The following is a 60948-nucleotide window of genomic DNA, read 5'->3' as shown; positions in this document are numbered from 1 at the left end:
TGGGTTCAGGGATCTGAGAACTCTGTATAGAGAAGCATTGGCAGGATGGACCAGAGGGAAAGTGGCAAGTTTCAAGCTGGGAACTCTTCCTTTGTTTAGAGTCTCAGGAGAGGAAAAGGATTTAGAGAAGGAAGAAATGGCAATGGGAGAAGCCTGGAGCATCCTTGATACAGGAAAAGGTCTGAGTTGGTGAACTGCTCTGTCCCTTCCCAACCTTTCCGTGCACACATGCGAGTGTTTTCTTGTCGTCCCACTCCTCTCCCACAGCTGATTAAAGGAACTTGAGGCTGTCTGACTCCAGCTTCTCCCAGAGTCCCCTCCGCAGGGGAAGGTGCCCATCAGCATGGCAGTATTCACCAACATTCTGCCGAGAGCTTTAGGGTATGCACGTTGGGGGGTCTGACCCCTGATTTCCTCTGCCTGAGCCCTGGCTTCTGGCTGTAATTCCTCCCCTCCATCCCCAGTCTTGGACCCAGTGGCAAGATCGGCTTCTGTTTCTGCATCGGGTCCAGGCTATAGTGAGGGGATGTGGTGAAGATCACTTCTGTTGTGTAAACGGTTATTTAGTATTTTCTGTGCTAGGCATACAGCCTTATATCTTCTCTCTTGGACTTGAAACTTCCACATCAGAACTCCAACTCTGAACTGCTTTCGACGTGCTTCTTTTGAACTCAGCCTTAGAATATCACTTTCCTCCCAAGAGACTGTAGTTGACCCTATTGCCTGCATTCCCCTGCCTCCTGTTTGCACCCTCAAATCCACTCTGAGGATCCCACTTCTTTCGGATCTCCAGCAGCCTAGAGCCACTTACTCTCCCTTACTGTGTAATGATCACGACTAAGGGGATGGGTGACAATGCCAAGTGCTATGGAGAGCTGCAGGACAGCGAGAACTGGGGACAGGTAAATGTGTCTGCCAATCGTGAGTCATTAGTGACCTTAGACTAGAGAGGATACTTTTAGCAAAAAGGTGAAGGCAAAAGCCATATTATAAGTCGTGAAATACATAGCGGGTGGTGAGGGCTAGAAGCAGCAAATTTAAAGTGTTCTTTGAAGAAATATGTTGAGAAAAAGAGAAAACAGAAGCTCAGCAAGCAGCAGGATTGAGGGAAAGAATTGTGAATAAAGCAGAGGATGTATCAGGATTGTAGAAAGAGACAAATGCTCCTACAGAGACCTGAGAAAAAGGAAATCCTCTGTTGGCTACTTCTAGGGACATTTGTATTTTGGAAAGGGACTTTTCCATCCTGCAGACAAGTTTCATTTTGCCTGGACAGTGTGTTAAAAGCATTTCAGTGAATTGCTTTATTTTTTAAAAAATGGGAGATAGATATATATATATATTTACAAATCCAGGTTTCTGTCATCTCTTGAAAAATGGTAAGAGCAACATTGGGTAAACATTCCTACAGCTGTCATTTATTATTTGCCTGTCTCTAAAAGCATTTGAATTTGCAATGTCTGTTTTAAAGCAATCTATATGGATTGATATTTCAGGCATAAATTATGATGGTAGAGGAGCTATTTGGGGGAAAATAGACTTTCCTAAGCACTCCTCAAATCTGATAATGTTGCTGGGTCCCTACCTTGCCCTAGGGATCAGATTGTCCTCTGTTCATCTTGGGAAAGTGTCCCTACCAGAGACACCCTGAGTGAGGGAGCCTGGGCAGAGACCAGAGCAGACCCTTTATACGCTGTGGGATGGACTAAGAAGACATCAATGAACTATTGTAGCTGAAAAGCAGCCGAAGTCCCTTGGAATTCCTTGGAGCAAGTGCTGCCCCAAGTTTTCCCTGGCAGCTGGCTTCAAAGCTTGCCCGAACCAGTGGTTCTTTTTTTTTTTTTTTTTTTAAATTGGTATAATTTATTATTCTAACAAAAGTACAAAGTATGGAAAATTAGTGTATTTGAATCATTTCAGAGAGTAGAGAAAGTTTCACACTAGCAGATTTCGGCTTTTAGCACCTTTGAAAAGAAACATTCAAAGTTAAGACAAGTGGCAGGACAGGCTCCTGACTACCTTCGGTGATGATTCCTCTGACTTAGGGTGTGCAGGTCACAGAACAGTGTGGTTATTTGGTTTTTTTCTCTACATTTTGAGAGCGCCACAAAAACACACTTAAAGAGAGTGAGACAGGTGATCACTGAGTAGATGGCTGGTGGTTAGAAGATGGAAGAGAAATGTTGGGACAAAAGGAGAAAGATCACAGGCTGGACGAGGCGGTCAAATGGACAGTCCGAAGGCGCTAACAATGCAGTACATGGTCTTGTTCTCCCATCGCACAGTGCAGCTCCCATCAGTAGAGCTGTCCCAGAAGCAGGAACTTGCCGTGTGCAATCCCGCTCCGTTCTTCTGCATGATTACACAGGTCACAATGTATTTAAATGGTTTCCCCAGCTTGGTGAGTTGGCTTAAGGTCTGCTCCACTACGTTTGTGGTCCACTGATTGACTTTGCTGTGCTGATAGGCGTTGCCACCGATGGCACTTTCTATGGCCTCCTCGGTAGCCTGGTAGTCTTCCATCTTTCCTTCGGCGCCTCGCCTCCGCCTCCCTCCGAACCAGTGGTTCTTAACCTCGACTGAACATTAGAATTACTTTGGGACCTTAAAACACAGATGTCCCAGAGATTATGATTTAATTGGTTTTGGTGGGTCCTGGGCACTGTGTCTTAGAGGTTAGCAGGTGATTCTAATGTGTAGCCTGATTAACTTGAACTGTCATGCTCTGTGGCATTAACCCCTTCCACTCCAGGCCTTCTGTCACCCCCGGACAACAGCTTGGATATTTGGACTAGAAATTGTATTTCTTAGTGCCCACTTTGACACCTGTCTCCCCCGTGATCATCACAGCTGCCTGCCTAGCTGCTCTTTGCGTGTAGCATTTAGCCCCTCGTTCGGGTAAGAATTTAGATTGCTTGCCAGAAAAGTAGGGGGCCTAGAACAGAGGTGATTTGTAAAATTTTTTGGTTGGTGGGTTGGGAGTGGGGGAAGAAATGCAAAAACTAAATACTAGTTATCTTATTAAGGTTCTTAATAATTTTCCAGATTTTGTTGATTTTTTTTAACCACCTCTAACAGCTCTGTCCAAGAGAACTTTCTGAGGAAATAGAAATATTCTGTGTTGTCCAATACAGTAGCCATTAACCACTTGTAGCAATTGAGCATTTGAATTGAGCCTACCTTGACTAAGGATCTGAAGTTTCAACGCTATTTCATTTCAATTAATTTAAATGAAAATGAAAATATCTGTAGGGGTTTAGTAGTTACTTACTGTACAAGGCTTTATTTTTATTGTACTATAGAGTTGCTATTGTCTATGGTAGACATATTATGGGGTGATTCATCTCCCACACATCCTTTGTAGAGAAAGGGCAACCCTATGTATTGGACACAGCAGATTTAACTCTGGAATAATAATCGATCCAAACTGGCCCAATTGGATTTTCTCTTTCAAGAATCTGGAATCGACATACTGAAAGCCTGCATCCATTTGGTAGTGGTGAGCTGAGCAAGTAGGGTTGGCGCTAGAGCCTGTGCCTTGGACTCTCAAAGCTTTGTGCAACCCGAAGTTATGTTGGGGTGGAGACTAGAAACTCTGTAGTGAAGGTGGGGGAGGGGAGGAAAAGAGGGAATAAATCACTTCAGATGAGTGATGGACATACTACCTGAGCTTTGTTGAACTCCATCATTTCTAATTTGCATGTTAGAGAAGAGAAGAGAAAAAAGAAAGAAAGAAAGATATGGAGGAAGGGGAAAAAAAGAGAAAAAAATAAAATAAGAAAAATATCTTAATGTAAGTCCTGGAAATAATGGTGATGTATATTGTCTAATAAACCAGTTTAGAAAAGTCCTGTTCTTCAGTTGACAAAGAATGGTTCTCTTTCACATGGGAAGTTTGTTCTCTTTGACTGCTCTTTGAGAAAAAGACATGTAAATCTTAGCCCATAACGGTTTTCAATAAATATTTGTTGAATGAATGAATGAATGAATAAATGAGCAATGGGAAAAGGCAGCATCTTCCCAGGGCAATCTATCAACCCTTTTGTGCAACAGGTTTTTTTCAGCCAAAGCATCTTCATTTGTTCTCTTTTTTGTTTTGTTTTGTTTTGTTTTTTGTCTGTGCCTTGCGGCTTGCAGGATCTTAGTTCCCCGACCAGGGATTGAACCTGTACCCCCTGCAATGGAAGCATGGAGTCCTAACCACTGGATCGCCAGGGAATTCCCTGGTTTGTTTTAAAATTATTAATTGTTTATTAGTCTTGTCTTTCCATTGTTTCTTTTTCAAAAAATGTTTTAATTGAAATATAATTCACATACCATTAAATTTGCCATTTTAAAGTGTACAATTCAGAGGTTTTTAGTGTATTCACATGATTGTGTGATCTTCTTCACTCTCTAATTCCAGAGTATTTTTCATCGTTAAAAAGGAACGCCATGCTCATTAGCCCTCTTTCCTTCCTCTCCCTAGTATCTAGCCACCAATAATCCATTTGCTTTTTACTGTGGATTTGTCTGCTCTGGACATACAACTCCTGGCTATGGAACTAGGAGTAGAATGCTGAGTCAAAGAATTTAAAAGGTATTTTTAATTTTTTGAGGAACTGCTAAACTGTTTTCCGCAAAGGATGCACCATTCATTTTACACTCCCACCAGCATTGTCTGAGGGTTGTTTTCCCTGCATCCTCACTAACACTTGTTATTTTCCTTTTTTTAAAATTATAGCCATCCTACTGGGTGTGAAGTGGTATTTTACTGTACTTTTGATTTGCATTTCCCTGGTGACAAATGATGTGGAGCATCTTTTCATGTGCTTATTGGTCATTTGTATATCTCCTTTAAAGAAATATCTATTCAAATTCTTTGCCCAGTTTTAAATTAGATTATTAGTCTTTTCATAGTTGAGTTGTAAGAGTTCTTTACATTTTCTGGACATGAGATCTTTGTCAGACACGATTTGCAAAAATTTTCTTCCATTCTGTGGGTTGCTTTTCACTTTCTGGATGGTGTCCTTTAAAGCACTGACATTTTAATTTTGGTGAAACCCAGTTTATTTTTTCTTTGACTGCTTGTGCTTTTGGTGTCACATCTAAGAAAATGTTACTTAGTCCAAGATGATAAAGATTTACACTTATGTCTTCTTCTAAGAGTTTTATAGTTTCTGCTCTTACATTTAGGTCTTTGATCCATTTTAAGTTTTTGTGTATGATGTGAGATAGGGATCCAATTAGCTATTTTCCTGTGGTTAACCAGTGTCCCAGCACCATTTGTTAAAAATATCATTCTTGGGACTTCCCTGGTGGTCCAGTGGTTGAGACTCCAAGCTTCTACTATAGGGAGCATGGGTTTGATCCCTGGTCAGGGAACTAAGATCCCACATGCTGCACGGCGTGGCCAAAAAGCAAAAACAAAAACAAACAGACAAAAAACCATTCTCTGCCCATTGAATGGCCTTGGTTCTCATGTCAAAAATCAATTGACCATAGATGAGTCGGTTTATTACTGGACTGTCAATTCTATTCCATTTTCTATATGTCTATCCTTATGCTAGTACCATTTACTGTAGCTTTGTAGTAAGCTTTGAAATCAGGGAATATGAATACTCCAACTTTATTCTCTTTTTCAAGATTATTTTGGTTATTCTGAATCCCTTTCATTTCCATATGAATTTTAGGATCAGTTTGTCAATTTCTGCAAAAACGATGTTAGAAATTTGATAGGTACTGCATTGAATCTGTCGATGATTTGGTGGAGTATTGCCATCTACACAATATTAAGCCTTCCAATCTATGAATGTGGGATGTCTTTCCATTTATTTGGGTTTAAAATTTTTTTTCTTTCAATACTATTTTGTACAAGTGTATGCACCTCTTTAGTTAAACTTATTCCTAAGTATTTTATTCTTTTGATCTTGTTATAAGTAGAATCAGTTTCTTAGTTTCAATTTCAGATTGTTCATTGCTAGTATATAGAAAAAATAGAAATATAACTGATTTTTGTATATTGATATTATATCCTGCAACCTCGCTGAACTGGCTTATTGATTCTGTTAGCTTTTTTTGTGTATTCCTTAGCAGACATCCTTGTCTTGTTCCTGATCTTAGGGGAAATGCTTTCAGTCTTTCATCATTGAGTGTGGTGTTAGCTATGAGTTTTTTGTATGTGCTCATTGTTACGTTGGGGAAAATCCCTTCTATTCCTAGTTTGTTGAGTGTCTTTAATCATGACAGGGTATTGGATTTTGTCAAATGCTTTTTCTGCATCTGTTGAGATGATGATGTGGATTTTTCCCTTTATTCTATTAATATAGTGTATTACATTGATTACTTTCCATTTGTTTAACCAACTTTGCATTCCTCAAATAAATCTCACTTACTCATGGTATATAATTCTTTTTCCATTATTTCTTGAGGGCACAGATTTTACTTTTACTTCTTTATATCACCCAAAGCACTCAAACAGTACTATACTTGGATCCAAAATTAGTGCCCAAAATATGCAATAATCATTATTATTACCATAATAACCAACATTAACATGAGCACAAGGTGATGACAGTCTGAACTAGAATGATAGATCCAAATGATAAACCTCATTTAAAGAATAAGATAAAAATCAGACTATTGGCCATAGGGAATTATAAAATTTCCTAATATTGTTGAATAATCCTTATATTCCTGGAATAAGCCTTGTTTGGTCAAGATCCTCTCTTCTTTATTTTTAAGAAAATGTTATTAAAAAGAACATAGCCACAGGAAGAAAAAATTTATCTTAACTGGCCAGCTTGTTGAAGAGTCAAAGTAAAACACGCATGTAACCAGTAGACGGATCAAGAAGCAGAATATTGTCAGCGCTCCATAAGGCCCCCCTCATGCCCCATCTCAATTACTATCCCCCACCACCCAACAAAGATAACCACTATCCTAACTTCTAACACCACTGATTAGTTTTGCCTGCTTTTAAACCTTTATGTAAAATGAATAATTGGCTATTTCACTCCACACTGTATTTGTGAGATTCAACCATACCCTTCCATGTAGTTGTTGGTTGTTCCTTCTCCTTGGTGGATAATTTCCATTTTTTGAATATGCTACAATTTATTAATCCATTCTAATGTTACTGGGCATCTGGGCGGCTCTAGTTTAGAAATATTATAAATAGTGCTGCCATGAATACTCAGTGAACATTTTGTACATGTCTCTTGGTGGATCTAGGTACCTTTTCTATTGGTATATACTCAGGATAGAATTGCTGTCCTGAAGGTCCTTCACAAAGATTTTTTTCTATTCATTACAAGAGAGACAATTATATTTTTAAAAATTAACCTTTCAATATAGTGTTATTATTTTCCTCATTCCAGGAACATGTAATTTATTAAGTAAATTTATTAGCCTATATGTCATGCTTTATTCTGGAATTATCTGTAACTACACGAACCAATACAGTAATCATTAACCATATAAAGTTATTGAGCATCTGACATGCACTCTAAGAGTAAAATACACAATAACTTTGAAGGCTTAGTACAAAACAAAGTTTATAATGTCTCATTAATAATCTAAAAATATTCACTACAAGTTGTAATGGTAGTATTTTAGATATACTGGGTTAAAGAAAACATTATATAAAAGTATAATATTAAAATTAATTTCACATGTTTCTTTTTTTAATGTGGCTCCTAGAAAATTTTAAATTACAGAAGTGGCTCCCAATTATATTTCTATCAAAGAGTGCTGGTCTATACTATGTAATTAAATAAATGGATAAGGATTGTCTTAAAATTTTATATGTACATCGCTGAAACTTCTTTTTGACAAAGATCATGCTTTAGGCTACTTTGTACCCTCCAGTTTTGGCACATTGTTGCTGGTACATGCTTGATAGTTAATAAGTACTTCTTAACTGTTAAACTTTATTTTCTGTTTTTTAGGTTAAAATTCCACATTGCTTAGCTACATGATGATAATTTTTGTAAAAGAACAAGAAAAGATAATGGCAAAAATCTGCATGGAAACTGAAAGAGTAGGAATTAGGTATGAAAAATGTTACTTGGCAAGATTTTGATATTTCTTTCACTCAAAACAACTTTCTTGAATTGTAATTCTTTGTAGATTACATGAAGTTTATGTTATGCTTAGTGCAACATGTATAAACAAAGTATTTTAAAAGAGTGAATCCATTTTTATAGTAACAGGGACTTTTACTTGCTAAAAGTAATCGATTTCTCCCTCTCTCTCTCTCTCTTCTGTTTTCTCCCCATTGGCAAAGTACTGTGAAACACTACCTAGTTATAAAGAAGTGGCACAACTACAGACTGATTATTCATTTCACTGGATATTCTCCGAATGAAGAATTGTGGTCACTGCCACAAGCCAAAGTAGCCAGGTCCTGCTTAGAGAATTGCTAAATATGATCGTTTCTTGAATTATAATTTTTGCATTATGTAGACTTTGAAAGATATAAAATACTACCTCTCAGCTTTCTTCTAGTGAGAAAAAATTAGTCCTCAAACGTATGGTGGGATCACCTTAAACTTCATGTAACATGAGAAACCTTGACGAATCAGACCTTTGTTGAAGAGTAATCTTTTGGTGGTAGGGAACAGAGACTCATTCGAAGTCACACCCAAAGTCATAGGTGTTTATTGTGAAAGGGTAACTAGAACGCTCTTTGGGAAGTGGCGGGATCCAGTGCAGCCCTAGGGACCTGGATACTCATATCTTCCTGGGGAGCAGGTCTTTGTTGTTCTTAATATACCACTGGGTGTCAGCTTCCCATAGAGGCACTTCTACCACTTCCACCCCCATCCACCTTCTACTTCATCTTTGGTTTTTGCTTACTCCAGTGTTTGCTTTGTGGCGGCCCATTTTCCCTACTTCTGCCTCAGGCCCTCTCAGCTTCAGCCTTCCTGTCAGATAGCTCATTCTCTGTATTCTCCCCTTTCCGTTTCCAAGGGAGAATCTGATTGGCTTATCTAATGATCCGAGTCCTGGTTTGGTGAGGACTGTTTGTTCCAGGTCACCTCTTAGGGTGATGGCCAGTTTATGGACTGTGTCTCTTGGGTCACATGACCACTCTTAATCCAATCAGCTACGGCGGGGCGGGGCGGGGCGGGGCGGGGGGGGGGAGAAATTTGGGGGCAGTTATTTGTGCAACCTTTGTCCTAGGAATAGTTTGGGTCAGTTCTCTCAGCAGGGGCTCGGTTTCCTTTTTGAAGGGACGCCAGGTACAGCAAACATGTCACACGCATACACACACACAAACACACACTGATTAAAACAACAGTTACTAAAATAAAGGATGCATGAATAAAATGATTGAATTATGCGGTTACATGTAGGAAATAATAAAGAGGGGAAGAAATCTATATTGACCGGGACCAAGAATTAGCTTTGTCCACGTAAAGTTTCTTCGCAGTAGAACAAATTGGTTTTCAAACATGAATTTTCTTTTGCAAAACTGACCATCCTGTTGTCACGTCTGTAGCTTTCTGAAGGCTCCTGCTCCTGGCTTAACGTTCCTCCTAGGAGACCTCAGCATTCAGCACGTTGGGGACGCTTTGTTTCCTAAGTTAAGAGAGAGATCCTGGCAGGAAGTCAACGTCCAGGATCAGATGCTGGGTTTGAAGATTCCTGGCTCCGAGCGGCGCGTGGGGAAAGGCGGCGGTAATCGAAGCTGTGGGCGCGTTTTCCTAGAAGCCTCCAGCGCTCCGCCACCTGTCTGGAGTCTGCCCCCGTCTCGGGCATCTCCTCTCCTGAGTTTCCTCCTCATAGGCTCGTCCCTGGGAGTGTGGGCGGCCGCATTCCTGAGCACCGAAACTCTCACCCCCCTCCCCCCGCTAGCCTTCCTCCTCCTGCACACCAGCCTTTCTTTTCTGCCTCAGTCACTTCCTTCCTCAGCTTCTTCCTCCCCAGTGTGTTGAAGAAGATAACCAGCCCGCGCCGACGCAGCCCCAGTTTTCTCGGAAAAGAAAAGGAGGCGGAGAGGTGAGTGATTGCCCTGGGAAGATGTGGCCAGGTAGGTATGAAGGATGGACGGGGGTAGCCGGTGGAGGTCAAGCAGCCGGGGGGATCGTGGGCTGCGGGTGGAGACCCGGGACCGGGAGGGGGCTAAGACGCCCGGAGGGTATAACTGACCTTGGGCTGAGCGGGTGCGGGGGACCGGGTGGGCGCGCCCCTGCGCCCCCCAACTCTCCAGCGGACTTCCGCCCTCGGCTCACGTGACATTTTGCCGACCGGGGGCGGACAGGGCAGGGAGACCCGCAGCGCTTAAAGATTTTTACCGCGGAGCAACGTGTCCGCTTTGCGCTTGGGGAGCCAGTTCGGCAGAGCTGAGCGGGGACGGGCTGGGAGTGAGGGGACAGGTTCCCCCGAGGAATCTGGTGGCTTCAGGGCAGTGGACTCTGCGGCGCCGGCGGCGGGTGCGGATCTGTACGCTCCCGATTCTGTGTGCGGCGTGGGTGGTAGTGAGGGGACACCAGCGGCTCGGGGAGCCCCGGGCTGGGTCCGTTTGCGTCGCTCGGTTTGCGCGCTCGCTCTCGGGGCGCGCCGGGGGCGCACCGACAGCCGCGGAGCGCGGGCAGGCGGCGCTGGCGCGAGACTCTCGGAGACAAAGGCTTCCGGAATGCGGTTCTTCCTGGGGAGGTCGCCCGGGAGCCAGCCGTGCGCCCCGGAGCAGGGGGCCGAACCCCGCGCTCCCCAGCTCTGCACTGGTACCGGTGGTGACCATGTGATGGCCCGCTGGGGACAGGGTTTTGGGACCCCTTCCGGGCCAGCTCCCAAACTTGGTACAGGGATGACCAAATATGGAGTGTGTGCGCGCCTGCGAGGGGCAGGAAGGAACCCAGTCATTCTTTGACCGGCACCAGCTGCTCGTCAGGGATTGTGAAGGAGGGCTGGGAAACGGTGGCCAGCCCCAGTGTGGAGAGGTGGCTCCTGATTCCAAGATGTCCCCACCCCAGTAGGCTTATTCCCTGACATTAGAAAATGTCTAGGTATTGCCTCCAAACTTAAAAAAAAAAAAACCCAACAAAACAAAACAAAAAAGGAACCAACCGCCCAAAGAAAAAAGCTATGAGAGTCCTTAAATATATTCTTAAGCGCATATTGATGGTGGAGCATTTCAGCATATGGCCCAGATGGCCCAGTGCTCCCACATTCCGCTTTCTTTGTGATTCCCACGCACAGTGCCTAATTGGATTCTGTCTCAATTAGAGGGCCCGACTAGCATCTGCCATTGCCTTCCCCTGAGCCTCCCACTGAGGGGCTTTCTTTCCCTTAGACTTGCTCTGCCCATGGCCTCTCATTGTTCTTGATCTTGCAGCTTAACACCAGTCCCAGGCTTCTGTCCTTATAAAATGTCATGGGCCTTCCAAGGATTGTGCAACAGAGTATTTTTTACTCCTTTGTCCTCATTAAATAATCAAATAAAGACGTAAACCATGCCAAATTATGTATGCTAGCAATAGTTTCTAAGCCTGTTTATTTTCCTACTCGGAAGGGTCAGTGCAGGGAACCTTTCTCACTTTGTAAGTGTCTGCCTTAGTAAGTACTCAGCATGTAATATTTCACACAAATACAACCCACTGTTATATTTAGTGCAGTTGGCATAATAACCAGCAAAAAAATAAAAAATAAAAAAATAAAAAAAAAAGGAGAAGAGCCAGAATGATGCAGTAGAAACGGCATTTAATTGTGGGAAAAGCCCCTCGGAGTCAGTTTCATCATCCATAAAATGGGGATAAATAATATTACTTCGTAAGGTTCTTAGGTTTACATGAATTAATGCAGATAAGGAGCCTCAAGTGTAATTAATTACAAAGAAATTCTGGTTGCCTTCCTGTCTTAAAATTGGATGAACATACATCTATCTGCTTAATGTGATCCAGGAATTCACACTACTTAAGGGCGGGATTTCCTCTTTGAGTCTCATTATTTTAGGAGAATTAGGTCTGAAGTGTGTGGCTGGTGGGGGGTGGAAGGAGTGGAAAACGATGTTAAAGAGATAAATATTCAGGGTGGGAGGAAATCAAAGCATCTGAGAATTGGAAAGGACTGTAATCCCCTTGGACATTTCCCTTTCTATTTTGTCCAGTGTGGGCTGATTTCTTCATCAACCCTCACAGATCCATACTACTACTGCAAACTTTATTCACTGTTAGACCGTTTTGATTGTTAGAGAAATTTTGTCTCATATGGCTTTCAAATCTGCCTTTCTGTTCCATCTATCCATCCTACCCAATAGAGCAACACAAAATAAGACTATTCACATAAGTACATAAAAGGAGCTTTAATTTTTAAAAAATAGAAGCAGGTCTTCTCTAGGCTAACTTTAAAAGTCAAGATTCTTTAGAGTGCAAGTGACAGAAACTTAAGCAAACCAGCACAAGCCAAACCGGGAAAGATTGGTTCATGTAACTGGAAAGTCCAAGGTCATATACAGACTCAATCATTGTTATGTGGCTGGATTTTTCTTTCTGTCAGCTTTATTCCTGGCAGGCTCTTTTCACATGGTAGCCATTTATATAAGGGATGTGAACTTATACCTTAAAACCCAGTAGGAAAGTGTCTTTTTATTAGTAGTTCTGGCAAAATTCATGGGCTGAACACATTGTTCAGGATGGGACCTATCCTATGTCCCAAACCAATTATTCTGACTTTGAACCACTCCTGGAGTCCAGGGTGAGGCTCTACCCAAGATACTTGGGTTTAGAGTAAGGAAGGAAAGGCTCTATCCAAACTAACATTAGACTGCTGGTGCCAGAAGGCGGAATGGGTGCTGAGCAGGGAAATATAACAGCTGTCCACCACACTGACATTAACAGGTTTTTTTCTTACCATTATTCTCATGGCATGTCTTTCAGTTGTGTCCTCTGGGTATGTTTTAGCTTTTTAGTGTCTCTCTTAAACTATCTTGAATTGAATATAATGTTATAATTTCACCAACACAAAGTTCCCACATTTGGACACTATAATTTTTGATATTCAGTTTTATGTAGATGCATTAACCTAAGATGTTGCATTTTATTGCAGTGTAGGCTTCTTAAATTATAAGATTTACATGAAAGTGTAGCAGTGTAGTGGTGCTTTTATTATTAGCTGATAGAAAATCTGGGGTCTCGATCAATATCATTTAAACATAGATGTCATTCTTGTTTTTTCAAAGCTACCAAGAATTAGTTACAATCTGTCTGAATAAAGTTGTTTCTTCCAAATCATCACCCCAGCGTAAACCATTCACACAATCCCACTCTTTTATTTGATTTGGAAAACTTATGATTTGCAAACAGACTGAATTGATTCCTCTTTTGCCCAGCTGCTCATACTTTCCAACCCTCATGTTGCTGTTTTCACTGTAAATTACTGCCTTCCTATAGAAACTCATTCTTCTTCCTTTACTTCTATACTTTACTTCTTTGATCCAACAAGGTTGGGTTTCTCTCCTCCAGCTCTACCTGCACCTTCCTATTTCTTGCTGTGTTTGTCTCCTCCCACTTTCTGTAGGTGTTTGCCACGCCCCTTTACCTTTTCTGTCTGAGTGCACTTCCTCCCTCTCAGAGCTCCTCTCTGTTCCTCACATAAATCAGCAGCTCCATGGTGACAACACCCACAGGTGTGGTTCCATCCCTTCTCATGTCTTTGCTCATTTTCCAGTCTGCAAACCAGTTATTTATTGAACTCCTGCTGTCGGTGCCAGACGTGGTCCAGCAGTGAGCATGACAGTCAGATCCCCGCATAGAGGAGCTCACTGTCTAGTGATAAAAACTGAGAAGCTGGTCATTCCAATCAAGTGAAATGAAGAGGGCACACATGCTGAGGGAACACACACGGGAGAGCTCTCCTACCCCAGGGATTCAGGGAGGGCTTCCTGCAGGAAGTTATATCTCAGCTGGGACTGGACGTATGGAAGTTAGCCCCAAGAAAGAGGAATAGCCAGAGTCCGGGTTGAAGAAGAAACAGGATATGTGAAGGCTGGAGGTGTGAGAGTGAGGGGCATTTGAGGAATAAAAAGAAGCCCCATGAAACTGCAGCCTGGATTCAAGGGGGTAGATTTGAGGCAGCTGGAATGGTGGAATGGTGGGCAGAGCCCAGCCCGTGGAGGACCTCATGAGCCCAGGGGATTCTCACAGCCGCTGTTAGTCCTGACCTCCTTATCCAAAGATGAATGGTTTTCATCACAGGCTCTCCATTACTGTCAGGTTGCACTGGGCACTGCTGGAGGAAGGGACCCAGAAGTCATCATTGCGCTGACCCCATGGTATTAAAATTGCCTTAGATCCACCTGGATCCGCCTTCCTTACTGGACCGCAGGCTCCCCGAGGGGATGGATTGTGTTGGTTTATCCTGGTACCACCAGCTTCTAGCTTAGGGCCTGCCCCAAATGTGCTGCGGTTTTGTTTTGTTTTTTGCTTCTGTGCTTTTGTATATACTCGTCCCTGTGCCTAGAACATTCTTTCCCAACTGTCTACAGGCCACTCCTCCCCAGTGACGAAAACTTCTGTGGCTTCCTCCTTTGTGTTCCCTTAATGCCTTGGACCCACCACTAAAAGAGTGCTTTCTTGTCACTTTGCTATTCATTCCAGGCCTCTCTCTGCTTCTGGATGGTGAGTTCCCTGAGGGCAGGTCCTGTGTCACTCACCTTTGTATTTTTGGTGCCCAGAGCCTGGGCTTAGAGTTCATAGTGGGTGCAAGGAGAATGGCTTCATTCTGCCCAGTAGACTGTGTAGAAGAAGAGTGAGATCAGCCCAGCGGGGCAGTTATAAAATTGGGGAAATGGAGATACTCTAGGGCCGGGTACATCATGCAAGTATTTTTAGGAAGAGGGCCACAGTAAATTAATAGCTACAAATGCTATATGAAAAAAAGAAAGGGCCCTTGAATTTTGCAAGGTGTGTTTAATGGAATGTAGAAACTGTAGTAATACACATGTGTTTTTTTCTCCCTCAGGCAGCAATGAATGTGGATCACGAAGTTAACCTCTTAGTGGAGGAAATTCATCGTCTGGGTTCAAAAAGTAAGTATTATAACATGGATACAGTATTTCTTCTGAGTTTGTGTTACAGCAGGTAGGACTAACTTTTAGAGGCATATGAAGGGATCACCTAGGGATTCAGGACACAGTTATGGCAGCTCTTCTGTCAGCCTCAGGTGATAACTGCTCTCCGCCCTGAAGTGATTTCTGGAGACACAGAGCCACTGGGGTATTGTGTTTCTTATACAAAGAATGGTTGAGATATTTCATTATCCTTTGAATGGAAAGAAAATTGCTGTGCTTCCGTAACCTAGCTGCATTGAAATCTTGTAATTAAATCGTGTTCAAATTTTTATTTGTCACACCATTAAAATTCATTTTTTTCTGCTTTACCCTGCCACCATTTTGCAAATTGCCAAATGACTAGGGACTCGGATTGAAATTTTAATAAATTGTCTTTATTTTCTCCAAGTTTTTGAGTTTTGTCTAATCAGGTGTTTATGTGTATATAACTAAAAGAACCCATCCTTTAGGTAGTTTTCTTTTAAAGTTAGCTTTCCCCCTAGCAGCATATAAACAGCTATTGTGAAATTTGTGACATGTAAAATTGGTAGTATTAGTGTTCTTTTCCTAAGTTGTAATGAAAGCAAGTGTTATGCTTGTAGCTGTAAGTATTTTGTGCATCTCAGACCAGACATACAAGAGTTCGGGGAGCATTTCGAAGATTGTAAGAGCAATAGATACATTCAGCAACAACTGGAATAATGGAACCCAAAACCCAATTACATCATATAAGTGAAAAACAACTTTAAAAAGTACCTTGAAAGAGTTGCTTGTCATTATAGCTTGATTCTTCTTACTTATAGCTCTGTCTACTTATGAATCACGAATCATTTGAAATAACAAGAGGTACCTTGAAAATTCCATTAAGCCATTAGTATCAAATGTCCCCTGTATTTTTCTGTTGCTGATGTAACAGTACTATAAACTTTGTGACATGAAGCAACACATTTAATATCTTTTTTAAAAAATATATTTTATTGAAGTGTAGTTGATTTACAACATTGTATTAATTTCTTCTGTACAGCAAAGTGATTCAGTTATATATATGTATATATATTCTTTTTCATATTCTTTTCCATTATGGTTTATCACAGGATATTGAAATAGTTCCCTGTGCTATACAGTACGACCTTGTTGTTTACCCATTCTATACACAATAGTTTGCATCTGCTAACCCCAAACTCCCAATCCATTCCTCCCCCATATACCCTCCCACTTGGCAACCACAAGTCTGTTCTCTATGTTTGTGAGTCTGTTTCTGTTTTGTAAATAAGTTCATTTGTGTCATATTTTAGATTCTACATATAAGTGATATCATATGGTATTTGTCTTTCTCTTTCTGACTTACTTCACTTAGTATGATAATCTCTAGGTCCATCCATGTTGTTGCAAATGGCATTATCTCATTCTTTTTTTATGGCCGAGTAGTATTCCATTGTATATATGTTCCACATCTTCTTTATCCATTCACCTGTCGATAGACATTTTGGTTGCTTCCATGTCTTGGCTATTGTGAATAGTGCTGCTATGATCATAGAGGTGCATGTATCCTTTTGAATTATAGTTTTGTCCACATTTAATATTTTAGTGGTCATGTAGGTTGGGAGTCTGTCTCAGTCTGTTTGGGCTGCTGTAACAAAATACCCTGGACTGGGTGACTTATAAACAGCAGAAATTAATTGCTCATAGTGCTGAAAGCTGGAGGTCCGAGATCAGGGTGCCGGCATGGTCAGCTTGGAGTCCTCTTCCAGGTCTCAGACTTCTTATATCTTCTCATGGTGAAAGAGACTAGGGATCTCTTTGCAGCCTTTTTATCTATCTATCTATATCTATCTATCTATCTATCCATCTATCTATCATTGTGGTAACATTGGTTTATAAGATTGTGTAAGTTTCATGTGATACAACACAGCATGCTCTTCTGTTTGGTTTGGTTTGTTCATTTATTTTGGGGGTTTTGTTTGTTTTTTATATTCCACATACGAGTGAAATCATATGGCATTTGTCTTTCTCTGTCTGACTTACTTCACTTAGCATAATACCCTCAAGGTGCATCCATGTTGTCACAAATGGCAAGGTTTCATCTTTTTTTTTATGGCTGATGAAATCTTGCAGCCTCTTTTATAAGACATTAATCCTATGACTCATGACTTTACACCCTGACACCCCCCCATGACTTTGGCACCTCCCAAAGGCCCCATCTACTAATATCATTACCTTGTGGGGTTAGGATTTCCACATATGAATTTTGGAAGAATACAGCCATTCAGACCACAGCAGAGTCTGATAAAGGTCACCTGGGCTAAAATCAAGGTGTTGGCAGGGTGCATCCCTTTCTGGAAGCTCTAGAGAATCTGTTTCCTAGCCTTTTTTCTAGCTTCCAGAGGCAGTCTGCCTTCCTCGGCTCATGGTTCCCTTTCTCCATCCTCAGCTTGCTAAGTTCTCACATTGCATCACTCTAATCAAACACATGAACAATCTTTCCTAATCCCATTCTTCTCCCACCCACTTCACCATATTCACTCGATGGAAGTTCAGTGAGTCTTTTTATTTATTTATTTATTTGTTTATTTATTTTTGGCTGCATTGGGTCTTCATTGCTGGGCGCGGGCTTTCTCTAGTTGTGCTGAGAGGGGGCTACTCTTCTCTGTGGTGAGCGAGCTTCTCATTGCAGTGGCTTCTCTTGTTGCGGAGCACGGGCTCTAGGCGCTCAGGCTTCAGTAGTTGTGGCACGTGGGCTCAGTAGTTGTGGCTTGTGGGCTCTAGAGCACAGGCTCAGTAGTTGTGGCCCACGGGCTTAGTTGCTCCACGGCATGTGGGATCTTTCTGGACCGGGGATCAAACCCATGTCCCCTGAATTGGCAGGTGGATTCTTAACCACTGTGCCACCAGGGAAGTCCCTCAGTGAGTCTTATTTTCGATAGTGATGCCCCTACCTGTGTTCCTCATTTCTACATTCTCAGTTTCTCCTGAGCTCTGTGACGAGCTCTGTCACTCTTGGAAGTAGTACTATTGTTTGGATTGTTAAAGATATTAAAGATGTATTTCCAAAGATTTGTTGGATTTTCTTATTAGATCTTTCTCCATGTCAGCTTAGTGTTTATTGGTCACATTCAATTGCATTTAAAAGTCTAACCTCTATATCCCTAGCACAGTGTTATTATTTGCTAAGGCAAACTGAACCTGCACTTCAAAATGAGCAGCTTTACAAACTAGATGACTACAAAGTAATTATCCTAACTTCTACAAGGATGAAAATATTTTGAACATTGCAACTTCACTAGGCCTCCTTGACTTACCTGTTCCTGGTAATAGATGACTTTTAAGTTGGAAAGCATCTATGGAGATATGTTATCTACTGACAGGTTATGGTTATTTATGTTGTGTCTGGAATAATTTTGACTAATCTATGATTTAGATTAATCATATTTAGACTAATCTAAATATGATGTATTAGCCGAAGTTGGAGATTGATGAATTTAGTTTTACCTGTTTCTTTTAAAATAAAGTTCTTTAAAGTCTCTCATTTTTCATCCTGTAGAAAAGAATTAAGTGGATAAAGATTATTTGGAGATTTAAACTCCTCCGTTTAACAAATATTTCTTGAGTGCTGCCTTTGTGCTCAAGTGCTGGAGATGGGAAAATAAACAAAATTCCATCTCAGCCCTTGCGGACCTCTTTAGGTATCGAGAAGACAGATAAACTGGAAACGTGTATTGAGAAGTGGTTAAGAGTGTGTGCTCTGGGGGACTTCCCTGGTGGCTCAGTGGTTAAGAATCCACCTGTCAATGCAGGGGACACGGGTTCAAGCCCTGATGCGGGAAGATCCCACATGTCGCGGAGCAACTAAGCCCGTGAGCCGCAACTACTGAGTCTGCACTCTAGAGCCCGCGAGCCACAACTACTGAAGCCTGCATGCCTAGAGCCCGTGCTCCACAACAAGAGAAGCCACCGCAATGAGAAGCCCGCGCACCACAACGAAGAGTAGCCCTCGCTCACCGCAACTAGAGAAAGCCCGCGCCCAGCAATGAAGACCCAATGCAGCCAAAAATAAATAAATAAATAAATTTATTTTAAAAAAAGGAGTGTGTGCTCTGGAGTCAGACTCTGGGAATGAATCCTAGCTCTTCCGTATTCTTGCTGTGTGACCTTGGGCACATTTCTAAACTTTTCTGACTACTACTCTTTCAATGAGTATTGAAGACATTTGTTTCTCACACTTTAAAATCTCTAAAATAAGGACGTATTTTGTGATACATGGTGTGCTATTGTTAAATTGGAAGTTTAATTGGAACATAAAGTAATGGTGCTGTCTTGCAATCAATTGTGTCTTATCTTTGACAAAATGGTTAAGTGAGTTTTAATGATTGTAAAATGCATTGAACGGTTCAATAAATGCATTCAATGTTACTCAGTAAATGTTAGCTATTATTACTGTAATTGATGGTGAATGCTTTGACTGATATATACTCAATTTTATAAGAAGAGCTTTAATAGCTCGACTGAAGTAATCATGGATGACTTCTCAGAGAAGGTGACGTTTGAGTCCATTTTTGAAGAAAAAAGAATTTAGCTAAAAAAGAGGGTCTAGGATGCTGGGTAGATGGCTCAATATGGGCAAAGTTACCAGGGGAGGTGACTCCTGTCACCTTGGGTAACACCAACGTGCTAATTTTGACTGTATCACAAGGTGCATGGAACGTTATGGCAGGAATCAGGTGAGAGATGAGTGCAAGGGCCAGAGGATGGAGAGTCTTAATTGTGAGGCCATGGTCTTCACTTCAGTTTGAAGGTGATAGGGAGCTATTGAAAGATTAGAGTAGAAGAATATCAATTTAAGTTTGCATCATACAAAGTTTCTTCCACATTTTAAATTCTGCATCAATGTAGAGGGTGTATTTGGGGTAAACATGGAGAAGGGGAAACTGATAAGGAGTCTTGCAGTTAGCCACATGAGAATCAGTTTGGGCCTGAACCAAGGAATTAATGAAGAGGAGAGGCTAGAGCAACAGAAGATACAAAGACGGTGGCATCACCTGGACATTTGTCAGATTGAGGGGTGAGTGGGCAGGAGAACTCTGAGATTACAGCCAGGTTTCTGCCTTTGGTACCTTTAAAAACTTAACCTAAATTGAGAATTTACCATAGGCTGGCACTCTATAAAAGACTTTACCTATATTCCATCTTTTAATCTTTGCAATAACCCTGTGAGGGGTATTTTTACCCTCATAACTGCAACTCAGATTGCTTGAAGGACCTGCCAGGTTACCAGCAGCTGCACTGATTCCTGTAATCAGTGAAAGATTCTCATTGCAAACAGAGGGTTGTGCAGCTAGAAGTTAAGAAATCAAACAGGTGCAGGAATTCCTTGCGGGCCAGTGGTTAGAACTCTGAGCTTTCACTGCCGAGGGCGCAGGTTCAATCCCTGGTCGGGGAACTAAGATCCCGCAAGCCACGAGGCGCGGCCAAAAAAAAAAAAAGGGAAATCAAACAGGTGCATCTTTGCTTTCCAGGCCAAGCATTCTCTGTTTTCCTTTACAAACTTATTTCCTTCTTCTTCTCCTCTTAGATGGTTTACTTGCAGTGAGTAAATCAGCCACTCTAATTACTGTTCTCCTAGACACTTACTTGTTTCACCTGTACCTAATGGCACATACCCCATTTCTCTCATTCGTAACTGAACCAATGTTAACTGATGAATGGATAAATAAAATGTATTATATCCATAAAAAAAATAATTGAACCAATAATGATCATTGATCAGGTGCTTAGCATGTGCTGGGCACTGTGCTTTGTGCTTTAGAACTGTGTCCCCAACCTCACAGTGTGGGAGGTATTAAGATCCCCTTTATACAGATGAGGAAACTGAGGCTTAGGGAGCTTACATAAAAGTTCTCAAGGCCAAGCAACTAGCAGATGGCCAGGATTTCAACTGAGGACTGTCAAGTTTTTTTAAAAAGCTCTGTGTTATACTCCCTTTAAAGTCCAGAACAGGTACTGCCCATCATGAAGTCTTCCCTTCCCATTCTAGCCCAGTCATCTTGTTCTTGACATCCAATCACGTACTGCTTTGTGCTGTTGTTTTACTGTATGTTTATTTCCTTGTGGGAATGGAAGCCATTTCTTTGATAGCTAGAAAGTGATTCTATACTTCCTTCTCTCTGCCTCTAGTGCCCAGCACAGGGCTGCACCCACAGTAGGAGTTTACTAAGCTGCAGGCTATAAGCTCTAGCAGGGGAGCGCAGGAACTCAAGAACCCTTCTCACTGTGATGGCCATCTACTTGACAGGGGGCACAGCTTTGGGAGGGAAGAACTTGGAGCAGTGCAGTAGGATGGGACTGGGTCAAGGGTTCAGCCAGGTAGATCAAAGGATACAGCCAACAGTTGGAAGGTGTCCTAGATTACCCTTTGAGACTTCAGTTGATTGACTTTTAGCCAAAGATCCACCTTTTGTTTACCTTAATTTAAAAAAAAACTTTTTTTTAGAACAGTTTTAAATTTGCAATAAAATTGAGAGGAAGGTGTAGAGATTTTCCATATACCCTCTGACCCCCGCACATACATAGTCTCCCCCATTATCAACATCCCCCACCAGAGGGGTACCTTTGTTACAGTTGATGACTCTACATTGACATATCATTATCACCCAGAGTCCATGGTTTACATCACATTTCACTCTTGGTATTGTACATTCTGTGGGTTGACTAATGCTTAAGGACGTGTCTCCATCATTATAGTATCATAGAGTATCTTCACTGCTTTAAAAATTCTCTGTGCTCTGCCTGTTCATCTCTCCCGTATCCTAACCACTGAAAACCACTGATCTTTTTACTTAGTTTTCTCTTTTTCCATAGTTTTGCCTTTTCCAAGATATCCCATAGTTGGAATCATAGAGCATGTAGCTTTTTCAGATCGCTTTCTTTCACTAAGTAATACATATTTAAGGTTCCTCCATGTTTTTCATGACTTGATAGCTCATTTCTTTTTAGTGTTTACCTTAACTTTTAACATCTATATTAAAAACTGGCCTTCAAACTAGATAATCTAGGGATTCTGGTAAATAAAGATTTCTTCATTTTTAAGGTCACCACTCCTTCCCTGGGGCTTCTGCGCATGTTCAGAACACACTTAGAGAAACACTCCTCCTGAGCCGGGGTTTCTCTTGTACTTGTTATTTTTATCGATTCAACAACTAACATTAAAAAATCGAAATTTAGACAGAGAGGAATTGTCCACTGTAGTGCTGTAACACATTCACTTTTTTTTTTTTGCCATACCGTGTGGCATGCTGGATCTTAGTTCCCCGGCTAGGGAGACCAGGGATTGAACCTGTGTCCCCTGCAGTAGAAGCACGGAATCTTAACCACTGGACCTCCAGGGAAGTCCCACACATTCACTTTTTGTTACTGTTTCTTAGTTCTCTTCCACTCTCTATCCAGATGATACTGAAGCTAGGAGATGTAGCACACATTGCATTTATTCTATCACTTTTTGAATCTGGCAAGAGGTTTCACTGAATTTTTGACTGTTGACTGTTAAACTGTAATCTTGGTTAACCTTCAGTTAGATGTTTATGAAAGATTATGTGTATCTGCCACACATGGTGGCAAGAAACAGACTTTGCACCGGCTAACCTTGTGTTTTCTCAAACTAGATGCTGATGGAAAATTAAGTGTGAAATTTGGGGTCCTCTTCCGAGATGACAAATGTGCCAATCTCTTTGAAGCACTGGTAGGAACTCTCAAAGCTGCAAAAAGAAGGAAGATGATTACGTACCCAGGAGAGCTACTTTTGCAAGGTGTTCATGATGATGTTGACATTATATTGCTGCAAGATTAATGTGGCTTGCATAGCTTTGTTTATTGTGTTTTTTGTTTGTTTGTTTCTGGTAAACTGGAATATTACATCAAAGGACAAACATATTAGCATACTTAATGTATTTTTATAGAACTTTATAAACAAAAGGAGACTCATTTTATAAGCCTGTCCTTTTTTATATCTTGAAAGCAAATTTATGTATTACACTGTAAAATAAACAAAACCTATTATTTTTCTCAGGAATCTGGCTGGAAAATGTAGGCAATGAGGCTTTTTTGGTGGGGATGCAAGAGTGTTTGTTTCATAAATCATTCTTAGATAATTTCTACAGACATTTGACATTCTTTGAAATCAAGAAGCAAACTTGAAGACCAGCTCCCACAATGAATGTAATGTTTATGTAATAAAAGCATGTAACTCTCTTAAAATTGCCTTATTGCCTTATTTTGTCATTTGAGATTTATGTATCTCTCAGAATCAAGTTTTTGCATCAAGATTAGGTAACTGCAGTAAAAGTTATCTTAATTTGAAGAAAAATTCTCTTAAAACTACAGAATTTAAAAAGTAGGGATGGTTAGTGTTATGATTTGGCCCTATAAAAAATATTAATTTTGATGCCTATATTGTGCTTGCCACTGGGTTAGGGGACATGCCCCCAAAAATGTAACCTAAAAACTTCACTTTCTAATTGGATTAGTTAGACCAACCTGAAATAATACAGGATTATCCGTGATTGCATGTTGCAGCTTGTAGCACAGAGCTGAAAATGATACAGAATCTCAAGGAGGATAAGATCAGTGAAAGGCATGATGGTTGGAAGAGGTATAGAGGAGGTGGAATTTGCAGGATTGGAGCTGATTATATCCAGAGGGAAAAAGATGGGATGGATGAGGGTGATGACTCAAGGTAAGGCAGAGGGACGTGAATTAGCAAGGCATGATCTTGTGAAAGGTAGGATGTCAGGTTGACTGGAATGTTAGGAAGAGAGGTGATTCAGTTTGGCTAATTAAGGTGGAACCTGGGAAGCCAGGGAGAGGAGTCTGGGGAAAAATTGGAGCAGGGAAGTTCCATGATGAAAGTGATGTTTAGTGAAGGTAGCTCTGCCACTGGTAACTAGGGTGGACTGTGGAGAGTGCAGAGGTAGTCAGACAAGCCAGCAAAAACATTGCTCAAGAATCTCATGGCGGTGGTGATAATGGGAAGGCAGAGGAAGGATGGAGTCCAAGCACATTTTAAAGGAAATTGAAACTTTGTCACCAGTACCTTTTCTTTTGTGACAGGACCCTAATTCAAACTAGACTAAAGAACAACAGAATTCACTGGTACTTCATAGTCACTGCTAACATTTATCAGGCATTTATTATGCTAATCCTCATATAACCCTGTGAGGTAGGTATTATAGATGAGGTAAGAGAGATACGGAAGAGTTAAGAGCTTCTCCAAGTTTACCTAGCCAGAAAGTGGGCAAGTCAGGATTTTGAAGTTTGACTCATCTAACTGGCAAGTCCAGGGATGGGATGGACTTCAGGCATGGCTGGCTCCAGGGACTCAAACACCATTGTTTAAACACTCTGACTTTCCATATTGGCTCTGATGACTTCTTTGGTTTATTCTCATTCTCTTTCTACTCTAAATATGTTTCCTGCATATAGATGCCTGCAGGTAGTTGCAAATTCGTCTACTCCTAGATTAGCAACTCTAGCAGAGAGAGAATTATATATTAATTATGAATTCAAAGAAAGGAACTCTGACTGGCTCCACTTGCAGCATAAATCTACCCCTCTGATCAATAACATTTGCCAGAGGGATGAGATATCTTGAATGACCTGGGTCATATGCTTGTTTCTGAGTGAGGATTGGGTAGGAGACTGTGCTTCACAGCCTCACCTCAAATAGGAGAGTTCCCCAAAGGGAAGGATGCTAAGTAATATGGGAACAACACAGGTTGAATATAGATACAAGAGATCTTTTGAGGATGAATCCATAAAATATATATGTGGCAGAAAACAAAGATAAATGAGAAGAAATGGTCAAAAGCTCCTACTCGTGTGGCCTTAGTAACTGAGAGAATAACGTGTTAGCAGAGATAGGGAAATTGAGTGGAGCAGGAGGGCTGGTTTTAGGGAGAGTTACATTTGGACATGGTGAACTTGGAGTGTTTGGACTGGAAATGTGTAGTAAGCAAGTGAGGATTTGGTTCTGGAACTCAGGTGAAGGTTCAGGAATATCGATAGAGACCTGAGAATTATGGTTCAGGATTGATTTCCATCTCAATTTTGAAATGTATAGATAATCATAATTCTGCCCCTATTATTATCTTTAAGTTGAAATTTTAATTATTAGGCATTTAGAAAACACAAAAGACATACAATCTACAGGCTTTGTAAAAGGCTGGGCTGAGAAACTGAAGCAATTTTTAAAGGAAAGCAATCTGGGAAACTCACAAGTCTGATGGCATTTTTTTGAGAGCAGGTTGACCTCATAGTCAAAGACTTCCTTAAAAAATCTTCAGAAGTTGAAATAGTTACTTAGTTTGTCACTTTGTTAAGTATCTCCTTGGTGAGTATCCAATGAAGTTTCGAAGTTTCAAACCCATAATGATTTAGAATTTGAGAAATATATTCCAGAAAAAATATATCCATGGGGTTATTTAGTTATTTTGAGAAAATTAATAGAACAGCATTCCTATCTACTACTGACATCCATAATATAGTTTTATGTATTTTCCTTTAGATTCAAGATGGTCCATTCCTTTGTAACAATTTAATATATGGATAGTTCTTATTTGGATCATGGTCTTAAAATTCATAATCATAAATTTGATTTCTTTTGATCCAGAATCACAGTGCAAATACTTTTTCTTGGCCATAAACTGCATTCCACTTAATCATCTCACTAATGAGTGTCATTGGCTATAGGTGGATGGGAATTAGAAATTATAAACAATTATACACAAACATTTCTTCATTCTTGCAACAAAAATGTACAGGATCTACTTTGTTCAAGTCACTGTGCTAGGCATTAGGGGTTATTATTATTCTCAAAGAGAAGCAAATAATTTGCACAATATATATTAAATATAGAAGAAGCTTTGGGTAAATGATAGAGGGATACAGGTGCAAAAATGATGAATTGTTACAGGGTGGACTGGGGTGAAGTGAAGTTTGCCTTAAAGCAGGAGAATGATCCAAAGGACTTTACTGGTGGAGTTGTTTCTGCCTACAAAGGTAGAGAAAGGCAGGTAACTTAAGGTAAGGAAGGAAAGGGGAGTATTGGGAGCTGAGGCTGGAAAGGATTGGGACATTAGTTTGAACCCTTAAGACAGAAGAAATAATTCTAAGTGTATGTCTTAATAATAGTGAATTACAAAGAACTGTAAAAAAAAACTTATATGAAATAATTTGATAAGTACCACTCATTATGAAGTAACTGGAAAGGATTGGGACATTAGTTTGAACCCTTAAGACAGAAGGAACAATTCTAAGTGTATGTCTTAATAATAGTGAATTACAAAGAACTGTGAAAAAAAAAACTTATATGAAATAATTTGATAAGTGCCACTCATTATGAAGTAACTTTAATTTGTAAGATCTGTAACAGTGCTATTTTGTATACTGAGATTATACAAAACAATCTATAATTATAGCTTGTCTTCAGAGTGAATGACTGTTAATTGAAAAATTGATTAATGTTACCACTTGTGCAAACTCAAATTTCCTTAAGTTCCCGTCATAGAAATTCCAAGCACTCCTTCGTGTGCTGGAGGCACAATTTAAAAATGTTACAGAAATGTTGATTTGAGGAATTGGTCTTAAGTGAACACTCACATCCCAGATTTCCCTGGTTTCTGAGCTGCTTCCTACGGTTCCAGACAATAAGGGAAAAAAAGGCCTATGGACGGACAGACAAAATACAAACATATGTGATGGCAAAGGAACAAGCCTGCTTTTCTGTGTGGCACGCGGGGTTGACCTCATTAATTTATAGCCTCGTATATCTAGAAAAAGTCAAGAGAAAGGCATGTACCTTTAATTTATTTGTCGTCGGATAATCTTGGAGTTTCCTTTTCCTTAACAAAAGATATAAATAACTCTTCAAAGAAAACTCACTCCTCAGGAGCCTTTTATGATAAGAAATCAGAAAAGACCACATTTTTTACGGAAGATGATTTTGTATGAAAAGTCCTCTCTTGTAGCTTTTGTGTATCTCTAGCAGCCTCAACAAAAGGGTTCTTAAATTTTTTTACCCCTGTAGTTCTCCTTTTAGTGACTGTTGTAGTGAGACACTTTTGGCTGGAAGGAATGGAGGCTCTTCGCTGGGTAACGGGGATTAACCGTGAGCATGCATACAGGGCAATTAGGAAGATAAAGTAACGCACCGAAATAGGAGACTGGAAAATGCACCCCAGCAGGGCTTCTGGGGGGTGAGGGACTCCTAACCAGAGGGCATCAGAATGGCTTTTGTAGCTTTTTCAACATCTAAATATTCCGGAGATTCTGAGTGAATAAATCGGGGTGGGGCCCCAAGCATTTCCACGAAGTAGCATCTCCCAGTCCGATTCTAATGGACAGCTGTGGGAAAGAATCACTCCTGGCTGCCTAAGAGCTTCTCTGTCAACACCACTCAGCTGTGTTCCTGGATCCACTTCGTTCCATTTGATTCTCCTGCTTGTAATCAGCTTCCTCATCCTCTATCTTTTCTCTATTGGTAGCCTCTACTTAAGGGTTAGTTTGCTCCCTCATTACCTTGATCTACTAGTGTCAATTCTTGCTGCTAGCCGTCTCATATGCTGAATGTCTGTAAGTCTAAATGAAAATGCTTAATATAAAAGAGTAGCACAGTTTGTCCTTATGGTGCCAGACCACCCCATAGGTCATTGGCCAGTTTAAGGATTGATTGGGTCAGCTGCCCACCCCTGGTCCAATCAGCTGTGCTGCAAATGCAGGCAGGGAAGGCACATTGCCTGGAGCTGCTGCGACAGGGTCTGTGAGCTGAGCTGCCTTAGATGTGCCTGTGGATCAGGTAGGCAGTGTGTCTACATTCTAACCATTTCCTCAGAGATTCTCTGTGATTTATAGTAGAATACGAAAGCAGTAACTTTCTTTTTTTTTTTTTTTTTTTTTTTTTTTTTTTTTTTTTTTTTTTTTTCCTTGTAGTTTATTTATTTTATACATAGTAGTTTGTACCTCTTTTTTTTTTTTTTTTTTTTCACACACACACACACTGTATTTTATTTTTACAAGAGATAAATCGACTGACACCAAGCATTGTACATGGATGACCACAACAAAAGCAACAATGATTGCAATTACCAAACATGAAACACACTCATACTATGTCATAGTATTGACATTCAGTCCAGTAATCCTCCACTGTAACAGCTCCTTTACTTTGCAGTGAAAATTGATTTGTATATTCTTTGCCTCTGAGTCCTTGTGGAATTTTTTTTTTTTTTTTTTAAATTCAGACAGAAAGTCACAAAAATTATACTCATCCTCATCAGTTCACTCAGTCCCATGTAATTAATTTTTTTTTTTCATCTTGATCTTTTGTTAGCACTTTTATGAGTTCATCAGTTTTTCATTAGAGTTCTGAAAATGCTTATTCATTCAGTTCAGCAGTACAGTCCGTTACCAGAAACCTGTACTTGTCAGAGTCTTTTCCATGTATTTCTTGAAGATGAAACCCTTTTATAGGAACATATTTGCAAAATCACCAGAGTACACCCAGAACTGTCTGTAAATGACAAAAGACTTAAAAATGACCACGGTTAAAGATTTGATGACAGTTCATAATAATGCAGTTGACAAGAAAATTAGTTATTTCTGAGATATACATTTTAAAGTAATAACTAGGATTATTACTTATAACATTATACCAGAACATCTAAGATTTTTAGAAATTTCATGTAATGTCTGAAACATTTATATTAACATATTTCCATACATATTTCCATACAAGTACAAATATAAGATTTTTAGAAATTTCATGTAATGTCTGAAACATTTATATTAACATATTTCCATACATATTTCCATACAAATACAAATATGATTTTTAGAAATTTCATGTAATGTCTGAAACATTTATATTAACATATTTCCATACATATTTCCATACAAATACAAATATAAGATTTTTAGAAATTTCATGTAATGTCTGAAACATTTATATTAACATGTTTCCATACAAATAACCCAATGAAAGTTTAGTATTAGTTGTTTGTTTTTTTATACTGCAGGTTCTTATTAGGCATCAGTTTTATACACATCAGTGTATACATGTCAATCCCAATCGCCCAATTCAGCACACCACCATCCCCACCTCACCGCAGTTTTCCCCCCTTGGTGTCCATATGTCCATTCTCTACATCTGTGTCTCAACTTCTGCCCTGCAAACTGGCTCATCTGTACCATTTTTCTAGGTTCCGCATACATGCATTAATAGACGATATTTGTTTTTCTCTTTCTGACTTACTTCACTCTGTATGACAGTCTCTAGATCCATCCACGTCTCAACAAATGACTCAATTTCGTTCCTTTTTATGGCTGAGTAATATTCCATTGTATATATGTACCACATCTTCTTTATCCATTCGTCTGTTGATGGGCATTTAGGTTGCTTCCATGACCTGGCTATTGTAAATAGTGCTGCAATGAACATTCGGGTGCATGTGTCTTTTTGAATTACGGTTTTCTCTGGGTATATGCCCAGTAGTGGGATTGCTGGGTCATATGGTAATTCTATTTTTAGTTTTTTAAGGAACCTCCATATTGTTCTCCATAGTGGCTGTATCAATTTACATTCCCACCAACAGTGCAAGAGGGTTCCCTTTTCACCACACCCTCTCCAGCATTTGTTGTTTGTAGATTTTCTGATGATGCCCATTCTAACAGGAGTGAGGTGATACCTCATTGTAGTTTTGATTTGCATTTCTCTAATAATTAGTGATGTTGAGCATCTTTTCATGTGCTTCGTGGCCATCTGTATGTCTTCTTTGGAGAAATGTCTATTTAGGTCTTCTGCCCATTTTTGGATTGGGGTGTTTGTTTCTTTGATATTGAGCTGAATGAGCTGTTTATATATTTTGGAGATTAATCCTTTGTCCGTTGATTCATTTGCAAATATTTTCTCCCATTCTGAGGGTTGTCTTTTCGTCTTGTTTATGGTTTCCTTTGCTGTGCAAAAGCTTTGAAGTTTCATTAGGTCCCATTTGTTTATTTTTGTTTTTATTTCCATTACTCTAGGAGGTGGATCAAAAAAGATCTTGCTGTGATTTATGTCAAAGAGTGTTCTTCCTATGTTTTCCTCTAAGAGTTTTATAGTGTCCAGTCTTATATTTAGGTCTCTAATCCATTTTGAGTTTATTTTTGTGTATGGTGTTAGGGAGTATTCTAATTTCATTCTTTTACATGTAGCTGTCCAGTTTTCCCAGCACCCCTTATTGAAGAGACTGTCTTTTCTCCATTGTATATCTTTGCCTCCTTTGTCATAGATTAGTTGACCATAGGTGCGTGGGTTAATCTCTGGGCTTTCTATCTTGTTCCATTGATCTATGTTTCTGTTTTTGTGCCAGTACCATATTGTCTTGATTACTGTAGCTTTGTAGTATAGTCTGAAGTCAGGGAGTCTGATTCCTCCAGCTCCATTTTTTTGCCTCAAGACTGCTTTGGCTATTCGGGGTCTTTTGTGTCTCCATACAAATTTTAAGATGATTTGTTCTAGCTCCGTAAAAAATGCCATTGGTAATTTGATAGGGATTGCATTGAATCTGTAGATTGCTTTGGGTAGTATACTCATTTTCACAATGTTGATTCTTCCAATCCAAGAACATGGTATATCTCTCCATCTGTTGGTATCATCTTTAATTTCTTTCCTCAGTGTCTTATAGTTTTCTGCATACAGGTCTTTTGTCTCCCTAGGTAGGTTTATTCCTAGGTATTTTATTCTTTTTGTTGCAATGGTAAATGGGAGTGTTTCCATAATTTCTCTTTCAGATTTTTCATCATTAGTGTATAGGAATGCAAGAGATTTCTGTGCATTAATTTTGTATCCTGCAACTTTACCATATTCATTAATTAGCTCTAGCAGTTTTCTGGTGGCAGTTTTAGGATTCTCTATGTATAGTATCATGTCATCCGCAAACAGTGACAGTTTTACTTCTTCTTTTCCAATTTGTATTCCTTTTATTTCTTTTTCTTCTCTGATTGCCGTGGCTAGGACTTCCAAAACTATGTTGAATAATAGTGGTGAGAGTGGACATCCTTGTCTCGTTCCTGATCTTAGAGGAAATGCTTTCAGTTTTTCACCATTGAGAATGATGTTTGCTGTGGGTTTGTCATATATGGCCTTTATTATGTTGAGGTAGGTTCCCTCTATGCCCACTTTCTGGAGAGTTTTTATCAGAAATGGGTGTTGAATTTTGTCAAAAGCTTTTTCTGCATCTATTGAGATGATCATATGGTTTTTATTCCTCAATTTGTTAATATGGTGTATCACATTGATTGATTTGCGTATATTGAAGAATCCTTGCATCCCTGGGATAAATCCCACTTGATCGTGGTGTATGATCCTTTTAATGTGTTGTTGGATTCTGTTTGCTAGTATTTTGTTGAGGATTTTTGCATCTATATTCATCAGTGATATTGGTCTGTAATTTTCTTTTTTTGTAGTGTCTTTGTCTGGTTTTGGTATCAGGGTGATGGTGGCCTCATAGAATGAGTTTGGGAGTGTTCCTTCCTCTGCAATTTTTTGGAAGAGTTTGAGAAGGATGGGTGTTAGCTCTTCTCTAAATGTTTGATAGAATTCACCTGTGAAGCCATCTGGTCCTGGACTTTTGTTTGTTGGAAGATTTTTAATCACAGTTTCAATTTCATTACTTGTGATTGGTCTGTTCATATTTTCTATTTCTTCCTGGTTCAGTCTTGGAAGGTTATACCTTTCTAAGAATTTGTCCATTTCTTCCAGGTTGTCCATTTTATTGGCATAAAGTTGCTTGTAGTAGTCTCTTAGGATGCTTTGTATTTCTGCAGTGTCTGTTGTAACTTCTCCTTTTTCATTTCTGATTTTATTGATTTGAGTCCTCTCCCTCTTTTTCTTGATGAGTCTGGCTAATGGCTTATCAATTTTGTTTATCTTCTCAAAGAACCAACTTTTAGTTTTATTGATCTTTGCTATTGTTTTCTTTGTTTCTATTTCATTTATTTCTGCTCTGATCTTTATGATTTCTTTCCTTCTGCTAACTTTGGGTTTTGTTTGTTCTTCTTTCTCTAGTTTCTTTAAGTGTAAGGTTAGATTGTTTACTTGAGCTTTTTCTTGTTTCTTTAGGTAGGCTTGTATAGCTATAAACTTCCCTCTTAGAACTGCTTTTGCTGCATCCCATAGGTTTTGGGTCGTCGTGTTTTCATTGTCATTTGTCTCTAGGTATTTTTTGATTTCCTCTTTGATTTCTTCAGTGATCTCTTGGTTATTTAGTAACGTATTGTTTAGCCTCCATGTGTTTGTCCTTTTTACGTTTTTTTCCCTGTAATTCATTTCTAATCTCATAGCGTTGTGGTCAGAAAAGATGCTTGATATGATTTCAATTTTCTTAAATTTACTGAGGCTTGATTTGTGACCCAAGATGTGATCTATCTTGGAGAATGTTCCGTGCGCACTTGAGAAGAACGTGTAATCTGCTGTTTTTGGATGGAATGTCCGATATATATCAATTAAATCTATCTGGTCTATTGTGTCATTTAAAGCTTCTGTTTCCTTATTTATTTTCATTTTGGATGATCTGTCCATTGGTGTAAGTGAGGTGTTAAAGTCCCCCACTATTATTGTGTTACTGTCGATTTCCTCTTTTATAGCTGTTAGCAGTTGCCTTATGTATTGAGGTGCTCCTATGTTGGGTGCATATATATTTATAATTGTTATATCTTCTTCTTGGATTGATCCCTGGATCATTATGTAGTGTCCTTCCTTGTCTCTTGTAACATTCTTTAATTTAAAGTCTATTTTATCTGATATGAGTATAGCTACTCCAGCTTTCTTTTGATTTCCATTTGCATGGAATATCTTTTTCCATCCCATCACTTTCAGTCTGTATGTGTCCCTAGGTCTAAAGTGGGTCTCTTGTAGACAGCATATATATGGGTCTTGTTTTTGTATCCATTCAGCCAGTCTATGTCTTTTGGTTGGGGCATTTAATCCATTCACGTTTAAGGTAATTATCGATATGTATGTTCCTATGACCATTTTCTTAATTGTTTTGGGTTTGTTTTTGTAGGTCCTTTTCTTCTCTTGTGTTTCCCACTTAGAGAAGTTCCTTTAGCATTTGTTGTAGAGCTGGTTTGGTGGTGCTGAATTCTCTTAGCTTTTGCTTGTCTGTAAAGCTTTTGATTTCTCCATCAAATCTAAATGAGATCCTTGCCGGGTAGAGTAATCTTGGTTGTAGGTTCTTCCCTTTCATCACTTTAAGTATATCATGCCACTCCCTTCTGGCTTGCAGAGTTTCTGCTGAGAAATCAGCTGTTAACCTTATGGGAGTTCCCTTGTATGTTATTTGTCGTTTTTCCCTTGCTGCTTTCAATAATTTTTCTTTGTCTTTAATTTTTGCCACTTTGATTACTATGTGTCTCGGCGTGTTTCTCCTTGGGTTTATCCTGTATGGGACTCTCTGCGCTTCCTGGACTTGGGTGGCTATTTCCTTTCCCATGTTAGGGAAGTTTTCGACTATAATCTCGTCAAATATTTTCTCTGGTCCTTTCTCTCTCTCTTCTCCTTCTGGGACCCCTATAATGCGAATGTTGTTGCGTTTAATGTTGTCCCAGAGGTCTCTTAGGCTGTCTTCATTTCTTTTCATTCTTTTTTCTTTAGTCTGTTCCGCAGCAGTGAATTCCATCATTCTGTCTTCCAGGTCACTTATCCGTTCTTCTGCCTCAGTTATTCTGCTATTGATTCCTTCTAGTGTAGTTTTCATTTCAGTTATTGTATTGGTCATCTCTGTTTGTTTGTTCTTTAATTCTTCTAGGTCTTTGTTAATCATTTCTTGCATCTTCTCAATCTTTGCCTCCATTCTTATTCCAAGGTCCTGGATCATCTTCACTATCATTATTCTGAATTCTTTTTCTGGAAGGTTGCCTATCTCCACTTCATTTAGTTGTTTTTCTGGGGTTTTTTCTTGTTCCTTCATCTGGTACATAGCCCTCTGCCTTTTCATCTTCTCTATCTTTCTGTAACTGTGGTTTTTGGTCCACAGGCTGCAGGATTATAGTTTTTCTTGCTTCTGTTGTCTGCCCTCTGGTGGTTGAGGCTATCTAAGAGGCTTGATGGGAGGCTCTGGTGGTGGGTAGAGCTGACTGTTGCTGTGGTGGTCAGAGCTCAGTAAAGCCTTAATCCACTTGACTGTTGATGGGTGGGGCTGGGTTCCCTCCCTGTTGCTGTGGCGGTCAGAGCTCAGTAAAACCTTAATCCACTTGACTGTTGATGGGTGGGGCTGGGTTCCCTCCCTGTTGGCTGTTTTGCCTGAGGCAACCCAACACTGGAGCCTACCCGTGCTCTTTGGTGGGGTTAATGGCAGACTCTGGGAGGGCTCACGCCAAGGAGAACTTCCCAGAACCTCTGCTGCCAGTGTCCTTATCCCCACGGTGAAACAGAGCCACCACTCGCCTCTGCAGGAGACCCCCCAACACCAGCAGGTAGGTCTGGTTCAGTCTCCCCCTGGCTCACTGCTCCTTCCCCTGGGTCCTGATGCACACAATACTTTGTGTGTGCCCTCCAAGAGTGGGGTCTCTGTTTCCCCCAGTCCCGTCAAAGTCCTGCAATCCAATTCCCACTAGGCTTCAAAGTCTGATTCTCTAGGAATTCCTCCTCCCGTTGCCTGACCCCCAGGTTGGGAAGCCTGACGTGGGGCTCAGAACCTTTACTCCCGTGGGTGGACTTCTGTGGTATAAGTGTTCGCCAGTCTGTGAGTCACCCACCCAGCAGTTACGGGGTTTGATTTTACTCTGCTTGCGCCCCTCCTACCGTCTCACTGTGGCTTCTCCTCTGTCCTTGGACGTGGGGTATCCTCCTTGGTGAAGTCCAGGGTCTTCCTGTCAATGATGGTCCAGCAGTCAGTTGTGATTCTGGTCAGCAGTAACTTTCAATTTGGAAGATATGACCACCCCTTTTAAGCATAAAAAATGTTTCCTCCACAGGTTAGTTGTACTTTTAGTATTCATGATTAAGAAAATACATAATACAAAATGCGTAATACAAAAGATATAAAATACAAAAAGCTACAATTTCAGCAAAGATTTTTAAATGAGTTTGCATTTTATTACTTTTAAGAACAGTACTTATACTTTAAAGATAATAATACGGTTATTTATGTATATAAGACACATCATTTATCCACAGAAAATGCTTGGTGCGCATATAGTTTCCTGGACTCCTTGAAATAACTCTGTGGCTCCTAAGGGGTGTTCTGTCCACAGGTTATGAATGAGTTTGTGGTACACTAAGCACAGGTCCTATATCAGGAAAGGCTGCATTTGAGCCTCAGGGTTTACTACTCACTAACTTCAGTTCTTAGAGCCAGGGGTAGTTCTGCTTTTCCTCCCCTGGAATCTAGGCAGGCTTATGACTGCTTCAGCAAATAGAATGCTGTGGAAATGATGCTAGTGGTTTCTGAGGCTAGGTCTGAATGACCATAGAGCAGCTACCTGTCAAGAGTAAAGAAATGTTGAGAGGGAGGCAGGGCTTCAGGGATAGCTTGATCAAGTAACTCAGTGATGTCACCAAGATCCTGTTTTTTTTCTGTTTTTCCACTCTACCTTCTGTGATGTCAGTTTCATAGATTTCATTCTAAGTATGACTTCCTTCCTGGTCTAAAAAATAGCTGCCAGCAACTTCTGGGGTGACATGGCTCCTTGGAGAGAGAGAGAGACAGAGGGAGACAGAGATGGAGAAAGAGAGAGAGAGAGGTATCTGAGAGAGTAAGAAAGAGAGGAGCTCCATGGTAGAAAAGTAGCATCAGTAGGTTGTCAACTAGCTTCTAGTTCTGCTGTGGAGAAGTCAGATGAGATTCTAATTTCTTATCTTTTTTATGTGACTTTTTTTATTGTGAAAACTTTTAGGATCTTTAAGTTTTGCCATATTGCACCTTAGTATGGATAATTTTTTAACCTTTTAATTTGGGCATTGTACTGATTCTTTCAATCTGGAAACTTATGTTCTTTAATTTGGGGAAATTTCCTTGCATTTTTTCTTTGATAATTTCTTTACTTCCATTTTGTGCGTGGGTGTGTGTGTCTCCCCTGCCTCTGTGAACTCTTGTTAGTTAGATGTTAGTACTTCTGAATTGATATTCTAATTAAAAAGCTTTTCCCTTCCATCTTTTGTCTCTTTTCATTTTTCTAAGGGATTTACTTTGGTTTATTGTTTAAAATTAATAGTTAAAATTCTATTTTCATATTTTAATTTCCAATACTTTTATTAAAGGTAGCATTCTGTTTCCATTTGTTGATACAATATCTCGTATCTCATCTCTCTGAGGATATTAATTATGGTTTCACTGACGTTTTCTTCTACTTCCTGCACTGTCTCTTTCAACTGAGGTCCTGTTTTCAATTTGTTTGTATCTCTATTTTTGTGTGTTTTTGCTGGAGTATTTCCTCAAATACCTAGAGATCTTTGGCTTTCCATTAATATTCAATAGTGAGTCACTAAAAAATTGATAGGCTCTGGATTGGGAGTAGATTTTGCCAACTTGTACTAGTGAGATTTGCTGTGTGGTAATCAGATGGAAAGCAAGATTCTCATTGTGAAAATCCCAAACATCAACACTGTAGGTTGTTTAATTCCCTCTGAAGCCATTCAGTCTCCTGAGAGGAATTCAGCTATTTTTTGCCTGGGTGTATCTCATGGCTGCTGGCACTTGGAAGCAGAGTAGGAGAAGAGACTGGCAGGTCCTACTCTTTAATCAGCAAACTTTACTCCTGTTTTCAGCTCTGCCCATCACCCTTTCTCTCCACCATAACTGGGGTTCTCTGGTGTGGAACTACTTCCTCTCCATTTTCCCATGTGTCTCTGTGTAGTGGGGAGTAGGGGGAGTTGTCTGGATTTATGGGAGGGGAGATGGGACCTGGGGAACGTCTACCAGCTCAGTGTACGGATGGTCAGCCAGTCCCCCTAATTCCAGTCACGGATCTCATTCCTGCCTTAAGGGTCCCCTGGAAGTGCCATGTTCTGAGCCTCTCTGGGGCCCTGTGCGGGGGGGATGGCTCAGTCCCTATCGTAGATGCTTAGGTAGCACCTTTCTCAAGTCTATTATCATTCCTCCATCTGCTTTCCAAACTCAAGAAGATTACTCACGTTGCCCATCAGTTTTGTCTCCTCTCACATTCTCTTTATCCTTGTGAATATGTGACTTTATTTGCTGCAGTTAAGAACAGATTCAGGAGTAAAAGAATATTAAAAAGGTGATTGATTCACCATTGTTTAGGTGGTAAATCTCTCCCTTTCTTTTATTACTAAACTTTTCTCTAATATTTTTGCTCTAAGACTCCCAGATCGCAAATGTAAGAAATTGAGAGTTCATTTTTAGCTCTACTTTGCATCATCTGTGTTGGAGGTCACTGTTGTGTTGATTCCCCAGCCTATGCTACATCTGTAGCCCTGTCAAAACAAGCTTTGCCAGATTCTTCCTTTCTTTGACTCCTTCAGCCTCCAGGTCATCCAGACAGAGGATCAGGAAAGTCAGTGTGGTGTACCAGGAAGAAGCCCAGAAAGATCTTATCCCTGGGGAATGTAGGATTTAGGCCATTGGGGAATACAATCTAGACTCATCATATTTTATTTCATGTGAGTGTGTTCTGAAGAAATAGAAGAAGAGGAAGTGGGAGAAGAACTAGCACATCATATCAGGACATGGTAGATCCTGCAAAATTACAAAATGGGAGTAGAATGAGATTATTTGGGGGCGGATTACAAAATTTACTGGAACAACTTTATCTAATTGCTGTACAATTCAATAACAATTATGTGTCTGATTAAATAGGTGCCAAATTAACTTTGTAGAGTGCACTATTTGATTAGAATAGTAAACAGTCTATACATATATTCAATATTTACTGTGTGTTGATGTTGCAATCAGCAGAGAAGGAGCTTGCTGACAACTGGCTGCAGGGAGAGGCAAAGGGTATTAGCACCTAGAGCCCGTGATAATGGTGAGGTGTTTTTGGAGCTGGGATCTACCCCTGAGTTCAGGACTCTACCACTGCAACCAAGAGCGGTTCAGCAAATCAAAGACCTGGATCCTTGGCTTGGGCTGGTGGGAAAACATAATAACCTTCAAGTCTTGGTCTCTCCTCCTCTGTAAAATGGGAGGAATAATAATAATGTCTAACTATACAGTACAAATCTTCCTCCACTTATAGGGTTACCTCTGATAAACCCATCATAGATTGAAAATATCCTAAGTTGAAAATGCATTTAACACACCTAACTGACTGAACACCATAGCTTATGTGCTCAGAATAGTTACGTTAGCCTACAGTCGGGCAAAATCATCTAAAACAAAGCCTATTTTGTAATAAAGTACTGAGTATCTCATGTAACTTATTGACTACTGAAAATGAAAAATGGAATGGTTGTGTGGATACAGATGGTTGTAACTGTTTCGGTTGTTGACCTTCATGATTGTGTGGCTGGCTGGGAGCTGCAGCTCACTGCCGACGCCCAGCGTCACGAGACAGGGTCATACCACTTACCGCTAGCCTGGGAAAAGATCAAAATTGAAAGTATGGTTTGCACTGAATGTGTATCGCTTTCATGACATTGTAAAGTCAAATAACTGAAAATCAAACCATCATAAGTCAGGGACCGTTTGTAATTGCTCATTAAATGTTAGTTGTTGCTATTATTGTCTTGGTAGGGACTTTGTTGTTAGCGCTGTAATTGTTGTCATCATTTGTTTTATGCAGTGTTGAAAATCACCTGAGCATCAAGTGTGACTCTGGCAAACAGGAAGTGGTCGTGGTCAAGGTTTCACTGCATCAGAAATCAAGGGGAGGAAACGAGGCTTACTGAAAGGCATAGGACTAAATCCAGAGACAAATTTACAAATGATGGTTTTTCTTTGGTGGATTTTTGTTTGAAAGCCAAATCTCCACCTCTCATCACTCACCATACCGTCATCCATCCTATGGAGACTTTGTCTTTTTGTTCACTGGTGAATCTCTAGTACTAGAACATTGCTAGCTCATAATAGGCGCTTAATAAATAGTTGTTAAATGAATGGATGAGTGAAAGAATGATGGATGGATGGGTGGATGAATAAGTTTAGCAGAAGAGCTTGGCTGCTGTTCTGAGCATCAGAAGTGTGCTCATGTATCATGGTCACTTACAGCTTAAAATAATAAGAAAGAATATGGGTTGGCAGTTACGGTTCTTTCATTTGGCGGTGTGCTATAGCTTTTTTAAGTCAGTATTCTGGCAGCTTTTATTATACAGTGTTTGGATGATAAATGAGTACTTTCTTACAGAAAGGTAACACATGGCTCCTGTGTTTTATGAAATTACAAACCCTTCATTTCACTGCCAGATTTTTAGACTATGTTTCATAATTAGAGAAATTAAAATGAGCCTTCACCAGATTGTGCCAAAATTGAAAAGTTTGGGGATGGATACAGAACAATCCAGTCTTAGGTTTGTGCCTATTTGGGAGCTAGAGTTTTATGTACACAAGAGCTTGTGATGCAGGGGCAGAGAGGATGGCAGCTGTTCTCCCAGAGACCTGTGCCCAATAGAAGCTTCCACTATAAACAGGCCTGGCTGGTGAGGCTGCTGTTGCCTGTAACATTCCAAAGATAATCAACAGGAGTAGGAAATGGTAGATTCGGATAAAGGCTTGGCGAGCCTTTACTTTTGAATGACAAAAGGTTTGAAGGTTTGGAGAGGCCTCAAGCTCTGGGTTGAGAGAGAGGGAATGAACAAAGTTCAGAGTATATAGTAGAATAAGAAAGAGGAGCTTCTGTAGCAGAGATGGGGCAGAGACACCAAAAGAGGAGGAAGAGGGCAGCAAATGGCCTAAAGAAGCAGTTGTTTGCATATTCTAGGTTAGCACCATGATTTTCAAAATGGGGTTCATTGCAGGGTCCACTTGGGAGCCCCAAACTGATTTAAACATGCCAGGTATTTCTTTGGTGCTTAGGGGCAAGTGACTTTCACTTTACATAGGGCTAAGAGATGCTTCCTAGTAAGTAACCTACGAAGAAAGCTGAGGGTTGCTAAACTTAGCTATTTGTAAACTAAAATTAATATCCTAGTAGAGTTGAAAAACCACCTAACTCAGTAGACTACTGACAAGTCTGGTTGGAACTCAGTAGTACCCATGTTGTAAAACTTGTATTGCATATGCATATGATGATGGTTAGAATTCCCATACTTTTTTGAAGAGGGTATTTCGTTTAATGTTTATCATCAGTGTTTTATTGAGTTAATCGTGATTTTCAATTGTTACCATTCTGGCAACTTTATGACTATGAATTTAGCGCTATTATTAAAAATTTGTTCGTTGTTTGATTAGAGCATTTGCATGTGGTAACACATGTTTGAGGCAATGGCATTTTGGCCTATAATTTTCCCTAAAACTAGACTTTGAGATATAAATAACCCATACTCAATTGCTAGGGTAATACATAAAACCTACAATCTGTGCTTATAGAGCAATAGTTTATTTTTATCAGTTCTTTCTCCTACTGGAAAAGGAGACTATTTCGTGACACTTAGGCTCATTTTTCTTACTTAATTGGACTATGATCCCAAAAGTCTGAGATACAGTGTTCAGACAGATAGCTTGATAAAACTTTTCACAAAGGTCAGCTACTTATTGTACGCTGGTGACATTGAGGAAAATAAACTTTCCATGAAAATTATTTGGTTATGGTAAAAGAGAAACCGAGGGCAGTCATCAGTTAGATCCCTCAAACTATAACTTGCTTAATAAATAATATCCTGTAAACTGCCAAGCTTGCTGACCAGGCTTGCTTTAATTGTTCTTGCAAATTACATACCCTCCAAGCTTCATGTAGTTTAGACAATATATCACAAGACTCCTTTAACCACCTCCTATAGATAATACCTCTGACCGATGGGTCACTATACTAATGGCTGCTTAAGCTGTTATTAAGAAACATGGAGCTAATCTTGCCCAGTTCAAACTGGCTGAGGCCACCAACCATTCAGTTGGGCTTGTGTGAGTGTCTGATGGATGACCTTTTGACATCAAAGGGACAAAAACTCCACCCTCAGTTCATGCCAATGCTGCCATTTTCTGAACATGCATCCCATGAAGAAGCATGTAACTCAGATACCCCTGCACAGAGCATTGGTTACCTCACCTTTTTCCAGCCTCTAATCACCTTCCCCTGCACATTATACTCTTCACCATAAATATCCCAAGGCCCTCACCTTCAGGCAGGTGGATCTGAGGTTTGTTCTCCTGTCTCCTCGTTTGGCTGCCTTGTGAATAAACTGCTTCTCTGCCGCAAACCTCAGCGTCTCAACATTTGGCTTGTTGGATGTCAGGCCAACGAATCTAGTTCTGTAACAAAAGTCTTAACCTCACTTTATTATCAAATACTTGTAAGTCTATGTGTCAGGATTCAGCAAGATTTGATTGCAAAGCATGTTGATAGACCAGTGTCAAGTAGAAGGAAAAAGAAGCAAGCAGGGAGCTGGTAAACCTGAGGCTAAGGAAGCATATACTTCGGTAGCTCCGGGTTTCTAAGACATGGTCCCCGTAGCTGAGTATGTGCGAAACTCCAAGTTGACCCAATTAGGTTGAAGGTACCAATCTCTAAAACTCCGAGATGCTGATACTGGGAGTTCTTGAATCCAGAATTCTAGTCCAAAATCCTAGATCTTCAACTAGGCAGAAACATAGGTGCCTCTTAATTACAGTTGATCCTTTAACAATGAGGGGATTGGGGTGCCAACACTCCACGCAGTCGAAAATCCAAGTGTAATTTATCCATGTCAGCCCTCTATATCCACTGTTCCTCTGTATCTGAGCTTCCACATGGGCCAATTCAACCTATCGTGGACTGTGTAATACTGTAGTGTTTCTATTAAAAACATCTGCACGTAAGTGGACCTGTGCAGTTCAAACCCCTGTTGTTCAAGGGTCAACTGTAGTTATATTTCAGGCCTGCCTACTCTCTGTTCTGTTAGAATGTCTTCAAGGCTCAACTTAACCCAAATCTAAATGGGACATGAGAAAGGAGGGACAAGTAGGCTGAGAATGAAGGTCTGAGGCCCACAGTGATTCTCTGAACAGGTTCAGGTGTTGTCAGTGGCCTTTCAGGCGGTGACTCATGAAGCGGACAGAAGAGGGCGAGAAAGGGAAAGAATAGAAAAAGGCTCCTCAAAGCAATTTACTCATGTCTCTTTTAGGATCTGCCAAAGTCCAAGAGGACTCTCCATTTTGGGTTAAATTACGGGTTTATCTTAAGTACAATAAGACAAAAACTGAAGAATACCAAAAGGCAAAGAACCGTGAATGGGTTTCTCTTCTTTTCATTCACCACCAAATCAAATGATAAATGTTCAGGTATACCCTACATGGCTTTCAGCCCTCAGCCCAAAGTGAAATGATGAAGGTGATAGTAATAGCTACGATTTATTACAGTTTTACTCAGTATTTAACAGTGTACTAAGCACCTCACATACATTATTTTGTTTAATCTTTACAACACCCATGAAATAGGTATTAATAACAATATTATTATTATTCTCACTTTATATTCTGATGCTAAGGGAATCTAGTAGCTTCCTAAGGTTACTCAGCCAGGAAGTAACATAACTGGGGGTCGGAGCTCTCTGTCCACTGTTCTACACTGTCCTCAAGAAGTTCACAATCTAGTCAGGAAGATAAAATAAATGCACGTGAAATAGTCTAATAGTTGTCTCTATCAGTGCTTCTATGTTCCATTCAGGGCATATGAATCACCTGGAGACTTTGGTAAAATGCAGATAGTGTTTCAGTAGGTCTGGAGTGAGGCACAAGAGACTGAAGATCTGATAAGCTCCCAGGTGATACCAATACTGCTGGCCACAGACTATGCTTTGAGAAATGGGGGTCTGTCTCCCCCCCCCACCCCTCCCCAGGCACTGCTGTTGCTAGAGGGCCTTGTGGTGCAGGGCAGTATTTCTCAAGTATCTTTTATGAAGTGAATCCCGCCTTCTTGGTTCTTACAATATCCATGGAACGCTGGAACTACTCTTAATTCAGGAATTTTGACTAAGTAGATTCACTTTTAAAAAATGGAAATACATTAATTTGTTGTAAATTTTATTTCTAGAATAAATGATAGTGCACAAATCTTGTGTATAGCTCCATGAATTTTTACACACACACATATACACACACACAGACACACAGATAACTACCACCCATATTAAGATATAAAACTTTTCCAACCCTAGAAGGGTCCCTCTTGCCCCTTCCCAGTGAATATTGCTCCCTCAGGTAACCACTGTTTTGACGTCTATCCCCATAGATCAGTTTTGCCTATTTTTGAACTCATACACATGGAATTGTTTAGCACGCGTTTTTTTGTGCGTTTGCCATCTTTGCTCATCATGGCGTCTGAGAGATTCATCCATGTTATTGCATGTAGTAGTAGTTTGTTCTTTTTTTAATCAGTGTGTAGCATTCCATTATATGAATATTCCACAACTTATTTATCCATTTTAATGTTGATAGAAATTTAGGCTGTTTACATTTTGACTATTAAGAATAAAACTTGTACTTACCTTTTGGTGGGTATATACATAGAAGTACTGGCTCGTAGAATAGGCATCTATCTAGCTTTTGAACTATATTTATAGAAAGGAACTTCTATTATGGGCTTGAGGAGCTAGTTATTTTTTCCAAATGCACAGTAAATATTAATATTAATAATACAATAAAATATTAATAACATAATTATTACTGTTTACCCATGTGCCACTTACAATTATTTCACATATGTTATTTTGGAAAACACTGATAAAGCAGGAAAAAAGCCGTGGGCTTTGGAATGAGACACTCCTGGGCTGGACTCTCGGCTCTGCTGCTTTCTATAGCGGTGTGCTCTTGGTCAAATAATTTATATGATTTAAGTGATAGTTTACAATCTCTGAGCCTCCTATTAATAAACTGTAACTATATATTAATGGCATGGATGAATCTTACAGAGATAGACGCTGAGGAAATGAAGCTGGAGCCCAAAGAGTATACATTTGTACGATTCCATTTTTATAGAGTACAAAAATAAGCAAAATGTATCTTTGCCATTGGAAGTCAGGATAGCGGTTACCTTTGAAAGGAAGTAATGATTGGAAGAGGGCTCAAAGGGAGCCTTCTGGGGTGCTAGAAAAGTTTTATATCTTGATCTGGATAGTGGTTACAACCCCTCCCCCATGCACATATACATTCATATACATGCAAACATATTTATATATACATATACAACATAATACTTGGGGTGCTTTTGGGGTGCTGGTCAAGTTCTGTTTCTTGATCTAGGTGCTGGCTACACAGGTGTGCTCAGATTGTGAAAATTCATCAGGCTACATGTATGACATGTACTCTACAGATACTTTCCCTCTCTGTAAAAATGAGGATTATAATAAAAATAATGCCTACTTCAGAAGTTTGTTGAATGATGTATTAAAAGTGTCTGCTCAGTAAATATTAGTTCCTTTGCTCTTATTTCCCCATAGACTAAGAGGTGCAGCTAAAGGAAGAATTAGAACTTATGATGCAACATGAAAACATCCACATTACAAAGTATTAACTTTATCATATTTACATTTTACTAAAAAAACAAAAAAGCTTTAGGGTAGAACTGATGAACAGGTGAGAGGGACTGACTGGAAGAAGTGTACTTTCCAGACTCATAGATGGGTATCTTATCAGTCAGCGTGCTCTAGAAAAACAGAATCAATATGATATATATCCATGCACATATAGAGAGATTTATTTCAATGAATTGGCTTATGTGATTGTGGGGACTGGTAAGTCTGAAATTTGTAGGGCAGGCCAGCAGTCTGGAAACTCAGGCAAGTTTTCTGTGTTGCAGTCTTGAAACAGAATTCCTTCTCTGGATAATCAGTCTTTGCTTTTAAGGCCTTCAACTGACTGGATGAGGCCCACCCACATCATGGAGGATAATCTCCTTTACTTAAAGGAAACTGATTAGAAATGTTTATCACATCTAAAAAATACCTCCACGGCAACATCTACACTAGTGTTTGTGTACCATAGCCCGGCCAGGTGACACATAAAATTAGCCATCACAGCATCTATAAATCCTGTTTAAAATTAAAAGTCAGTTATGTACTCTGCTTAAATGGCCCTGACTAAATATTTAGTCAGAGCACATTAATCTTCTTGTAGATATTTATATCCATTCCAAGTGATATATGATCTTATTGTTTAATGTTGCATGGGCCACAAGCAATGATGCTAATCTTGGCTGAGATATCTGAGTTATATAGGAGATTAGATATCTATGTTACAGCAAGAACATCAGATAGCTAGCTAAGTCTTCAGGAATTCTCCAAAATCTTGTCAGATGATATCATAGAAAACTCTCTCTCACTAAAATACTGGATATAATGGCATCCTTCAACCAATGAAGGGGTGGAGTTCCAAAAACTTATTGCTTTTTTGTTGTTGTTGTTGGAACTTGAAACATGTTCTTCCCCAAAATAATGTTATAAATGGTGGCTATTATGTTCCCTGGCTCCCAGAAAAACCTAGATAGATAGTATCTCCATTTGTGTAATTTTAACAATTCCTTTAGGTAATTAACTTCACAATTAATTTCCAGTTCACCTTTCTCAGACCTCCTGAAAGTGTCAGAAATGAGTGATCAGGTGCTCCTGCCAGAAAGGTCCACGGAGAAGTTCAACAAACAGAAAAAAATGTTTAACTGACAAATGGGCCTTGGGGTTACATCTGCCCCACAGAAGTATTTCATTTTGATCCATATGTTTAAAAACAATTAGAAGCAGTTATTGACATTTAAAAATCAGGAGATTTCTCAAAAAACCAGACTCCTGGATTCTCTTGAAAGATAAAACAAAACAGGAGATCTGATAATACTAGGTCAAGATTACGACACAGCAAACATTGGTGGGAACAAAGTAACAGTGGCCCCTGACGTCTGCTCACCAGTCACCAGAGTCCTCCCCGGCTGACTTCACTGCTAAGAAACCAGCACGGCCCTGTAGGCATCTGAGTTGTGACCTCTGTCCTAGAGACACTCTGTGACCCCTTGCTGGGGGCTCTGTCACAGATCCAGCATCTGTCAGTTGGGCTTTATGACCTCTATTTCTCGCCTCCTGTCTGCCAAGTAGATACACCGCACTAGGAGCCCTGTCCCGTGGGACGCCTGCTGCCCAAATGCTTCTCCACATCTGGAGGAAGAGGCTTAAATCCTTAAACCCTGGGGGGGCTGGGTGGGTGGGTAGAGTTGAGAGGGGAGGCTCTCTAGCCTTCCTTCCCTTCCTTACCCATCTGCCTGCTTTTATCTCTTGTCTCCATTTCTTCCTTCTGCCTTTCTTCTCCCCCTTTGCTTTGTCCTCCCTCCTTCCCCACTTTCTCTCTTTCTCTCAATCTCTCTCTCTCCTTCTCTCTCTCTCTCCTACTGTCATCCTAGCAGCAAGTTTTCTCCCCAACAGCTCCATGAGCGCAGGTCCTCCCTGCCTGCATCTGCTGGGGAGGGTCTCATGCTTGGGACCGGGGTGGGGACAAGGTTGCCACCGTTTAGGTAGAGCAAGGCTGGGGCCAGGGCTGTGGGTCCGAGTTAAGAGCAGGGGCCCCGGTGCTACAGGCTGATGGCCGTGGGTGGAAGAGGTGAGCCAGGACCATTTTCCCCTCCTTTTCCAGCCCTTCTCTTTGGGAGTCACTTCTCTTCTCAAAGGTGACTGGGAAGGAGGCTTTAGCCAGAGAAGTTTCTCTCTTTTGACTCCTTCCTGACCTCTCCGCCTGATCTAGCCATTCCTTTCTACTTCCCGCTCCAAACAGTCCTGAGCACCTGCCCCCGGCAGGCACCTGGTCCGGATTCAAAGCAGGGGGCTGTGCTTGGTGCAGAGAATGAATAGCGGCCCAGGGCACACACTGAGCTGTGGCATATCTGGAAGGAAGAGGGCGGAAAGGGACGTTCTGCGTAACCCTGGAAGGGAGAGCTCTTTCTGAAGCAACTTCGCCAGACTCAGTTTCCCACTGTGCACTGAGGGGTAAAGGGAGAGGCTTTTACTTTATGTATTTACCCCACATTCCTGGAGCGTTGTGCCCTGTCACCCGGTGCAGGTGTGTTTCAATTAAGTAGATTATATGATCATTAAAAATAAATGCTCAACAAAGCTAAGGAAAGAGTTTCTCAAGTCCAATCTTCTTTCTTTCTGTGCATATCATGCCAGGGTTTCCAGCATTGTAGAAAGGGCCTTTAAAAATAGTTACTAATCGCTGCATATTACAGGGAAACAAAGACTGGCCAGATGTTTCAAACACAGGGTTTATTTTAATATAATCAAAATAAATCTGGGCACCATTATCTCTTCTCAACTGTGAGTACGTAATCAACACATGCTGCGTGATGGCGCCTGTATTATGGTGATTAAATGGACAATCCACATTGTTAGTATTCAGTTAGCACCCCCAAATGTTTATTAAATGCTGACATATTGATGGAACCATGATTAGACTCTACATAAAACAAATTAATCAGACAGGTAACCACCCAGGCTATTCAAAGTAAACAATAATACTAAGACAACACATAAAATAATGACCTTAGTCTGATAGGCATGGCATTTTCAGAAATGACTGGGCTCATTCCATTTTACCACTAGTTTCTGTGGAAATATTAACTACATTAAAGCTACATCAGCTATAACAGGATTGGATTTTTACATATATTTGTATAAAAATACATATATATCCAAGCATTTTCTACATTCTCATAGAGATTGTAGCATTTTAAATTTCCATTTCTCAGAAAAGGATAAAATAAATGTTAAATCAAGTTTCATGAATCCCCTAATGCTCTTTCTTTATGTATTTCAGTAAGGGAGGGGTGGAATCAGGAAAGCCTTCAAGAGGGATACAAGTTGAGTGTTAAAAGAAGAGTAGATGTCTGCTATGATGACATGAAGGATGGAGGTTTTTTTAGGGGAAAGAGGAGAGAGAGAAAAGGTCTAAAAACAACAGACAACTTAGTGTAGCTCAGTTTGTCTGGAGTGCAGGATGGGAGAAACATGGTCAGAAATGAATCTAGCAAGGCAAGTGTCAGATCATATTCTAGGACTTAATGTTTCATTTGAAGATGCTGGTGCTTCATTCTACAGCCAACAAAGGCCATTTAAATCTTCAGTGGCAAGGTGAGACTCTAATAAGAAAACATTGCTAACAGAGAAATGGACAAACCAAAAGGCAAGGGCTCAAACTAAGGCAGTCATTGTAGGGGTGAAGAAAATGGAAATGACAGAGATGTTAGGGAGATAAAATAATTAGGGCTTCGGCACCATGTGGACATGGGGAGTGAGAGAAAAGGAACCTTGGAGAATGATCCAAGTTTCTGGGTCGGTTAAGGTGTCAGGATTGTGCTTGGCTGGGAAAGCTGGCGATGCAGTCTACTGCTGTTCTGCAGATTGTGGTGTGGGCAGGGTCATAGGCTCCTCCTAGCTTTCTGCTCAGCTTTCTTTAGTGTGGGCCTTTATCCTTGTGTTGTCATCTTGCTATTGTGAGAAGCATATGCTATCACATCTGTGGTCCAGGCTGGATGGAGAAGACTGCCCAAGGAGAAAAGGCTGAGTCTGCCCCATTTAAAAGAGTTTTCCTGGATGTCCCATCCCTGTCATTATAATATGCATTAGCCAGACCTAGTTTGTATAGCCACCCTTAGTTGCAAGAAAGTTTTTAAAATGCGTATATTGCCTCTCTGAACTAAATAGTTGTTCTGTTAGTGAAGAATGGATTTTGGGTGAACAACAGAAGCATTTTCTACAGGTGATCAGGTAGACGTTGGTTTCATGCTCTGAGGCAGGAAATATAGGATGAGTAGCAGGCCTGAGGGGAAAGACAATGAGTTCAGTTATGGATGTGCTGTGCTTGAGGGACTGTGAGTCATCAGGTGTGATATTCACCTGGCAGCTGAAAAATCATGAAAAAGCACACGTGATGATAGTTTTGGGAATCCTTAGCCTATAAATGGCAACTGACCTTTCTCAGCATAATAATAATTGTTACTAATTATATGTCTGGTTCCTTTAGGTGTCAAAGCAGATTGTTTATTTGTTTCCTAATAGCAGTAGTCTTCAAACTGGGTACTCCTGGGCATAGAAGACTTTCCAAGGGGCATCCGAGCATACGTGGTTTTAAGGGAATCAACTTCTAGGTTCTCAATACCCGTACATACTCTTACTTGAAATTGATCAGCCTGAGAACTGGCTGCCATGTTTATGAAGGTTCTTCATTCTGATATCCCCTTTCCCAGAAGTCCTCTTCCCCCCTGGAAGGGAAAAACATGCTTCCACTCAGCTGGAATTTCATATTACGTCACGTAATTGCAGATTTATTATAAGAAATACCATTATTTTCTTCTTTCATGATTTATTGTTAAAAATGAAAAAAGTTAATTCTATTACCTCTGCATAATTTAAATCTTGACTTTACTGCTCTTAGCAATCTGTTTTATAAGATGTGCTTCATAATTTATTTCTCAATAGTTTTCATAATATTTCTTAAAATATGTATTAATAGATTGAATTGAAAATTGAAGACAGAATTATTCTGAAGAGAGTAATTCTGATATGACAGCTTGTACCAAGTCAGTTAAATGGTGAACATTTTCCACAAATTCAGTGACCTAAATCTGTTGTTTTAGCTCATCAAAGTTTTGACAAAAAAAATATAGTTAAAACATGTGATGAGATAAAAATAATTTTATTAAAAACTATGTGCAAAGTTATATTAAAGAATTTTTATTTTATCAACCCCTTTTGAATATATCTTATGATAGAAAGTACCTCTAAGTCAAAAGTAGCATGTATAATTAATAGTCATTTGATAAGTCTTGGCAAAGCTTTCCTGATGAAAGACCTAATAACTGGATAAAAATTCTGTTACAAGCCAGGTGGTTTCCAATTCTTTTCTTCTAACAAAAATTGAAGGCAAACCTAATCAAGTTGTCATTTGATAGAACACAAAAAAGAATTTTATAACAAATCACTAGGTGCTTTTGACATAGAATGAGTTCAAAGAATTGAATGACTGTGTTTCAGCAAAATCTTTTTTATTCCCAGTATATTTATTTATCTCAACAAGATTTCTTAGTCCCTACATTTATAAACATCAAAAATAGGATAAAAACAATGCCAAGTCTTTATCATATTAGTAATAATAATATTCATGGATGGATATATGAACTAACTCTAGAAACACACCCTCATTCATCTCATTAAGAGATGCAGTTCCAACAAAAAATTTTTTAGGTTTAATAATTATCTACTTAAAGTGTCAGCGTATTGATTTTTTTGATCAACTGTGTAATTGTAATGATAGAAAATTTTAACATTTAAAGCATCATGGGCACATAAAGCAAAAAAATTTCAGTTTATATACACATTTGCCTTGCAGATAATATGATGATCTAGAAAAGACTCGAACATAGAATAATATTACATTTGGATAAATTTATGTGGAAGAGGTTGAATGGACTTAGCAAGGAACAAAGTAAAATTTCGGACTGCTAAATGGAATTTCTTGTTCAGCTCTTTTAAGAACAGACATGTGTGGGTATCAAATCGCTAGGATATTTAGATTCCATTGGCTACTTTTAAAAGACTGAGGTAACAGTTGTAATAATGCATCAATATTTAATGCACACTGGAAATGATATTCTTTGCAACCATTAAACCTTATGATAACCAGTACTCATGGAATCAGGTTTTAGAATATGTGAAGAGGTACACAGTTTTGCAAAGTCTTTATGCAACACATAAGCTTTTTAGGTTGTGGAGCAAACTGTAATTTGAAGATCACTAATATATCCTATTGTCATTCATAGAAAGCTGGTCCTTCAGACTCTCCTGGGTTCCAGGCCCCGTGTAGGCTGGCCATGCACAACACACATCTGTTTTCTGTGCCCCACCCCTCCTCCAGAGCCCAGTTTTTCTAGGATGAGATATTATTGTGATGAGCTCTTTTGGGGCTCCTTGAAAGCTGATCCTGGGAGGCAATCTGAGGCTAAAGAGTGGTCAAAGAAGAGAAGCCAGGATAGACCTGGACACCACACCTAAATGAGGTCTAGAGGTCTAAGTCTTCTGGTGAAATTGAAGTCCGTGTTACGTTCAAGAGCAAGAGAACGGGTGAGGAAGAGCATGTACAGGTGGCCACGGAAGGAAATCAGGGGCTCTGAGAATGGACCCTGGCAGCCACCTCTCGAGTCTTTGAGGTCTGAATAAGCACAATAACACTGTTTGGCATAACTGATTTCTTAAAAAGAGAAAGAAATGGGTTTTTCAGTATTTATTCTAACATTTATTTTATTGAAGTATAGTTGATTTACAATGTTGTGTTAATTTCTGCTGTACAGCAAAGTGATTTAGTTATACATGTATATACATTCTTTTTCATATTCTTTTCCATTATGGTTTATCACAGGTTATTGAGTATAGTTCCCTGTGCTATACAGTAGGAACTTGTTTATCCATTCTACATACATAGTTTGCATCTGCTAATCCCAGACTCCCAATCCATCCCAACCACCCCACCTCCTTGGCAACCACAAATCTGTTCTCTATGTCTGTGTCTGTTTCTGTCTTGTAGATAAGTTCATTTGTGTCGTATTTTAGACTCCACATATAAGTGATATCATATGGTATTTGTCGAGAAAGGAATGCTTTTAATGTATAAGAAGATATGAAGAAAAAAAAAAGAAGACATGAAGAATATTATGAGAAGAGTCCACATTCAACTTACCAAAAGTAAATGTTACCACTTTATTATATTTGCTTCAGCTTTTTCCCAATTAATTCTAACTCTATCAGCAATATAGTGTGAGTTTTTTAGCTTAGGAAAACTTGATACTTTGATGTGAAATAGATTTTAAATAAGAAATACGTGGGTTGCTCCTTGTATCCTTGAAACATTTTTTACAGTAAATTTCTAGTCCTTGATTGTGTGGGATTCATAATAATATCTAATTGAACTCTTCTGTTTTCTCACTATAACTAAGTGATCCTTGAAGTCCTTGAAGTAATATGAGTGTGCTCAAGAAACTCCTTTCTAGGTTACTAGTTCAAATCCAGCTTCAGATCACTAGAGTGGCTGCAGAACAATTACTATTCATGATGTTCACTGACACTGTAAAAACCATCATCAAAGTAATTTAAAATATTGTCTGATTCCAAAATTTTATGATAAGCTCCACTCGCCAATCCAGACAATGATATTTTTATTGTCAGATTAAGAGTGAGAGTGGGTGTTTTGTTGAGTGTTTGTTCTGAGCTACATATAACCCAGTTCTCATCTCTACTTTGCACCCTCCTAGGACTGGTGTGTTCACTATGTGTTGTGCTATTTTGCCAGGTTTCACAAGGGAATGTTATGCCCCCTTCAACTAGAATCAGAGAATTTAGTATTTGTGGTCATGACCCATACGAAATACATTTTTTACTGACCCCAGTACACACACACATACACATTAGTACACAAATATATACATATGTATCCTACTGGGTTGAATAGTGTCCCCCTAAATTCATGTTCACCTGGAATTTCAGAATGTGACCTGATTTGGAAATAGGATTGTCACAGATGTAATAAGTTAAGATGAGGTCATACTGCATTAGGCTGGGCCCTTAATGTGATATGACTGGTGTCCTTGTAGGAAGAGAAAAGACACAGAGACACATACACAGGAAGAAGGCCATGTGAAGGTGGGGACAGAGATTGGAAGATATACAGCTACAAGTCGAGGAAGACCAAGGATTGCCAGCAACCAGCAGAAGTTAGGAAGAGGCAAGGAGGAATTGTCCCCTGGAAGCTTCAGAGGGAACATAGCTGTGCCAATACCACCCGGTCTGTGGTGTTTTGTTATACTAGGAAACTCTATTTATCTATCTATTGATCTATCCATCTATGTTTTCACAAAATAATGCTCACCTATATTATTTGCAATGCACTCTGATATTTTTTTGTATACTCTTATTATATTTTGTTTAATTGTTGGCTATGATTATGTTGATTTCATTAGGATGCCATGCTCTTTTCAGTAAATCTACAGGATGGCAAGAACTGAACTAGATACTCCTAAAGGAGAGTGCTTGATATATTGGAAAATGTCTGGAGTGTTTAATAATTAATGCAAGAAAGAAAGCCACCATGGTCACTTGCATTATAATGGTATCATTATTACATTAATTAAAAGTCCCCAAAGGAGTTGAAAGTTTAGTGTGCTTCCAGAAGTGTGTGGATATTTCTGTGCCATGGTTCATTCAATGGCTCCACAGAGAACACAAATAGGAAATCCACTCTTCTGCCCAACTCAAAGACACCTGAAACTACACTAAAGAGCTGGGTATAACTGTACACCTTTACATTTTAAAGTGAGAGGGACAGATTTTCAGCCAGATCTCACCAGTCAATAGATAAGTGACTTTAGGAGAAGTTAATAAATATCTCTGAACCACACTTTTCTCATCTGAGAGGTAAGGAGGATAATACCGTCTACCTCACACCATGTATAGCGTCAGGCATAGAGAAAGTGCTCAATATATGTGAGTTGTCGTCTATTCCCTACTTATTTCATACTAATGGGTTCAGAGAAAGGGTCAGTGGAGAGATCACAAGGACATCAGAACCTGAAAAGGGAGAGGAGGAGATGCCTTAGGAAATAGAACTACCATACTACCCAGCAATCCCACTACTGGGCATATACCCTGAGAAAACCATAGTTCAAAAAGAGTCATGTTCATTGCAGCTCTATTTACAATAGCCAGGACATGGAAGCAACCTAAGTGTCCATCAAGAGATGAATGGATAAAGAAGATGTGGCACATATATACAATGGAATATTACTCAGCCATAAAAAGAAATGAAATTGAGTTATTTGTAGTGAGGTGGATGGACCTAGAGTCTTTCATACAGAGTGAAGTAAGTCAGAAAGAGAAAAACAAATACCATATGCTAACAAATATATATGGAATCTAAAAAAAAAAAAAAAAAAGGTTCTGAAGAACCTAGGGGCAGGACAGGAATAAAGACACAGACATAGGGAATGGACTTGAGGACATGGGGAGGGGGAAGGGTAAGCTGGGACGAAGTGAGAGAGTGGCATGGACGTATATACACTACCAAATGCAAAATAGATAGCTAGTGGGAAGCAGCTGCATAGCACAGGGAGATCAGCTCGGTGCTTTGTGTCCACCTAGAGGAGTGGGATAGGGAAGGTGGGAGGGAGACGCATAAGGGAGGAGATATGGGGAGATATATATATATATATGTGATTCACTTTGTTATAAAGCAGAAACTAACACACCATTGTAAAGCAATTATACTCCAATAAAGATGTTAAAAAAAAAAAAAAAAGATGCCTTAGGGATCACCACAGATGTCACAGAAAAGCAAGGTCCCAGGAGTAATGGTAACAACTGGTAATTCTTTTTTTTTTTTTTTTTTTTGGGCCATGCCACAGGGCATGCGGGATCTTAGTTCCCTGACCAGGGATCAAACCCGTTCCCCCTGCAGTGGAAGTGTGGAGTCTTAACCACTGGACCACCAGGGAAGTCCCAACAACTGGTAATTATTATATGTGGTTCTAATTTCTAGTCTGGCTAGATTTTGCCATGTTCAACTAGTCATTAAGTTTTGCATTTGTTTCTGCATTAGTCTAGTAAACTGCAAATATTAGGATACAAGATGGGCTCTTATAACAAAGCAGTGGCTCGAATAAGACAACAGTATAAATCTGTCACGTAACAGTCCAGAATTAATCAGGTCAAGGTCAGTGGGAGGCTCTGTCATCCTCAATAAGCGTCTTCTCCTTCCCAAAGCTCCTCATTTACCACACAGCAGAAAGGGGGACAGAGCAGGAGAGCACACATACCTTGCTTTTGGGGGACACCGCTCTGAAGAGACATAAATCACTTTTATCCACCTCCCATTGGCCAGAATTTAGTAATATGAGGACACCAAACTGTAAGGGCTGCTGAGAGATATATTGTATGCCTTGGCAATCATATGGCCCCTAGAACTTAGGAGTTCTAGCATTAAAGGGAAAAATGGATTTGGTGGACATTAGGTCTGTGCCATGGTTCTCCTCTGTTGCCTTCCACATATGCATATTCTTCTTCCCATACACTGAACACCTTCACTCCCCTAAAGGAGGCAATTCAAACTCCCTTCCAGATATTACAACCAGCTCCAAGTCCAAGAGCTCTGGGTGATGTGCCGTGTACGTTAGTTGCGCTGGCAATGGAGCATTTGGTTTGTTGGCCCATAAATATATAGAAAGTGTGCTTCCCTGCACCTATGCTCAAAATACAATGGAGAAGTAGAAACAACGTAACTTCAATAAATAATGTCATTTGGAAAAGAGGACAGGAAGCACGTGGTGAGGTCATTAGTCAACGGGAGTTATAAATTCTTCTTGCTAGGTGGGAGCTGTGAAAACTTGGGTGATGAAGTAAGGTCCTTGATTAGACCCTGGATCTTCTCTTTTAGGAGCACCTCTGTCCATCACCCCTCATGGTCTCTGGCTTTCCTCCCTTGGTCCATTAAGCCCTCTGACTGCATCTGAGGGGGGGCACTGGAGAGTGTGCCTTCCCTGGGGCAGACAGCTTTTACAGTTGTATCTGTGGGTACAGGATTGAAGGCCTGGGTTGCTTTAAGGGTCCAAGAATGATAATGGATCTGACACCCGGGGGAGGTATTCTTCCTGAGACTGCCACTAGAGTCATGAATTCAAGACCGCAGCTTTTCCGCTGTGTTCCAGTGGCCAGGAAACTGGAATCAAGGCATCATCTTTGCTGCTTCAACTGTTCATGACACTTAGGAAGCTGAGAACAGGCCCTTGAACGTTACTGCATAAAAAAATGACCAGAACATGGCAGGAATATGGCCTCTGCCTCATTTCTGCCTCCTATTTCTCACAAGATTGTATGCACTTGACAGAATACAACTCATATCCAGAACCCCAGCTGCAAGGGAGTTTTGGAAAGATGATTCTTAGATTTCTGATTGTTCCATCCAGAATGAGATGGGTTGCATGTTGAGTTAACCAACCCACAGTATCCATCACAAGGGTTATAACAGAGTGCATTTACTTAGATTAGGGAGTTCTCTATGACTCTCACTGATGTTAATTTAGGAGATCTCATTGCACAGTTAGAAGTCCTTAAGCCCTATAACTTGGGGTGTGTGTGTGTTGGAAAATTCCAGAGTCTTTTTATGCACTGGAAAGGAATTTTTGTGAATGTCAGCGTGCAGTGGAAGGTGCTCCCAAGACCTCCGACAAGATAAGGCCATACAGACTGAGCCCACACAGTTCTCAAGGGCCAGCACCGGATCCATGAAATGGGAGAGGGGTTAAAGAGGTCCCATCATTTTACCATTGGACTAAGGACAAATTAGGGCTTCTTGGACCTACTCTGGCATGGAACAGGAGTCATTTGCTTCTTCCCAGATAAATGGCAGGATGACAAGATAGATGTGCCATGTTCTGGTTTCGTAGCCTTAATAATAGCATCTCCATGCAACAAATATAATATCAAGATTGCTATTGCTGCTGCCGCCACTAGGATGACTCACTATTGATGCTATTATTAACACTACAACCCTCTCTACAATGAAATCTGGGCAAAGTGGCTGCCTGATTGTCACTCTAAAGTGGCAATACACCAAGTGGTAATTTTGTAGGCTGCAAGGTGGAAAAACTGAATTCAACTTTGTGGGTACCTTACCATGAACATGTGATTTGGATTTAAAGGATTACCTGAAAAAAAGAAAAGGATTATCTGGCTCATTTTCTCTTTTGTTTCTCATGGACCACATTTAAATAATCAAGACAGATCTGATTATTAGTACTGTATCTTAAGGATTTTTCTTGTAACCTGATAAAACTACATAAATGATAGGCTATAGATAACAAAAAGGCCAGCCTGTTTTTAAGCCTGTGATGTCCCAGCAAACAAAATTGCACAAATCATGCTTACTTTTCATATATTGAGGTCCACCTGTAGATTTGAATCTGAGTACATTTGTGATTTGAAAATGCAGGTTATGAGTAAAGGAAGTTTTGAGGAGATTGCTTCATGAGAGAACAAAAGACAAGTTCCTTCCAGTGGTCAGAAAAAAGAAAGGTGTCCCTTCTCTTATCATGATAACTAAATGGAATGTTCTAAGTCTTAGCGGTAGTCCCATTATTGTTCACAGTGGAGGAACTATGTAGGGGAATGTGATGGGGTAGGAGGGTCTGAGATGAAGAAGGACTTCTTCCTCTACATATTTCTCTATTTCTCCCTACCACCTCCCTTCACCCCCCCTACCCCCCGCCCCCTGGTTCTCTATTTCTGTCTCTGTCTCTCTCTCACATCCAGACACATGAAACACACTTTTTTATCTTTACCTGGTTTTGGGAGACAATGCCACTCGATAGCTAAGTTTGGACTTTGCAGTCAAGCTCCGCTGTGGCCTAGTTCTGGGACTCTGCTAGAGCTATTTAACTCGTCTGACCTTCAGTTAACTCATTGGGAATCATTACGATCATCCCAGCCTCTGAGTGTTGTTGAGGGACTAAATGAGGTAACGTCTGTGAGATGCTTAGTGCAAAGCATGGCACATAGTAACTTCTCATTAAGTAGAAGCTATTTCTTTTATTCTCAGAGAACAATTACAGACCACATTGTGAAATTGTAATGGACAGGAATTATGTTTAAATTTTTATAAGGTTCATTTTTGGAGGAAATAGCATTAAGAATAAGCATATACCGATATGTTATTATCAGAGCACTTATAAATATCTCATGGTAAAATAACAAGAAAATGGTGTTTACTATCAGCCCTGAAGTTCAAGTCTACATTTGGCAGTTAACCTTAATTCTTAAGAAGTAGCAGCAGCTCCTTTAGTCCACTGTAATGATGTTAAATATATTAAAAGATACATTAGTTTATAATGTTGTGATAAAAATGTATAACCCATATGCAAGGGGGTAGAGCATGAAAAAGTAAAAGAATTTTTTAAGCATGGAAAAGGGCTCTCCGCAGGGATGGTGGTTGGAGGGCTCGTTGCAAGGTCTGCATATTAAGTAAAGATCTTTTTGTTTCTTGCACTGAAGCTGTGGAAGAAGAGAGATCTTTTCAAAGGAGATCCAGGAAGCAACTATAGAGAAAGGAGTCATCTATTCCTAAGGAACTTAATCCTCCCCACCAAAAATGACAGGGATGGTAGAAGTCGCTCTTCCCAGGAAGGTGTGAGCAGGGACCCAAGATTCTGGAAGACACAGGAGCATTTGGAGCTGAGAAGTCGAGTGAGCCATAGCAGCACCCAGGGAAAGAGCAAAGGCTTACTGAGGCTGGTGGGAAGAGTGGACCAGAGGGTGAGGAGGGCCAGAAAGAGGTTATTGATCTTGAGGTCTTGCAACCAAGACATGTCCTCTTGGGAGATTGTCTTTGGGGGCTTGTGAGCAGAGAGAAATCACAGTTTTGAGAAGGCAGAGCGAAGGATAAAGAATCACAGATCAAACCAGGAGTCCTAGCTTTGGGACCTCACCGAGAGTCTGGCTCTCAGGGATGGGTTTGGTATTGTTGTGAATGGACATGAATTCCACAGTGATAGCGGGTACAAGATAAAAACATTGAAGTAACCGTGGTCACCTGAGAAAAGGCAAAAGGCCTAAGGATATTTGAGGAAAATCCTGCAAAGTCCTGACTACTGCCAAAGACAGAATTATCTGGCCAGGTCAAGCCTAGAATACAGGAGAGGGCAAGGCTGAGGACCTTGACTAGGACTGAGGCGGTGTCCATACCTATCTGTATCTGGACACACTCACCAGTCCTTTGATGAGAAAGTATGTGGTGATCACATGGAAACCATGCCTGTGTATTACTCCTTATTGGTAACAGAACACAAATATATGTCCACGTTAAAAACTTGGCACATCTATAGTGTAGCCTGGATTCCTCTCAATTAATCTCTGTATGTTCTCAATTCTCAAGATAAAGAATCCTGTTCAGATGTTTCAATAACGTCTGATGTTTCAGTAACATCAGTTGCATTCAGAGGAAGCTGAATCAAAGTAAACAACTAAACTTCAGTGGATCCAGATGACTGTTGACTTGGAAAGTACCATGGTGCAATTGTAATCATAATAAGAGCGTATATTTTGGAGTCAGCCAGATCCAGGTCTGAAACCCATCTCTAGCACTACTTAGAGCTGTGGACATATTTTTAACCTGTGCTGGCATTAATTCCTCATGAGAAAAATAGGGACTCTGATGGTAACCTTGCAGGGTGGTTTGTTTTATAAGATTAAATGACCTTACACATGGAAAGTATTTGGAACAAGGTAGGTGCCCAGTAAATGTTAATCCCTTTTCTCATGATTTTAACCTTGCCAAGAAACACAGACCCAGATACAGTTCTGACAGTCACCCTGAAAGTTGACCCCTGGGCCAAGATTTACCAAGTTGTGCAGGCTTCCAAAGGGGCCCTAAGGTCTCTGGAGTCAGACTGACTGGGCTCAGAACCACTCAGTAGTGGTATGAATGTGGAGGAATTGCTTATTCTCTCTATGACTTAGATTTCTTACATGTCAATTAAGATGGTCATACCTCACAGGGTTGTTTTGAGTGCTAAATGAAATAATTCACATAAGGCACTTGGAATGATCTAAGAAAGGCAGACTGAGGTGAAGTCCGTAGAGACAGATTTTCCAGAATGTCAAGATCTGATGTAGCAGTCTCCAGAGTTGCCTGGTTAAGCCTTGATCAAAGGAGCACTGGAGGGTAGCATGTTGATTGCAAGGCCCCTACTAGTTCCTGTAGATGATTCTCAATAGGCCACAGTAGCTCTCCAGGGAGACATTTTGGCATAGGTACAGAACCTGGGAATGGCCAACTTAATAGAGCCAATCTCTGTGGCACTCTAATCCCTTAGAGCCAACTGTGGATGGGTAGCCTTTTCTCAAAGTTCTGTGCTATGTTTATTTTCTTATTTGCTTATTTTCTCTTCTCCCCACTTAAATGTAAGCCTTCTGAGAACAGGGACATTGAATTACACACTTCTGTATTCCCAGTGCCTAGAACTGAACCTGGCAAGAAGTAGATGAGCAGAGGCTCCATAATATTTGCTGAATGAATGTATAAGCATTCCTCTGCTGATCACACTAGATTATTTCTGAGACTTGTATCCAAGGTGCCATAATTAGTCAAGTCTCTTTTGGTGAAAGTGACAGGAACCCCACACCAAAGAGCTTAAGTAAACAGGAAATTTATTAGCTCATATAACCAAGAAGTCCAAGGGTTGGATCCATGGCCTTGAACATGGTAATCAGGATCCTATAATCCTATACTAGGATCCTATATGCTTTCCTCTGTGTTAGTGTCATGCATTGGAGATAAATATTTGTATGCAGAAAGTTTATTGGGGAGTGCTCTTGGTATCATGTGTGAGGAAAGTGAAGAAAGTAGGCTTGGGCAGAGGGAGGCAGCTGATTCTGTGGGGAGCTCTGGAACTGGAAAACCCTTCACGGTTCTTTCGTTTGACCCATTATTCAGTCATTGGGTCAGGTGGCTCTGTCTGGCTGATGGCAACTCATGGAGAGCAACTCATCTGAGAGCCACCAGCTGCCAATATTCTAAGCCACTAGGAAAATGAGTGCTCCAGTTCTGAAGGTGTGATCTTCATGCATCCAGTTGGTGGACCTCAGATTCAGTATTGGCTTAGGAATGTGAATTTTAACGTCTACATAAGGCCAAAGATATCCTTGGCTATCTGTTTTGTGCATGGATCTGTCATTTGGTAAGGGATAACTTCTCTCTCATTTCTTCCTCTAGAGAAAGACTCCCATAAGCCCC

The 60948-nt window shown here is 40.1% G+C and overlaps 2 protein-coding genes across 2 annotated transcripts; one reads left to right on the top strand and one right to left on the bottom strand.

Moving 5' to 3' along the window:
- Nucleotides 1–1841: 1841 nt before the first annotated feature.
- LOC132376250 (dynein light chain Tctex-type 1-like) lies at nt 1842–2538 on the bottom strand. Its single transcript, XM_059941911.1, has one exon. It carries the CDS (start codon nt 2521–2523, stop codon nt 2224–2226), a length of 300 nt encoding a protein of 99 aa, XP_059797894.1. The 5' UTR covers nt 2524–2538; the 3' UTR covers nt 1842–2223.
- A 7099-nt stretch (nt 2539–9637) lies between these two features.
- On the top strand, nt 9638–23278 carry ABRACL (ABRA C-terminal like). Its single transcript, XM_059941910.1, has 3 exons — nt 9638–9984; nt 14944–15010; nt 22687–23278. The coding sequence occupies exons 2-3, from the start codon at nt 14950–14952 to the stop codon at nt 22869–22871; spliced, it is 246 nt and encodes an 81-aa protein (XP_059797893.1). The 5' UTR covers nt 9638–9984; nt 14944–14949; the 3' UTR covers nt 22872–23278.
- The last annotated feature ends 37670 nt before the right edge of the window (nt 23279–60948 follow it).

This window comes from Balaenoptera ricei, chromosome 12 (genome assembly GCF_028023285.1).
Source record: "Balaenoptera ricei isolate mBalRic1 chromosome 12, mBalRic1.hap2, whole genome shotgun sequence".
Taxonomy (NCBI): Eukaryota; Metazoa; Chordata; class Mammalia; order Artiodactyla; family Balaenopteridae; genus Balaenoptera; species Balaenoptera ricei.
This window is presented reverse-complemented; position numbering and strand designations above follow the sequence as displayed.

Excerpts from the sequence above, each read along its gene's own strand:
- LOC132376250 (XM_059941911.1), bottom strand. The coding sequence starts at position 2,523 with ATGGAAGACTACCAGGCTACCGAGGAGGCCATAGAAAGTGCCATCGGT.
- ABRACL (XM_059941910.1), top strand. The coding sequence starts at position 14,950 with ATGAATGTGGATCACGAAGTTAACCTCTTAGTGGAGGAAATTCATCGT. Across the intron at positions 15,011-22,686 it reads TCATCGTCTGGGTTCAAAAA|ATGCTGATGGAAAATTAAGT; the intron begins GTAAGTATTATA and ends TTCTCAAACTAG.